The sequence below is a fragment of the Sinohyriopsis cumingii genome, chromosome 13, assembly GCF_028554795.1.
Source record: "Sinohyriopsis cumingii isolate HCF-2022 chromosome 13, ASM2855479v2, whole genome shotgun sequence".
NCBI lineage: Eukaryota > Metazoa > Mollusca > Bivalvia > Unionida > Unionidae > Sinohyriopsis > Sinohyriopsis cumingii.
In genome coordinates this window covers 74,134,027-74,206,115 of record NC_142973.1, presented here as the reverse complement: position 1 = coordinate 74,206,115, position 72,089 = coordinate 74,134,027, and the positions used below count along the sequence as shown (strand labels likewise).

At 37.2% G+C, this 72,089-nt stretch overlaps 1 protein-coding gene across 4 annotated transcripts; it reads left to right on the top strand.

Moving 5' to 3' along the window:
* The first annotated feature begins 25,507 nt into the window (after positions 1–25,507).
* On the top strand, positions 25,508–48,132 carry LOC149785837 (solute carrier family 52, riboflavin transporter, member 3-B-like). Of its 4 annotated transcripts, none has more exons than XR_016425464.1 (4): positions 25,508–25,685; positions 32,584–33,840; positions 41,498–41,890; positions 44,727–48,132. XR_016425464.1 is itself a non-coding variant. In XM_089979797.1 (4 exons), the coding sequence occupies exons 3-4, from the start codon at positions 32,608–32,610 to the stop codon at positions 41,693–41,695; spliced, it is 1,431 nt and encodes a 476-aa protein (XP_089835923.1). In that variant the 5' UTR covers positions 26,165–26,271; positions 26,853–26,969; positions 32,584–32,607; the 3' UTR covers positions 41,696–48,132. The 4 variants fall into 4 exon arrangements, 3 of the variants coding, with proteins under 3 accessions (XP_089835921.1, XP_089835922.1, XP_089835923.1); XM_089979797.1 differs by lacking the exon at positions 25,508–25,685 and adding exons at positions 26,165–26,271; positions 26,853–26,969 and having other exon boundaries at positions 41,498–48,132; XM_089979795.1 differs by having other exon boundaries at positions 41,498–48,132.
* The last annotated feature ends 23,957 nt before the right edge of the window (positions 48,133–72,089 follow it).

Sequence of the window (72,089 nt, the reverse complement as noted above, 5' to 3'; positions counted from 1 at the left end):
TCTTTGCCTCGTATTTGTGGAATTACTCCAATCTAATTTTTTCTACTTCCGCAGACAGAGGAATGAAGTCCTTGACCTGATCATCTTTTACTGCAGCTAGTGACCGGAACATCGCCGCCTGAATTCGTTTTATGAACTTGTATTCAGACGACAGTGTAAAACCACCATCATTTTTACGTTCTTTTAAGATTTCAAAATCAGAAATAATCTTTTCAGGATTCAGTTCATCAGATATATTAATACTGTCTTTTTCTAATTTTTTAATAGCAACAATTACATCATTGATATTTTCATAATTCATTATTTAGTATATATATATTTAAAAGAAAAAATATATCCCCTAACCCCTAGTCGAGTGTTCTAGCGAGTTCAGGAGGATGTTTCAGGGACAGCACAATATATGGTATTTACATATTTACAAGGACTGTACAACCCAGAACTCGTAGCTTGCCACCGCATTCTATCAAGTTCAACGGGCACACGAAACGCTACCCCTATGAGAGCCCCTAACCCGTCAAACAACGGTCTAGAGGCCCAAGAGTTCAAGACAGCACATCATATAGTATTTGCAAGGACAGTACAAACATATAGTATTTACAAGGACAAGACAAACATATAGTATTTACAAGGACAGCACAACATATACAGAATATTTACAGTGAATGACATGGAATATTTACAATGAATGAATATACAATGAATGACATGGAATATTTACAATGAATGAATGACGGCACAAACATACAATGAATGAATATACAATGAATGACATGAAATATTTATAAATGAATGACATGACGGCACAACATATACGGGGTGGGGGGCCTTCTCTACGTTCAACATATTTTGACACCCACCTCCCAATAATCAGCCCGTGGGTGAAACAAAACATGTATCTACCACCAGTGATGTGGTAGGTGGGTGTCTTTTTTTCTGTTGAGTTTTGAGGCTTCAGGCGGAGCCCCCCAATTAATTATAAAAATCGCAAATATGTGTAACCACCGACCAGTTGTCAGCCATGGGGATTCGAAATTATTATATAGTTACGATTTTTGAATAGATTGTAAAGTTATACATATTTCTACATTAAAACAGCGGTTTCTGAATAGATTGTAAATATTTATGCATTAAAACAACGGTTTCTGAATACATTGTAAATATTTATGCATTATAACAGCGGTTTCTGAATATATTGTAAATATATGCACTAGCAGCGTGTTCTGCCAAGATTTCTCGTAACAGATTGTAAATATATAAACAGCGTGTTCTGATTTGATAAAATATATGTACATACTACCACTGCATTATCAAACGTTTTTACCTACAGATCGGTTTGTATATTTATATATTATAACAGCGGTTCCTAAACAGATTGTAAATATATAAACTGCGTGTTTTGCCTCGATTTCTCGTAACAGATCCAAAAATAACTCCGCTGTATTGTACGATGTAAAATACGTTTATTTTTTTTTTATTTTGTAAGCTACAAACCCTAAATATCTTTCTACGAGTATAATTATTGATATTAATTACGACGTAGATGGTTAATTGACTAATTACGACCATAAAAATCACAAATCTACGGATATATATATATATATATATATATATATATATATATATATATATATATATATATATATATATATATATATATATATATATATATATATATATATATATATATATATATATATATATATATATATATATATATAGAGAGAGAGAGAGAGAGGGAGAGAGAGAGAGAGAATAATCTCCGTTTCGCACGAGTCAAAAAATAAGTAGTATAAAAGTGAGGCTTTCTGACAAAAAGGTATAAATATTTAAAAAATGGTTAATAAATATAATTCGAGGTAATTACTTGATAATGATGATAGTTTATCTCATTAACAATACTGGAAGATGATTCTTTGTTTATATTTACTGGAAAGAGTGGATCTGGTTATATTTTCTGCGACGTATTTTACCACACGCGAGTTAATATTAAAATATTTCGCAGCAGAATACATTGATTGAAACGTTTTCTTTTCACCGGTCTCTGCGTTGAGGGATTTAACTACCCTCCTTGCAACTGGTTTTTCATATTTACCAGTAGTTCCCCATGCAGAGTTTTCGCTCTGTGTAACAGCTCGAAGGTTGGATAAATTATTGTCGGTTTTCACACCGTTGATGTGATTGATCACAAGACCATCTTTGATCAACCCCTTGTGACACTCGTATATGAAACGATGACAGAGATAATTTTTCTTCCAGCAGTAAACAATAAGTAACCAGTATTAGTAACAAAACCAACTGGTACTTTCCTCTGACAATTTCTGATCACACCATCAATATTTGATTCATAGTTTGTTATTGTAGGATGCTTTATAAACTCGTGGTTCATATTTTGCTCCATTATACAATAATATTATTTGTTTAAATCATAATTTGTCTGAAAACTTAGTTAGATAATCCTCCACGGATTTTACAGCGTTGTCACTGACTCTGTCAGGGTCGTTATTTTTTATCATAATATATTTTAAGCCCTCTGTATCGTTTACCACCACAACACGCACATAACTGTGTTTTGCCTCGTACTCCAGCACCACATCACAGATATGGTATTGGTCCTAAGCTTAAATGCTGAACGTTTTGCATGTGTTGTCCGCAGAATTCCTTCCTGCAGGGTTTATTACAACGAGTTAATGATCCGATCATCAACCATTTGCATTGAGACATTGTATATATATATCTTTTATGTAAATACTTGTCTGAAATATAATATGGATGAGTTTGAGAGATTATCCCGAATCAAGCCTTGGAAAACAGGTAAATTGAACCTTGACAGGATATTTGACATGCCGATACGAGATTTGGTTGATCGGAAAAATAAAGGTTTGATCAATAAAATTCACGACGCCAAGAAAGAATTTCACGCAGATGGTGCATCTCATGTCTGGTCAACGTTCAAGATTATTCGCAATGACAAAGTCAAGGCCAAAGGTCTTATCGATGCTACGATGAATGACAAAAGAGCAGCAGCTATTATTAAACAGCTCGATGATAGAAGTTATCTTTTCAGAATAAAATTTGTCATACTTGCAGAAACAGATAACTGGATTATCCGTGACAAATATGATCCTGTCCACGGTAATAAAAAAACTGTCATACTAAGTAGAAATTCCAAACCAGGTCTATTGACCGGTATTGACAAACCGTATTATGAGCGAGCGTATCCTGTAACAGCAGTTATTTATGGAATCTATGATAAATGAAAAACCTAGCGTTGATAAACTGGCGCCGATGAAATTTTAAAAAATAAACTGTGTAGCTGAACGAGTAATAGAACATTTTACAAACGCGGCCCGTGGAAACGGTTTAACAGATAAAAGACGTAAAATAATAAATGAATGGGGCGAAACAGTTAAAGATACCGGGGCGTCTATCAAAGATGTCACTGAGTTAGGAAAAAGATTAAAATTCCCAATATCCGTAGCGACGATAACAGGAGAAATATTATATGAATCAAAATATAAATCAAAAGGAACTTCGATCGAAATTATTGATCATAACGCACACGCGTGGACTAACGCAGTAACAGTGTTTCCACGAAATCGAACTGTTAAATTTTATGATGATAACATGTTTGATTTTATTAACAAAATAAGTTAAAACGATCCTGTGTCAGTGTGGTTATTTAAGAGCTCAGATGATGAAAAATATGATCAATTTGTGCGACCCAACGGTCAAATATATCGTAAAGAATCCCTTCATGAAGAAATGAAAAATCTTGCTCAAAAATATTCAGAAAACATTGATGAGTTGCTCAACAACTGTTTTACCGTTCCAGCTGTTGCAGCTCATGTTGCTAGAGAAAAATAATTGTGGAAACCAACCCGAAATGAATTTCTTTCGGATATACAATCAAGTTGTGTCGAGTATGGCCACGGCGGATTGTGGAATACCAAATATAATTACAACGATATAATATCTGTTGATATGGTTGCGTGTTATCCAGGAAGTTTTCTCGGATACGGAGATTGTTCTAATTATTTTGCAAGGTTCGGTCATCCAACACATGAAATGACGCGAGTATCGATAAATGGACCATTGCCGGATGTTGACCTAACTGGATTTGCTTGTGTTGAATCATTCGAGTTTGCTATGGATCTTCATACGATATGTTATGTTTGGTTTGGTAGACATTTCTCAGAAAAACGCTGGGCTCCAATAGTTTTATTACGATATATGCTCGATTGTGCGATATTGATATCATTGGTGGTTAGTGAGGCAATTATATCATATAAGAAACAAACCGAGGTTTGGTTACCACCGAGGGAAAATATCAGTCTCGATGAGGTCATTAAGGAATTTAGAGAAAAATGTCCCGATGCTTTCAAGGATGATATCATCAAAGTAGCTCCTTGAATCCTCGAAATTAAACTCAATAATATCGATAAAACAACAAAAGATCTTGGAAGAAAAATAATAGGAAAGTTTACTCAAGGTGGAGCATATGATCATAAACAACGTCATGCACGATTAATACTGGATGGTACCGAATACGATTTTATAGTTGCTGATGCAGCAGCAAGAAATATATTTATAAACTACGAAGATGTTTATTTATCAAATGAAACACGATTAGGTACGATTGTAAGCTATATGGATGGAGAATCGCCTCAGCATATGCATTTAAGATCATCGATGTTGGCCTACGTGAGCATACCGCAGTTAGGGTTGCAACGGATTCGTTTTCCATCGATAAAAAAAGTATGCAACGTTGTTGGATGATTTTACGGACGATAATGCACCGTGGGGTTCATGGAGAATAAAGAAAGAAAATATACTTGATTATTCAGAATCAGCAGATGTTACGATCAAAGATGATTATTATAAAAATCAATGATCAGATATATCATCGATAACTTCGTTGTTACCATCGGTATATGATCTAATAGCTAGATATAAAACGACATACATAAATGGACCGGGATGTTCTGGTACAACCACTCGAGCGATCGAACTTTTTCAGAAATCAGATATGATCGTGCTGACACCAACACATAGACTCGCGCGAGAAATGAAACAACGAGGAGTAAAATCATGTACTTATCACAGCTTCTTCCGATGGAAGGGTGATACATGGACATCTTTAAGGATGGGTGAGAAATACATTCCAAGGATTATAATCTGGGATGAAATATGTACTGCGCCGTTAGAAACATTAAAAACATTTCTAGATTGGTTATTAACAAGAAATACTGCTGTAATAATGTGCACCGATCATGGTCAACCACCACCCATAGTTGGACCATCTCCACGTGGATGGCTAAGGAACTTTGTCGATTATTACGAAGAAATGAATGATGATCATAGAGCACTTGATGCAACGTTGAAACAGTTTAAAAAAATAATCAGATTACAACCAAATGAAATTCAGAGTGAAGTAATGCGTGGAATAATTTCAGAAACACCTATGAACGACTTTTTGCGCGCATGGCGACCAACCGATTTAATAGTTGCAAGTAGAAAGATAGTTCGTGATACACTTCAACGAGAGTTGTTTCAGCTGCATAAAGAAAAATATCCAACATTGCCAGTTCGGTTCTGTTATCGACCAGCAGATACACGACGACAAAATATTGACGTTGATATACCAGGACAGACCGAGTCAAGGAAACAGAATCTTGTGCTGAATGATATTGTCACAGTTGATGTCGATGTTGTTAAAGATGCTCTACGTGCTGATAAATCCCCGTGGACGCTTGGATAGGCAATGACGATTCATTCATCTCAGGGATTAACTATTACTGATACAGTTGTTTGGATCGTCGATGATCACATCGAATGATCGAACTTAGTTTATCTTACAGTGTCTCGAGTTAGAAAAATATCTCAAATGAGACGAATCGTCATGGACTCGTCAGTGATCAATGATGATATTGACAATGATATAATAAGAAAAAATTAGCTGGTTATAAACAATCTGATAAAAAAAATAAACGCAATTTTGATCTTGACGTTGAATTTATCAGCACGTTAAAACAACAAAAGAATAATCATTGTGCAAGTTGTAATTGTATAATGTTATGGCGGTATCTGAAAAATGATCCAAGACAATTTACCGTAGACAGAAAAAACAACAATCTTGGTCATACACGAGAAAATACCATGTTGACCTGTCTTGAGTGTAATCGACGTCGGGGTGCTAGTTAAGTGATCGCGGTGGTAATTGTGTATCCTCGGGAATTACTTGTAATTGTTCACATACAAATCCACGTTGAGGAGCAGTTGAATCTAATCGGTAGATTGCGGGTCTACCTGAGGATCTTGTCGCGGTGGATATATTGTGTGTGGTAACACTCCAAATAGGATCAGTCGCTCTTTTTTTACCACCTTCGAGTTCACCGGGCTCATATAAATACCTGACAGTGATATTACCTAATACTGGCTGTGCTGAAAGATCACGTTGTTGTGTAGGTATATTTTTTTTTGTAATTGCATTAATGGGTTTCATGTTGGTTGTTCAAGTTATTTCATTATTTAACGCTGCTATCACACTTGGTAATCTTGCAACCCATTCGCGAGATCTCGTATCTTGAATAAATTCCTTCGCGTATTGATATCCAAATAACCGCTCAGCGAGTGCTCGATTAAATCGTTCAACAATTGCCTGATCACGATGAATTGCAGTGTGTCCTCATCTGATAGTGACATTATGTTGCTTCATCAACGATGATATTGGACCAAGAAATTCCTTGCCAGGATCAACCTGTGGCCATCGCAGACCACCTCGTTGATAAATTCGTTTAAAAGCATCGGCTACTTCAGATGCTGTTTTCGTTGATAGCGGTTCTGCATTTTTATATCTACTTGCAACATCAACAGCAGTTAGCGCGTATTTGTACGTTTTTCTACGTACAGTATCATGTGGTAAAAACAGAATATCAGCTTGATGAACTTCATTAGGAACACTAACATCGAAATGTACAAAGTGAATTTGCTTAGGTGGCGGTAGGTAAATTTGCCATATTGCCTGTTTGGATAACCACGCTTTAGCAGTAGAATGTTTAACCGCTGCTGCATCAGCAAGTTTACTAATTGCTGGTTTACCTTTCCAGTATCCAATTGGTGAATAATAAATCGATTCCATTTTATATATTACCAGCCCCAAGCGCTAATTTACCTTTCATCGCAGATCTTACTAACCAATTAGCTAATTTTTCTTTGATATTTTTATTTTTTTATAGAATTTAGCTCATGAATTAATTTCACATCTGCAATATGCCTATGTTGTAGATCATTGCTTTTATACGCAACATCATGAGCATGACATGCTTTATCAATAGCGTTTATTGGTTCCTCGCCTGGTTTTGGTTGATCCTGATTATCAAGCCTGATATCGAGTCGAGTACCAGGACCGTAATAATTATATCCTGGTAGATGTTTTTCTCCTGGGTATTTGGCCCACGGAGTTCCCGGTAACTTTGTTAATTTTGCTGCAATATCACCTCCGCGTTGCTTTTTTTTTTACTTGACTTTGGCTTTGACCTTGGTTTTGGTTTTGACTTTGGTTTTAGTTTTGACTTTGGTTTTGGTTTCGGTTTTTCACCTGACTGCTCTGACTTGTCAGTAGAGATAAATTTGAATTTCTTTGTACCACACCGCGTACACTTACCCGTAACCGCTGATCTATTATTTTTTATGGTAATAGTTGTTAGTGTATCTGTCGGGGTACGCGTCCTGCACTTCACACAATATAAATCCATAATTATTTTATACAGCATGGATATAATTGATTTCTCAGCGACAAGAAAACGAGAACCTGTCAAACACCATCCTGCGTTACCGAATTCAATTAGAATGATAATAATAGGACCATCTGGAAGTGGAAAGACACAGCTGTTACTTAATCTTATAATGAGATGGTTAAAGTGGGATAAATTGTATTTGGTAGCCCCGTCAGTTGATGATCAACGATGTTATGATGTGCTCAAGGATTTTAATGAAAACGCGCGATTACTGGATGACGATGTTATAGAGTATAACCAATATTGATGAAGCACCATCAGTTGATTCCATAGACGGATTTATTAATAATTTGGTTGTATACGACGATGTGATGCTGGATAAACAAACAAACCCAGCTAGAATATTTTCTCGAGGTAGACATAAAAACACCGATGTCATTTATGTTACTCAACGATACACACAAATACCAAAAGTGATCAGAGATAACTGTAATATTTTAGTTGTGTTTAATGGAGTTGATACACACACGATGAGAAATATTCATGAAATTTGGTGCAGCGGTGACATGGATATAATTAAATTTAAAAACTTCTTTTCACGAGCGCAAGCTACGTTGCATGGATTTATAACAATAGCACTACATGATCCCAGAACAAGATATGGTGTAGGTCTTGATAAAATATTTGGATGAATAGCAGCAGAGAGGGTGGGACCTCAATTAAGACATAATTGCATAAAACGCGTGCATAATAAACTAGAAAAAATCACAACGACAATGGAGTAATATTAATTAGACAAACCCCGGAGAGATTTTCTCAATAAAGTGTCGACGCTTTTTTAAAATTTGTCGACGCTTTTCTTTTTTTCGATTATTTGTAGGAAGGCTTATTTTCGACATTTGGACTTTTTTCGACTATTGGTCTGTTCACCCTCTCTGCTGCTAAACTTAACAGCAAAATAACCAAAGCACAAAATCACACAATTAAAATGAGCTGATAGATCATGGAGAACGTATGCTACCATGACATCAGTAAAATTGTCAGGTACGTGATTATTAATCTGAAGTCAAAGTCTCAGCCATGCCAATTTAAAGATAAAATGAAATGAACCTGTGGCGAAAAAAATATGGCACAGATTCGACATCCCTTATATATCTAGTGGTTAGAGTGTCCACTTCAGATGCAGGAGGTCATGAGTTTGAACCCCGACGGAGTCATATCATAGACTTATAAAAATGGTACTAACAGTTGCCTCACTAGGCGCTCAGCATGAAGAGGTTAGTGTTAGGACTGATCCGCCTGCTGTCAGGTTAATTTGACTGAGTGGGACATCATGATATATGTCTGTGGCATGATACCACAGTGGTAGACATCAATATAAACTGTCACACTGCAGGCATCATAGTGATATGACTGAAACATTGTTGAAGCGACGTTAAAAATCCAAATCTCTCTCTCTCTCTCTCTCTCTCACACACACACACACACACACACACACACACACACACACACTTCCCTTATATTTTCTGCAAATGTTTGTAAAATTCAATTTAGTGCTTTTGAGAAGTCCTTTAAAATATATAATGCGTAAGTCTGCGATAGTGGAAAGGCAGAATGGCTTCTTTTACATCTGCTTTAAAGTCTTTTATGCCAGGATGTTTTTATCATTTATTCAGAGCTTTAATCATTTGGAACAGCTCCGGTGGCCTAGTGGTTAGAGCGTCCACCATGAATGCAGGAGGTCATGGGTTCTATCCCCGGTCGAGTCATACCAAAGACTTAAAAAATGGTACTAACAGCTGCCTCGCTTGGCGCTCAGCATTAAGAGGTTAGTGTTAGAACTGGTCAGCCTGGTGTCAGGATAATGTGACTGGGTGGGACATTATGCTACATGTCTGCGGCATGATGCCCCATTGCTAGACATCACTATAAACTGTCACACTGCAGACATCGTTTTGCAGGCCTGACCCTAGGGCAAGGCGAACAAGGCAACTGCCTTGACCTCCACGCATTCATAAAATCAACTACGCAATGCAATTTTATTGCTTGGGGCCCCGCACACAAGGGCCAGGCCTGTATGGCTAGGTCCTAATTTATCCTATGACTGTGTCCTGTTTTATCCATTGACTAGGTCCTGTTTTATCCTATGACTAGTTCCTGTTTTATCCTATGGATAGGTCCTGTTTTATCCTATGACTAGGTCCTGTTTTATCCTGTGACTAGGTCCTATTTTACACTATGACTAGATCCTGTTTAATCATATGGTTAGGTCCTGTTTTGTCCTGTGATTAGGTCCTGTTTTATCCTACAACTATGTCCTGTTTTATCCTATGGTTAGGTCCTGTTTTATCATATGACTAGGTCCTGTTTTATCTTAGGGTTAGGTCCTGTTTTATCATATGACTAGGTCCTGTTTTATCCTAAGGTTAGGTCTGTTTTATCCTATTATTAGGTCATGTTTTATCCTATGGTTAGGTCCTGTTTTATCCTATGACTAGGCCCTGTTTTATCCTATGACTAGGTCCTGTTTTATCCTATGACTAGGTCCTGTTTTATTCTATGGTTAGGTTCTGTTTTATCTTACGAATAGGTCCCATTTCATCCTATGACTAGCTCCTGTATTATCCTATGGTTAGGTCCTGTCTTATCCTATGAATAGGTCCCGTTTCATCCTATGACTAGCTCCTGTTTTATCCTATGGTTAGGTCCTGTTTTATCCTGTGACTAGGTCCTGTTTTATCCTATGATTAGGTCCTGTTTTATCCTATGACTAGGTCCTGTTTTATTCTATGACTAGGTCCTGTTTTATCCTATGAATAGGTCCTGTTTTATACTATAACTAGGTTCTCTTTTATCCTATGGATAGGTCCTGTCTTATCCTATGACTATGTCCTGTTTTATCATATGAGTAGGTCCTGTTTTTTTACTATGGATAGGTCCTATCTTATGCTGTGACTAGGTCCTATTTTATCCTATGACTAGGTCCTGTTTTATCATATGGCTTGGTCCTGTATTATCCCTTGACTAGGTCTTGTTTTATCCAATGTCTATATCCTGTTTTATCCTATGACTAGGTCCTGTTTTATCCTATGGATAGGTCCTGTTTTATCCTATGACTAATTCCTGTTTTATCATATGAGTAGGTCCTGTTTTTTTTACTATGGATAAGTCCTGTTTTATATTATGACCAGGTCCTGTTTTATACTATGCCTATGTCCAGTTTTAAACTATGGAGAGGTCCTGTTTTATAATATGGTTAGGTCATGTTTAATGCTATCACTAGGTCCTGTTTTATCATATGACTAGGTCCTGTTTTATCCTATGGTTAGGTCCTGTTTTATCCTATGTCTAGGTCCTGTTTTATCGTATGGTTAGGTCCTGTTTTATCCTATGACAAGGTCCTATTTTATCCTATGACTAGGTTCTGTTTTATCCTATGGTTAGGTCCTGTTTTATCCTATGTCTAGGTCCTGTTTTATCCTATGGTTAGGTCCTGCTTTGTCATATGACTAGGTCCTGTTTTATCCTATTGTTAGGTCATGTTTTATCCTATGAAAAGGTCATATTTTATTCTATGGTTATGTCCTGTTTTATCCTATGACTATGTCCTGAGTTATCCTATGACTAGGTACTGTTTTATCCTATGAATTGGTCCTATTTCATCCCATGACTAGGTCCTGTTTTATCCTATGGCTATGTCTTGTTTTATCCTATTACTAGGTCCTGTTTTATACTATGACTAGGTCCTGTTTTATCTTATGACTAGGTTGTGTTTTATCCTATGGTTTGATCCTGTTTTATCCTGTGACTAGGTCCTGTTTTACCCTATGACTAGTTCCTGTCTTATCCTATAGTTGGGTCATGTTTTTTACTATGGATAAGTCCTGTTTTATATTATGACCAGGTCCTGTTTTATACTAGGCCTATGTCCAGTTTTAACTATGGAGAGGTCCTGTTTTATAATATGGTTAGCCATGTTTAATGCTATCACTAGGTCCTGTTTTATCACATGGTTAGGTCCGGTTTTATCCTATGACTAGGTCCTGTTTTATCCTATGACTAGGTCCTGTTTTATCCTATGACTAGGTCCTGTTTTATCCTATGGTTAGGTCCGGTTTTATCCTATGACTAGGTCCTGTTTCATCCTATGACTAGGTCCTGTAGTATCCTGTGGTTAGATCCTGTTTTATCCTATGACTAGGTCCTGTTTTATCCTATGGTTAGGCCCTGTCTTATCCTATGACTAGGTCCTGTTTTATCCTATGACTATGTCCTGCTTTATCATATGACTAGGTCCTGTTTTATCCTATTGTTAGGTCATGTTTTATCCTATGAAAAGGTCCTATTTTATTATTTGACTAGGTCCTCTTTTATCCTATGACTAGGTCCTCTTTTATTCTATGGTTATGTCCTGTTTTATCCTATGACTATGTCCTGAGTTATCCTATGACTAGGTACTATTTTATCCTATGAACTGATCCTGTTTCATCCCATGACTAGGTCCTGTTTTATCCTATGGCTATGTCTTGTTTTATCCTATGTCTATGACTAGGTCCTGTTTTATACTGTGACTAGGTCCTGCTGTATACTATGGATAGTTCCTGTTGTATCATATGGTTAGGTCCTGTTTTATGCTATGACTATGTCCTGTTTAATACTATGGATAGGTCCTGTTTTATACTATGACTAGGTCCCGTTTTTTTATCCTATGACTAGGTCATGCTGTATACTATGGATAGGTACTGTTTTATGCTATGACTAGGTCCTGTTTTATACTATGAATAGTTCCTATTTAATACTATAGACAGTTCCTGTTCTATAATATGACTAGGTCCTGTTTTATACTATGACAAGGTCCTGTTTTATCCTATGACAAGGTCCTGTTTTATCCTATGACTAGGTCCTGTTTTTTATCCTATGACTAGGTCCTGTTGTATACTATGGATAGTTCCTGTTCTATAATATGACTAGGTCCTGTTTTATACTATGACTAGGTCCTGTTTTATCCTATGACAAGGTCCTGTTTATCCTATGACTAGGTCCTGTTTTTTATCCTATGACTAGGTCATGTTGTATACTATGGATATTTCCTGTTTTATACTATGGATACGTCCTGGTTTAAACTATGACTAGATCTTGTTTTATACTATGGATAGGTCCTGTTTTATACTATGGATAGGTCCTGTTTTATACTATGGATAGGTCCTGTTTTATGCTATGGACAGGTCCTGTTTAATACTATGGATAGGTCCTGTTTTATAATATGGCTAGGTCCTGTTTTGTTCTATGGATAGTTAATGCTTTGTCCCATGATTAGGTCCTGTTTTATCCTATGGATAGGTCCTCTTTTATCCTATGGAGAGGTCGTTATATAGATAAATGGTGCGCAAGCATTATTCAATTCATTCCCACGAATGGACGTAGCCCAACACCTCGACCCCGCTTCCCGTAGTCCCGTATTCCTGTCCAATACATTTTGTAACCATCATACAAAATGTGAAAGCTGAATCTGTTTTGAATGAACAAAACTTTAAACTATAAAGGAGATTTCGCCATGTAATGTTATAATTTTTGTATTGTTTATATTGTATATATGTGAATACTAAATCACGGAACAGTTGAACAATATCGAAACAAGGAAAGAAGGAACAGTCATGAACAGTCTTGAATCCATGATTTCATTTTCAATGCAATAATCGCTTGAATAGTTTTAATGTTAACTGGAAGTTAATTTTTGAGATATTATTTGTACACGGATTTTTACATACATTTCCTTTTAAATGGTGCATGTAAGTACAGAGGTTTCTGGATAATTTAGTTCTTTTCAGCTGAATATAATATAATTGTTCCTAAGCGGATGATTACGTGTAAATGCAGTGTCACATATTTCTCTTGGGTGGCTTTTACTGGCATCTAATTTTTATTACTCACACAAGACAATCAAGCGCCGGGCCTGTATGAGCTTAAATCCATTTGGAGCGAATAACCGACTCAACCGTCTAATTACTAATTAAACACACATCCAACCATTGTATGTTGGCTTCACAAAGCCTTTAGTGACTGTCATAACCCTTTCGTAACCCTTTAGCCAGGAAGAAGTTAAAATCTCGGCCGTAAAGATGGGAAAATTTCTGACTGTATTTCCTCATACTAACCTGCGGTGAAAGCAATTGTGCACTGTATACGATAAATGGTGAAGGGTATGCGGAGCTCAGCTATATTCTTCATAATTCTGGACGTCAGCGTACGATTTTTAGGCTTCGTTTCCCCCGCTATTCTGAATTCAAATTTTATAACTTCCGCTGTTTTTTTAAAAACCAATGACTTTCGTTTCGGCCTTTTGTGGTTGTGGGCTACATGCAATATTTTGGTGACGTCCAACAGTCTATTCTTCTGCGTGGATAGTATAATTTGGGGTTTGTAAACATTCGCGTACGTTTGTGTGGATAGTATATTTTTTTTTTTGTCCTCTTCCCTTCTGTGTGGACAGTATATTTTCGGGTTTGGAAACGTTCGCGTACGTTTGTGTGGATAGTAGATATTGTGGTAATTTTGTTCCCTTCCATTCTGTTTGGATAGTGTAATTTTGGGGTTTGTGGGGACAGTAGATGTGATGGATCTCCGGAGTAATCAGTGGAGGAGAGGATTAATTACGCAAGTCTTTATGCCACTGATGTAACAGGGCTTCTTCCGAGATGAGACTCCAAGCTTCGTCCAGATACTCGTCCAATTTTTCTTCTTGACATCCATATCAATCTTTCTTGATCAGTTCCGTAATTTTTCTGCAAAACAGGAGACTAAATGTTATTTTTGTTCTGGCCATCTGAACTTCATCACCACATCATCTTCGTCTTTGTCTTGGCGTTGTGTTTCTGTGGAATGCTCTCATTCCATTCTCATAGATTCTCCAACATTCAAAGAGGGATAAGCTTCTTCCATTACTTCTAATAGTCTAGAATGACTTCTCTCAAACTGTTGATTTCTATCGTATTATCGAATTTGGCACACAAGATGACGTTTACCGTGTAGGGTAGAGCGTCTGCAAACTGAAGTTCCACACGAATTGGGCCGGATTTTATAGGGTGGAAATGTCCCTCGTCGCTGACTTGGTCTGGTTTGAAATGAAAAGCCCACAAAGCACAGTCTCCTGCATAACAGTCGTGCGAAATACCGTGACTGGTGTTGGTCCCTAGCTGTCGGATGACTTTGTACAGGGACAAGTACGATCTCAAGTATTTTTTCTTCTCAAAGTTAGGTTCCAAAGATCTGGTATACAAGGTCTTGCCATCGCGACTGATTTCGATCTTGGACACTTTGTAACGCTTAAACTCGAAAGGATTGGCAGTAACGGCTGCGTTGAAGGCTACATTGCTTACCATACCAATGACCAAAGGTTTGGGTAACTGTCCTTGGAACAGATGATCTTCGATCATCGATTGATGTTCAGTGGGATTGGTAAAAGTTTTCACTTCCACGCGTTGTACCGGATACTTGGCGGTCGTTCTGCTCAAAGTGTGATTGATGTCGTTTCCCACTTTAGGTAACACTTCCACGCGTCATACGTAGTCGGGCTTCTTGGATGATGGTTTTGAAATCTTTGGCATGAGCCATCAAATGGAATGCGGTACTGTTACGATTCAGACTCAGGCGGATATCCACCCCGTTCAGCAAATACTTTTCTTGCAAATACGTGTCCAAATGTAAACGATCCAACAGTTCTAAACTACGTCCTTACAGGATTTTCTTTCTACGGTCGTTAAAGCCTACATTGTGAAGATTGCCAACGTCTGTCAGAGCTGTGTTGTCAAACTTGTATATGCCTGCTGTGTCAAGTTTCCATACCATGCAAGCATCCAGATGAGTGTTCTTGGTCTCTGTTCCGTACGTCAAGAGATTTTGCAGGTATACTCCGTAAGGGTAAGTATCCATGCTGCTGTAAACCAGTTAGTTATTCAAGTACAAATCCACTCCACTGAACAAGGACTGCATGAAATTTTTCACGGGAGCTACTTAGGCATCAACAGGTAGAACGGGATCTTTGGCCGTTTTGATCACTTTGACTTTCAAGTATAATTAACTGCTATTCACATCGATGTAATCTTCGGGTTGTTTTTTTAGTTCAATCTCAATGGAGCTGAATCCATCAAAGAGGAGACGGGATGAAATTCGACCCATTGTGATTCTTGCATCATCATTACGGTGGGTGGTATGGCAAACAGATTCAGTTTCGACTTGGAACAGGCGCAAGACTCTCGGTGCATCAGTTGTTTTTTTTGTCTCTGTGATTTAATAATAAAAAACGTCTAAGTCTCAGATGGTTCTTCTTTTCTTGGTCTTTCTAGCTCTAGGAGTGTTAAGACTTCTGAAGGAGTGTTTTGTCGTCTCTTTTTGTTTTGTCCTTGCTGTGGTGTCAGGGAAGCAGGAATGGCTGACTCAGCAGTGTCCAGAGCATTTATATGCTTTTCTCGTCCGCACAAAATGTCTTTGCCCGTTTGAAGCAAGACACTTTTGCCTGCTCTCAAGAAAGCTTCTTTGGGGTTTTGTTTGTCGATGATGACATTTTGGAGAAATTCGTTGCCTTGTGTTAACGCGCCATCTTTCATGGCGTGCACTCCTTGTGTCACGATCGGTTTCAAAACTGGAGCCACCGAACGAAAGGCTGATTTCAACATGTCTCCTAAACCATGTCCTCTTTGTCGAGCGACACCTCGGTACACTTGATACATGACTTAATCTTTTTCGAAAATGGACTTTCACCGTGACTTTCCCGATGGAGAATAGAATATTTTGTCCCAGATCGACTTTTATTGCAATGGTGACAGTGTCAAAATACGACTTATTGACGAGCAAACAGTGTACAAATTCGTGGTGAGCATGATAGGTGTTTCCACCTTCCTCGTCAGCGGTCGTGACATGATCCACTTTGAAAGAAATAACATGCAATAAAGGCACGGAGTTGCGTCCCAGCACGTTGTACTCCACCATATCGGAGTACACAAAGATCAAATTGAGTCCTTGGTTCAGTTCTACTGGAAAATGAAAATATTTTGCAAAAACCACATTACTGGTAAGGGTTAGTATGGCTCCATCCTTGATCATGTTGGTGTCTCCACCCAAAATGTCAAACAACTGAGGACTAAATCTAATATCTACGACTTTGTCCTCCGGAAATTTCATCAGTAGGCGACGAGATACTTTATGGTACTCGAGAGTGACATTTTTTGTCCAAGGCTTTGCTAAACAAGTCATTGAATTTGGTAGCAATCGCGTTCACCAAATGTTGACCACAAAAATAATAGCTTGCAGGAAACATGATGCTCGGTTGATCAATCATAGCGCCAGCTGCAGTTACAACAGATTCGTGAGTGTGCAAGTAATCTTGCATATTTTCGTCATGAACTTCGACCACAAAACTGTTTTGATTTTCAGTGATGTTTTGGATTTGTGTAGGATGAATGATTTCCACCTAAGCCACTTTCCAAGGGAATTCATGATCTAATTGGATGGCCTGCGTTAATTAGGCCGTGTAACAACACAAAGTATTTTTGGGAAACACCTCCATGGAACTGTCAATTTGTTACGTCAAGAAAAATTGGTTATTGTTGTTCATAATTCCAGAGTTCTGCTGCTGTCCGAGGGGTCGCTGGAAGTCATAGGAGTGTTTGCCCCAAAATGTTGTTGTTGTTGGGGTGGTAACTGACGTTAGACACAAGATTCCCGTTGTTCCCGTTCGAGGAGTATTTCAGGGAAGGATTGGGAAGAAGGTAACCGATGCAACTGCTCAGTAAAATAGTCCACAATTGTTTGTCCCCTTGTTATAAACTCAGATTGGCGATGGCCGCACCGATGACACAATCCACCACAAAGATTTGGCAGAAAAAGACGATCTGAGTTTTAGGCACACGTTCTCCAAACCACACCCACAAGGGTTGTTTTTGGAGATCTTGCAGAGAAGAACTCGGTGAAGGAGTGGTCACTGCGGTTGTAGAGGTAGCTGAGGCTGTGTAGAAGGGCATGATGATCACTTCTTTTATAATCGATGACTTGCGAAGCGTTGATCCAAGAAGTAAAACTGGGAGGATATCCTTTCCAATCTGGAAACCATCGAGCATGTTCCAGGTAATCCGAATCTTTCTACTCCCACTGGTGAAGTGACACATCGCAACTGAAGCACTTGACCTTATCCCTTTCGCACAAGTAGAAAAATTCGGCTCTGACTAATTCTTCAAGGGTGGGTCCTACTAGATATTTAGGCCATCTTCCTTGGAACGTTTCGAATCGACTTTCAAAGTTGCAGTATTCAGGCAAACGCACAAGGAAACGAATATTCGTCTTTTACATGTTCATTTCGATGAGGGTACGGTGAAATCCGCAGGTGCTTACTCAGTTTTGGATGACATCCGTAGGGTGGTAGCTGCCTGGTGTCGCGTGGAGAATGACATCCATCATGAAAACCAGTAGAGTCCACGATAACGAGTGGCATCGTTTTCGCATCCGTCAGATTTGACACGCACAGCATCACTTTCCATGGTAGGTATGGTAGTAGTGGTAGTAGTAGTCATATAGTCATAGCAAAGTTTCCATGATGCTTTACTGCATCACTGAGGTCACAGCGTACGGCATCGCTCTCATCGCAAGGAACAGCATCGCACTCCACATGAGAATCACCGAACTTGAATGATATATGTTTAAAGGATTCTTCTTTCTCGCTTCGTCTTGGTAGTTACAATGAACTTTCGGTCTTAGACGTTGTCCCTTTTTATATTCTGACCAATATCAACATGTCCGTACCGTAGAGTGAAGTGGTTGGGAAGCCGCGCTCTCTTCTGCTACACGGTTTGATACACTTTTTCCAAAGGCCGAGTGACGATTTGGTGAGCGGGTAAACGTACAATCTTGTGCGGTTCGTAGGTGGTTACTTTAAAGTTTCCATCCTGTCTAGACTGCAAAGCTTCTTTCAATACGCCAAAGTTCACCACTCGATGTCAGGGTGACGATGACCCAGGCGATCGTTTTGCTCCACGTGGTATAAACTGATGCCTTCCTGCTTATAGATCTCTCTTTGAGCTTCTTTTGGTCTTCGGGAGTGTGGCGCCAGGAAGGATAGCCGCCGAAACATGTTTCAGTTTCAAAAAGGCATCCAGGTAGACTGCGAAAATGATTTTCTGTCACCTTTGTGTTATTTTTGTGTCTTTGGAAAGTGGTAAATTTCGTACACTTCTAACAGTTGGTATCCCAGGTCCAGAGCTTTAAACAACTCCAACCTGACCCACGTTCCCGTCAAGGTGCGTTCTTCCTGGGTGTGCTGACATGGTCGGTCTTGGTTGCACGTTTCGGCACAAGTACGGCACAAGGGAAACATCAGTTTTCCTTGGCAATGCTGAGGTAAAACGGGATGGCACAAGTCCGTGAGAGGCAAGACTTTACATTTAATCAAACCTTCGTATTGTCGAAAAATTTTGTCCACGTCGATGTGTTTCGCCATCATTTTGCAGGTGCCCTGCGGAAAAAGCGACAATATTTGCACACGTATGGATACAGCGAACACACGTCCAAGTATCTGATTTCTTCTTCTTTCTCCTCGTCAGCGTGGTACAGCAAACAGGTGGCATTCATCCGTCCTCGGTACAAACTGCCCCGTGGGTTCAAAGGGTCCACCAACTTGTAAATTTCCAGGACGCATTTAAACTCAGGAAAGGTTTCAAACGGTGATCGTACTCGAGTTCCCACGTTTCCACCACTTGGTATCCTTGCTGTTATAACTTCAACCGCCACTGACAAGTGGATTAGTACAAATCTTCCAGGGTAGGTTGTAAAAACTGATTTTTGATGCCTCGTTAAGGGTAGCAAAGGGGACATCCGTTAAATAAGCATCCGTTAAACTCGTACACGATCTGATGATTTTCTAAATCTCGCCATCCAGCGAATACGTTCCGATAGTCTTCACGCCTCCTCCATTTCGGGAATGTTGAATCCAGTTGCATTCCTTGTCGCACAAGTAATGTATCCAGCTGCGTAGGGCTTTGACCGAGAATGGACGTTTGACAATGTTGGTCGTTTGAGGGCTTATGACAGCCAGGGTGCGTTCCAGCATGAATAGTTGGCGGTACACTAAGGAACACGCTTCGGCAATGGTGCGGGCTTCTTTCAAAGGATCGACCCCTCTGTGCTCCATGAATAATTCTCAAACTTTTCCACAGCAGCGCCTTAAAATATCCACTTCAGAACGACAATACTTTAGCATTTATTCCTGAAAGTCGAAGGGGTCTTAGGCGTGAGTCTGGTACCAAGCGTAGAAAGATTCTCGTTGTTCGGTACGCATGTTGTCGGGGTCGTAGTAGTGATCCTCAGGGGAATGGGGTAGAAAGGCGTGTTGATTGGCTTCGGTATTTAAAAAGTGCGGAAATAGCCTTAAGACATTTCTGTCGTTTCAAACGTTTTAGGCATTCAGCTCAATGGCATGGCCAAGTAACTCATGGAATCTTTAAACTGTACTTGTCCCACTTGCTTTCAAATGATTTTGGCTCCGTTCAAAGTCACTTTAGGACGTTCGGTACTTTGTTCCGTATAATGTCTTAAACGAAACTGTCCATCATATTCCGAGAAATTTTGATATTACCGTGGCATGGCGATGACAATCTCTGTAACGTTCGATATCCTCTTGGCTCCACGTCTCGTCGATGGGGTCTAAGATCCACTGGGCGAAATCGGCTAGCGTGTTCGGTCCCCGAAAGATTTTTTCATGTCCTTAAGGAATATTGCTACAGTTAGGGCAATGACTAAAGATAAGCTCTTGGATGAACTTCTCACACGCTCGATGAGCCACACAGAAATTAGGAATATGAATACCGGTCTCTTGCATGCATTCAAAATCGACAAAGATGAAATTCCATTTCTTCTGGTCATCGTCTTCATCTTGATGTTTGGAATGTTAGTTTTGAATGTAGCATTCGTGTTCCAAGTCCACGATTTGGTGACAAACGTGACATCGTTTTTTCCCTAAACATACATGTGCCTTGGCATTGTTGGTACGTATGACAAGTCCACAAGGATGGCACAATCTCAGGAGTTGACAAGCACTTTTCTGATGTGAACCTTGCGTCTTTAGATGTTGTTGGTAACAGGCAGGGCTGACGCATGTTCGCTGACAAGCAGGGCAATGCACTCGTTCTTGTCCTTTGTCCAGACATGGTTGAGAGGCCTCGCATTTCGATCCACAATGCTTGTGTTGCTCTCCATTGTTATAGCCATATTTCTCGCAATAATAGCTGTCTCTCAGGAATGCTGTGATAATGGTTATGGCATCGAAATGTGCATCGTGATGATAGACGTGAATGAATTTTCGGTCTTTGAAATGTTTGCCTCGAAACAACAGACTTCCGCTCACTTCTTGAGGGTGTACTTTCAAGGTGTAGCGTGGAGCCAGGACGTCTTGCAATTTTTGCATTTCAGGGATTCCACAGGGTGTATCTTGGATAGCCCTGCTTGCTGTAACAGGAGTTCTGCTTCTCTTCCTTGTTTGGCTCGGTTCGATTGTTGAATTGCTTGCCAAAGCTCTTTTCCATTCTTCCGTGTCGTTCGTGTCGGCATACGTTCGTCCCGCCAAGTCTTGAGGATTGTTAATTTTAACAAGGCTACGCTTCATGCTACGAAGGACGTCCACCAGTAACACCTTTCTGCGCTGTCCGGGCCAATGGGGAAGAGAAGCGTGGGTCATGAACAGTGTGGCTTTTCCATCGGTGATGTGAAACTTGTCGGAACAAATTCTTGCGAAGAAGAGAGAAAATCCACTAAATCCCAATTAAAACCAGTCTCTTCTGGAAGTAGGAGTGTGTTGACTTTGGTAGCTGCTGCTATACCACCGCTTCTTGTCTCCACGGCTGGTGCGCCCCAATTCAGCGTCTTCGTAGTTTCCGTCATGTTTGAAAACTGTCGCATGTATTGACTGCGCACAGACACTAGCGCACCTATATAGGGAATGTAACGTCATAGAACGCTCTCTTCGGATTGGAAGACAGACTCCACACTGTGGCTGAATTTTGTAACGCGTGTTAGGATAGGTGAATAAACTCCATCCGTTTGGATCCGCCCTTCCACTATAAATAACCGCAGTTCACTGCATTCCCTTCACCTGCTCTCGTCAAAAGACGTGTACAAAGATAGAATCATCTACTCTCGTATCGTCAATGCTGTTCCGTGCGGACTTACCCATGTATGTCAGATCATCATGGACAATTATTCGGATCACCTATACGAGCGTTTGGAAAAGAATAATTTATGTGGAGGGACCAGGCTGTTTGAGGAGAGTTCTCATCTACGGTCCAGAAGTCATAAGAAGTTTGAGGAAGAGAAGAAAACCTGAGCGTTGCCCTCTATGCTAAAGTAATGATGTTAACAAAAAACCAAAAGCCCTTTTCAAGGCCACTCATTTAACTGGAAAAGATTTGCTTTCTTTCCTAAAACAATTGTTTTTAGTCGGTTGTATAGTTGTTTGTGTTTGTATGTTGTATGTGTTATATATGTATTTGTCCCGCCGAAACGTTCTAGGTTTTTTTCCGCGCTCTCTGGTCCCGATTGAGGTCAGCCCCTTGCTACATTGTTACCAATCTCCAGTACCGTGACGTCACCTCACTTGTTCCATTCCTATTGTCCCTATAGCTGAGATCGGCGACGCGTCATGTAAATGTGTTATGCGTATCACGTGATACACAAAAGTGAAAATGTAGGACAAACAATGACAGCGGCTGATAATATAGCATGTGTAAGGAAATGCAAAACAATGGTATGGAATTGCATTTTTATTGCTTGTTTTTATGTTACAGCCTTTAACAATGGAAAATGTATATCCATAGTGTACATTCTCTGTTTTGATTTAGTCTACACTGAAGACAGTTTTAATTCATGCTTTTATAACATTTTGATGAGTTAATGTATATGTATCATTTCAAAATAATAAAGTTGTATATTCTTTTAGTGACAATACACTTGAACACACAAGAAGTTTTAAAACTGATAACAATGTAGAAATGTTTATCATTTAGTAAATAACATGCCATCCTGAAATATTCATGAATCATTTTACTTTTAGATAGAATATCAAAATAAAATCTGTTGGTGATGTAACCTTTGTCTTTTTTTAAAGGAAGTTTCCACCGCTTTGGAATCATTGTTTCCTTTATATTTTTATTGGCAACCACATCACTGCCATATTGGGTAGTTTGTGCCCCAGCATCACAAACAGGGGTTGCTCTATACATTATGGCCTCTTCTGGTATCTACAAAACGAATCAGTAAATATGTTACATATCACAGTTGAATTTTGAATGTGCGAGATTTTTAAGTTTGTTTCCTCGTGTTTTTGTTTTTACACTCAAAAAGAAATATCTGAATGAAGGTTCATGCATATTAAATAAGCTGCGATTTGAACAGTAACATTGTCTTACTATGTAATATATAAACTGCAAATTTTGGTAACACATAAATTATGTCCCCTGGGTACCACTACTAGTTTATTTTTTTGTATATGAACATCTTTGTACAGTTTTGTATATCAAGCCTGTAGTAATCTACCATTATACCATTAGTTAGACACCTGCAAGGATAACATTTGAAAATTTATTGTTGAAATATTTTTTTCTTCTGATAACTGAGTTGATGGCAGGACCCTAAGCACCCCACCCCCCTGCACTGAGCAGGCATGTATATAACTATGAAGCATACAAATGAGTGAGGAGGCAGGACTACACACACACACACACACACACACACACACACACACACACATATATATATATATATATATATATATATATATATATATATATATATATATATATATATATGTGTGCACATACACACACACACACACACACACACATATATATATATATATATATATATATATATATATATATATATATATATATATATATATATGTGTGTGTGTGTGTGTGTGTGTGTGTGTACTCTTTAAGGTTTGAGCTCTTGTGTACTTTTTTAAAAATTTATTTATTTATCTAGACCCCTTTGTTTCAGTCTTGGATCCGCTTCTGTTTCACGGAACTTAAAGGTTTGGCATTACTAGCACATCTATTGATTGAAAACATCCCCCACCCCCGATGTTAATCAAACATGTTCTAGTTTCTAAATAGATGTAAATGACAAACATGATTTGGTGTAAGTGTTGCTGGGATAGGGTCGGGATGATCCGTCGTCGGTATATTCCCACCTACGAAATGTTTACTGCAGATATATGTCCATCTTGTGATTTTGTCAGTAGTAAAACTTCCCCTTCCACAAGCACGCACCTAACGCCCGCACTTCTCCAGATATTTTCGGTTTTAGAAATGGAATCCAAAATACACACGTCATATGTTAACGATCTGAATATCTACTATCGCTGTTACAAAGTCCAAAGCAACAATGTTCGCTTTTCAGGGATAGATGCAATCTGTTCAGTGTGTACAGCCATTTATATTGTAGTACAAAAGCCGGTTTATTTGTCCTTTTTTCTGCAGCTGAGTCTGCGAGCTATAAATAGGGGTGCTATTTTTAGCAATTAACAGTGTCGGTAGATCTCTGCTTTACAACAACCCCACTTTCCCTTGTCCGTATACAGTCCCAACCTTTTGTCAGTATATTCCTTGTCCGTATATCGTCCCGGGTGGGTGGGTCTTGTAATGTTAATTCCCATTGTCCGTATAAATCTTGTCCGTAAATCGTCCCGGGGGTTCCGTAATGTATTTTCCCATTGTCCGTATATCGTCCCCCTTCACTACTAAAAAAAATTTAAAATAGCAAGTTTGAAGGATTTTCTTCGCTATCAAAGACAAAGGTCTAAAAGGATTAACACCAATTCCATCACCTACTCGAATGAGACAGAGAGCGTTATTTCGTTGGCTGAATGCTAGGGATGACGTCATGTCGAAATTATAAATGGACCACGTGCTAAAACTTGAAACATTCGAAACTCCTGCTTAATATGATCATTTTTTTGCATGTATGCAAAGGAATCTTCTGTGTTCTTCAGTTCTGTGAATAGCCAAAATCCAAAACCGAAGATTTAACGACAGTGCTCTAGCGCGCATGTTACGTTTTCAATCCATATATTTACATATTTTTTCACCTAGAATTTTACTTAGTTATATTAAATTGAGATATATTCAAGATTAACCTTTGCAAGTCATCACAGCAAACAAAATAAAGGGGCCAAGTGTTTGGAATTGTTTTGTTAGATTCTCATCACACATACGTGCTAAACTGGTTGGCGTAGGAATATTCAAAATTGTAGGGAGGCAAATTCTAACTACTGCGATCGTAAATCGAATCAGGCTTAAAGGAAGTTCAATCTGGCGCGTCCTTGTCTGTCCTTTGCTAGTCGAATAGCTTCGAAGATATTTGGACGCAAAGGTAGTGATACTTAGAAAATTAGTATTGGCTGTCGAATGATATATGTTGAAAATAACACTCGACAACATTTCAACCAATGAAATACCTACAGGTCTAATATATGATGTTATTCCTGCAACTTTACAGCGAAAATATTTTTAAAGAAATAGTTCTAGTTCAATAGCTTAGTGATTATACATTAGAATTCAAGTCATACGGGTTATGTAGTCGTTCAGTAGCGACTGTTTCAAAGTGAAAATTATTGATCGCTACGGACTTTTACAACGGTAGCCAGGCACTGATCTGGGTTTATCGTAACAAATTACAGTGTTGTACGAATTCATTTTCTACATGCGCTGCTTTCACTGTGGTATCACGGCGCGCGACATTAAGTAAGGTTTGTAATGGAACACACCTTTAGGTTAACCTCGTTCAAAAATGTCCTCATTACTTATCATTGATTTTGTAGTAAGTATTTATCTTGACGTGTAAATAATGACCTTCCAAAAGGAATATGGATGTATGCGGATCCAACATAAAGCGAATAACTGCGAATTAAAGGTATGTGCAATCAAATTCGAACAAATTACACCCATTACTGAGATAGTCGGTTCTGAATACCTATATGACCTGTATGACTTTTACAAAAACTACAATAGTATTAAATTTTAATGTCTAATTCAATCTGAGTAAATGCGCATATACGAAGAACCACGTAGACATACGCTTGAATCATTGAGACGTCAGTGAAGTTATTATGACGCAACGAAAATCACGGGCTCGATGGCAGTTCTCAATGGCCAGTCATATGTTTTTACTAATAAGCGACAGAAAAGGAAGAGGATGTTCCAATTGTAACGACAAGATAGCTATGCACATTTTATTTATTCTGGGAACTATTATTTGCTCACGATTGTTTATATATTCACCGTTTAAAGACTGGCTCTAGTATATTATTATTATGCAGGATTAGCATACTGGAGACAATATCGGAGCAGTCGAAATTATTCTTTTTATGTAACCACGTGCACTGACATGAACCTGTGCACGAATACTGCCATTTAAGTAGAACGATAATTCGAAAACATCACGTGCCTTGTTGAAATGTGACTGACAAATACTGGAAAAGGATTGCTTTCGTTAAATGGTACATATCTAACATAAGTTCTCATTAGTCCTAATTCTCCTTTAGGTAGTCAAATTTGTATGTTAAATTACATAATGGACCAGGAAAAGGATGGTGTACTCGGGACTTGTTCAGATGTATTTATTTATTGCGTATGTATAAGTTCTGGTTTACTGCTGTGTCGCAGATTCATTCACTGGATTTGTAAGGTCAAATCTCTCTCTCTCTCTCTCTCTCTCTCTCGTACCGGTGGCCTAGTGGTTAGAGCGTCTGCCTCGGATGCGGGAGGTTGCGGGTTCGAATGCCGGCCGAGTCATACCAAAGACTTACAAAAATGGTACTAACAGCTGCCTCGCTTGGCGCTCAGCATTAAGAGGTCAGTGTTAGGACTAGTCGGCCTGGTGTCAGGATAATGTGACTGGGTGGGACATCATGCTACATGTCTGCGGTATGATGCCCTAGTGCTAGAAGACATCACTATAAACTGTCACACTGCAGATATGGTAGCGATATGACTGAAATATTGTTAAAGCTACGTTAAAAATCTAAATCACACACTCTCTCTCTCTCTCTCTCTCTCTCTCTCTCTCTCTCTCTTACAGGGTAGAACCCCCATTCCTTGATTCAAGGACGGATACGCCAAATTTTCTTTGTAACGAGCCACAGCGTCTAAAACTGGGTGGAAAGTTCAGAGGAATCTTCGACTTGACCGCAATAGTGTACTTTTGTCTTTTTCGATTTTACGGAGTATGGTTTGGAAATTCAATTTGTGCTTTGCGTAGAAATAATCAAGAGTACTGTGTTGCATTGGTGTGGCTTGTAGACTTATATAATTATCCTAGGGACCAACAAACTAAATTTTCAGGCGGAGGGGGGTCATTTTTGTTTGTGTTTGAACCAGGACTTTTTCTCAAGACAATCTTTTTTATTTCATTTTTTATTTTACAATCTATTTGGCGGCAAGAAATGTTGGGGCCGAAAATTCAAAGTCCCCAACCCACATAAAATGATATGGTCGGTCCCTAAGTGCATTTATTATACTTGTTAGTATCTTAGTAAAAACGCTTTCATGTATTCGATAGTGTCTTGGGCAATGTGTCTTGCAGCGGGCGATGGTTTGGGGTTCTCATGCAGCTGAGTTTGTCACTAACAAGCCTGTATATATTTGCCCAATTTACTTTATACATGTCAGCTGTGATGTCAATGCATCGTTTTCAAACAACATTTGTTTTGCCATTAGGTGTCTGCATACTGGAGGCCCCGCATTGCCCGAGTCGTGCTAAAATGCTGGTCTGTGCTGCACTTTACTTGACCACTCAGAACCCGCAGACCGGATAATAAAACGGTGACCTGTTGACCGTTTAATATTATCCTTCATACGCATCGGGGTAGGATAGGAAAATTCCATCCGAAGGTCAGAATTTTGCGCTGGACACGATACTTTACAAGATGTCTGACGGAAAATTCTGATCCCGATCGTGAATTTTCCTATCCATCACTGATACAAAATGAAAGACTATTTTTCTCACATTTCCGACTACAAAAAGTAAGTTATATAAAAAAGACCCCCCAGTGGATACAACAAAAAACATGAAAAGGGAACAACATACATTAAAAATATTCACAGAGAGAGAGAGAGAGAGAGAGAGAGAGAGAGAGTAATGTTTTGTTTACACAGAAAGATTAAAGTTTTGGAATCATATCAGATAATCGTGACGTGTCTGTGATGATGTAATTCATAAGGCCAACGTGTTATCGACAGTGTACTTACATAGCTTAGATATTTCATTTATCAGATAGGATACGCGTGCAATACTCACTCCTATTATTGATCGACTTTGGAATATGCATCTTGACTCGTCAACCCAAGTTTGGTTTGGTTTGATTAGTTTATTTATGGGACATTCGACACATCACTGACAGTATCATGCCGAGGAAACAAGAGTTATACAAAACCAGGAACTATCTACTCTCAATTACCGCTTTTCGTTTTGTCAGGTGATTTCGAAATAGATTTGCTAATTTGATTGATGCACAATATATAAATAAACTCTGTAATGAATTTACAAGACGTGTGTGTGTGATTTGGATTTTTAACGTAGCTTTAACATTTTTTTCAGTCATATCACTACGATATCTGCAGTGCTAACACTAACCTCTTAATGCTGAGCGCCAAGCGAGGCAGCTGTTAGTACCATTTTTGTAAGCCTTTGGTATGACTCGGCCGGGGATCGAACCCACTACTTCCTGCATCCGAGGCGGACGCTCTATCCACTTGGTCACCGGATTTATAAGACGTAAAATCTTGGTCTTATTTAATGTGAGCACTGTACTAAAGAAATAGCCCTCTCCCAGGGTTCGAAATCAATAGTAGTCCGCTAGCCCAACACTATAACTCTTCCTTTCGGACTAGTATTTTTCATAATTTCTGATGTCCGATGGCTAGAAAACTTTGGTGTCACCAGTGTTTATAGACAGGAGTAGTGACAATTAGGCAGAAGTAATAAATTTCTCATTCTAATAGTCCTCCTGGTATCCAAGAAAGTTGTGTTAAATTGAAGGCCTGCTCTCTGTCATCTTTCATGCATGTACGGTGTAACAAATATATATATTGCTGCCTTTCACGCGTGACGTTAGTTAAGGAGCAGCATGTAACAACGTAGAGGCCGTGAACTCTGGAGGAGGGTGACGTACACTTTAGCTCTTCCAGTTAACCTCTTTTGTAAAGTGAGTATGTAACTAACACATTCTTTTTCCAGACAGTCTCATTTTAGTTGCAAAAGGTTGTGTTATTAACCCTACCTCCCATGGCCATTTCGGGACAAAGGTAGATGATTTGTTGATTATACATAAACAGTCGCGGAATGGTAGGTGGAAGCAAAGCAGCATCATTTACTATCTTCAGAGTTCTTTACCTCCACTTTACAGTTAGTTCGAACCTGGTCGCCTCTTGCACCCCAGAAATGTTGTTGTTGTTATAGGGTTTAACGCCATTTTTCAGCACAAGATAGGTTATACATGGCGGCCAGTATTAATGGTGGAGGAAGAACCCGGGAAAACCCCGGAAAGAACCACCGACCCACGAGAAGCTACCGGCAAGCTTTCTCACATATCCACATTGCCCCAGAAATGTAAGCAATCGTATCACAATGGATTGACGCTTCCCTCGTCAACCGGCACCCGTTGCAAAGTTTATCATAATACAGGGTCTTAGAATCAAAGATTCATCGCATATTATCATAATATAACCGTTGTCCACTTTATCTTGACTGACTGCTAGAATGGTCTTCCTTTGAATAAAGCCTTAATGCTAGTAAAAGTAACTGTGTTCCAATTTAGGCCTCCTGTGTAATTCTTACAAGAATCGAATAATATACTCATCTTCGTCAGAATCAGTTGATGAACTGTACATAACGTGTACTTAGGAGGACCTTCCTAATTGGGTTACATTTCGATAATCCGAGCGTTCACCGGTCTGCATCTTCGCTAGCCAAGGTTCCGATAACCCTATCTACATCGGAACCTTGGCTAGCGAAGATGACCGTTCTGAAAGTTTTGTGGTATGAAAGAAAATATTCACTCTTTTGGCGGTTCATTGGTAATTAGTCCAAAAGAGGGAAAGTAGTACGATAATAAGGGTTTTGTACACTTGGACTGTTCTAGATTAAAGCTTTCTACTCCACATGACTTTGTCCAATATTATGCCCACGGGTGAAAGTTACGAGCAGGTGCTCCAGCAAAAAAAGACTTCAACCTAGATCAATAATCAACAAAACCGCTGTTATGATACTATTCAGTACACATTTCTGAGATTGCCCGTGGATGTGGCGAGTGAAAGTGCGAGTCCATGAATGATATGCATCAATGCGTGCGTGATCACAACCTTTGATATATTACTGATCCGGATATTGCTAGATTGACTCACGGTCGCGGAAAATAATATTATTTTTAGTAATTGAGGAAACGTCAAACCTCGAGTTGGTTTTGTATGAAAAATGAAAGTAAATCTGATGATGTGCTATTGATGTCAATTCCAGATACGGGAGACTTACTTTAGTTTGAACATCTTGATCTTCTTGTCTTTTTGGCACACTAGGGGTGCATCTGGGTTTGCATTTAAACCACTGTAATTGATATTCAATACACATGTCGGCAAGAACTTCTTATGTAACAGCTTACAATCGCAGATTGACTATAAATCAGATATACCAATTCACAAGCACAGTCAGAGTGGAGATGTTTCCTTTTATATTAAACAAATACCATGGTATGTATAATGGTGACGAATGAACAGGCTGATGTGGATATTATTTTGAAAGCGTTTATGAACACATCTAATCCTGGTGTCATACTACGAAACTAATGGAGTGTTCTAACTTTACAGAAAAGAATAAATAGCTATTTCGTTTAAATGTGTTGTACAGATTTTTTAAAGATGAGAGAGAGAGAGATTTCAAAGGCTTTAAGATGCAATGACTGCAATGGTTTAATCCTTGGTAAATGGGAACTATGCAGTAAACCACTCCATTGTGAATACTGTAAATCACATTTGCTGGTATTATTTGTTGGTCTTGGTGCTTGACTATTGCTGTTTTGTATATTTAATTTGCGTTGTTTGTTGGTTTTATTTTATTTTATTTCATTACATGCTAGGGTTCAGTGTTCTGAAGATGTGTTAGTCTGAAGCTTCATTGGCTCAAAATGAATGTTTGAACCAATGAGCCCATTTTCAGAATACGTTTGGACCCAAGAACCTTTGGACTTGTGAACCCTTTTTTCACGTATTTCAAGGTTCAAGACATGAAAATTTGCACCAACTGAACTGCTTTTGTCAAAAACCTTCAGATTAAAAGAAAAACTACCATATACATATATTCTTATGTCACATGTTTAGGCTTGAATAAACAGTAACACAAGAAGAAGTGAAAACAACAAGCTTTGAAAAAAGTAAAATCATTTATTTCCCTGGAAAAATTCTGTAAAAATGAAGAAGAAAAAAATATGAACTTAGGTTTTATAGAGTAAAATCCAAGAATAATCCAAGCCATGGAAGACAATGACGTATGCTGTAGCCTGTAGTTTTGAAGTCTAGTTCCTTGTAGAAACAAGAATTATCACTCCGATTTTGGAAAAATGTATAAATTTTTATAAAAGAACAGTCTTTGATTAAGAATCACACGTGAGCACATGTATTTTCCAGGAAAAAAGAATCAAACCTTTTGAATCCAAGTAATTTTAAATAACTCCAAACAGCACAACATACAACTTCCAGTGTTACACCCCAGCTTCTACTGAGAATAACTCTCCAAAACAGAGGTTATATCATCTCCAAAACCGTAAACAAGGGGTCATGTTCCAGAAGCTTATAGAAATTAGGTACTTTCTTAAAGGTAATGTACATCCGTGTGACCCTGATGAAAACCAATCATTTTACTCTAAGAAATAAAAAAAAATTATAAAAAAATTGTTTACATCTTAAACACTTAGTGCCATCATGACCTCTACAATAACCAATCATTTTTAAATAAAACTAGAATTTGTTTATGTGGTTGCTACAAATTTTGAACCAAGGTCAGGATCTAGATCAACACCTGGTGTTTATAAACTAACAGTCATTGTCAAACTATTTTTTGAAAAAAGTATCATCTTTAGTGAATAAATTTATATTACAATATCATGTAATGAAAAATAAAAAAATTTAAAACTGACAAACTATTAAATTGAAATAAATATTTATTAAATGAGATATAATGAAATCAAATATATATAACAATATGAACCTTCTGAACATCCAGCAGTACCCTCCCCTCAAGTATTTTGCTAAAAATCCCATGGGGAAAAATCTTGAAATCATTGTATAAGTAGGTTATATGATTGATGCTCAACAGTGTATCAAAAATGTGTATTACACATCGGTAATATGACAGACATATCTGATACATTGTCTTGTATCATGTTACAGTTACTTAATTTCTGGGGAAGTGCTTGGAGCCTAAGTGACTGTTGGTGAAATGAAATGCCAGACACTGGTTATAAGGCTTACATCACTATCATTTGGACTTGGTTGCCCATGACGTTTTCTCAGTAATAATTAAGTGTATCAACATTTTCATATTGTTCCGATTGTTATACCTTTTAATGTTTTTAAATTAAATTTCATGATCATCCGGTCTTCTGAAAACATTGGTGGAGGACACTGAGGAAACGCAAAGAAAATTAACAAAGAGAAAGGCTTTAGACAATCCAAGAGTTGACGAAGCCTTTCTTTATATAGCTTGGTGGCTATTAAAATATTTTCTTTTATTTAAGACATAATTTATATTTATATTGTAGGTAAGAACTCGACCAAGCAAAGTCATGGCCTGTCAGTGTTGTAGAGATGTCAGCATTTTGGTTTACTTCATCGTTTGTATTTTTGGCATTGGGTCGTGGATTGCTGTGAACGGACTATGGGTGGAGCTTCCCATCCTGGTAGATCAACTGCCTGAGGGTTGGAACCTGCCATCCTATATGACAATCATCATTCAGATAGCCAACATTGGTCCCCTTCTCTTTACCATTGCCAGTGTGCTTGCTCCGCAGAAAGTGCAAGAAAAGACAGTGGTGTACATCATCATTGTTGTTGGAGCAGCTGCTTGTATGCTGCTGGCGTTCTTTTGGAAGGAGACAAGCCACATATTTGGGTCGGTACATAGCACTGCCTTATTGATTCTCCAGTTTTTCCTTGCACTAGTGGATTGTACTTCATCAGTTGTTTTCTTGCCTTTCATGGCCATGTTTAAGCCTCAGTATATGACGGCATATTTCATTGGGGAAGGTTTCAGTGGACTGCTTCCAAGTCTTGTTGCTTTTGGGCAAAGTGTTGGACAGTTGGAATGCATTAATGTAAGTGTTCCAAACGCAACATCAAACCAGTCAGAATATCTTCTTCAAGCTCAGTACCTGCATCCAAACTTTACAGTTCAAGATTTCTTCTTTTTCTTATTTGCTATGATGGTATCGAGTGGAACAGCATTTGTTTTGTTGAATTATCTCCCTTGCTGCAAAAGAGAACATGTTCAGATTCAAGAAGTTTCAGAAAAGGAGGTTTCAAGTGATATTTTCACAAACAGTAGCTATGAGCTTGAGGGTCGAGAAGGTAACAGCACTCAACGGTTTATAGACCCATCCAGTGTGCCAGATGAACGAACATATATACGAAAAGGATTTAAGATACGAAAACTAGAAATAAACCAAGATAGTTATAGAGCAATTAATGATTATGGGATGACACAGATGTCAAGGAAAGAGTATGCATATTTTCTTGTTCTGGTAGGATGGATCAATGCACTTACCAATGGCATCCTGCCATCAATACAGTCATATGCCGAGATTCCATATGGCACCGATTCATATCACTTGGCTGTCACATTGGGGAACATTGCAAATCCAGTTGCATGTTTTGTGGCCTTTTTGGTACCAGTAAAGTCTGCGACACTGCTTGGAATGCTGAGTGTTCTTGGTACAGTGATATCTGTGTACATTATCAGTCTTGCTGCCTACAGTCCTGATCCTCCCCTTGTTGGGACAGTTGAAGGATCAATTCTTGCAGTAAGTTTTGCATGTGAAAAGAATATACCATAGTGCTCTTTATAGTTTTTTTTTCAATTACTTTGCAGAAATTTTTGGTGTCATGCATGATTTATGCTTCCATCTATTGGTTGGTCCTGCTTTCTTTGCTGCCCTGAAACTTGAATGCAATTTGAGATTGCAGGATAAAACTTCATACCCTTGGAAGAAGTTGTATGTAGAGATTTGGGACATAAGGGGAATTAACTTTATGCCATAGGTTTCATTGATGCAGTACTTGAAGGCACAGCAGGAAATCCCATGTTAAAGTGGTCCATATGATTAACACTGTAGTAGTTGCAACTTTGTTAGAATTGGCAGAACTTAAATGGGTTACATGGTAACATTTTTAGAGTTGACCTCAATACGAGTCACTATGAGTCTATATGGTAAATTCTGTGTTAAAATTGTCCATACATTAACAGACAGGAGGCACTATGGGGCACAAGAGGAATTAACATTGCTCAGTTGGTTAATATTGGTACTTTGGGGCATAATGGGAAATTCATGTTAAAAATATCCATTGGTTTACAATGGTGTGGTATGTAGAGAAATGGAAAATCATATGCTAAAAATGTCCATAGGTTTATATTGGTGTGGCACATGGGGGCACAACAGGAAATCCATTGTTAAGTTTTAGTGATATTCCTTTTTCCATATTTAAATTGTATGGGGTACAAAGGGAATTTAACATGGAAAAATGTAACTTGGGGCACAACAGGAATGTTAGTGTTAAATTTTTTATCTACAATCCAACACACACCTGTACTATTCAACACTCATCATTATGCTGTGTGCTGTGACCAATACCCCTGTCATGTGCTATCCAACAAGTCGTATGTATTGACCAAAATTTCCACATTGTATCATTGACATGATGTGTAGTGACTAAGACCACATCATCAACTATCCAACACCCCACACTGTAAAAGCACACAGTGTGAAGAGACAAATACTCTGTTTTCTACTATTGAACACACCACACTATACCATGAACATGCCATATCAAAAGATATATTGATATGTAACTGAGATTTATATATAAAGCATTACTTACACGCCAGATCATGTTGGAGGTCCGAGTTAGTTTGCATATATTTATACAATGATATATGCATCTTTAATCAAGGGAACCAACTCATAATAATACTAAATTGGACAAGACTAAAAGTACTATTAAACTTCCTAACCTGTAAAGGATCTAAGGAGAGGTCAGAAGAGGAAATAAAACCCAAAGATTTGATTATAATGGCTGATAGTAAAAGTAGTACATGTACTAAACTTCAGAATCCATCATGACTTTTAGTGAAGGCTAGAAATATTCCAGAACATTGGATCATAATGTCTGTGACTCTAAAAAGCACCGTACTTTCAAACTATAATAGCCTTTACTGGAAACTTGAAAAATCCAAAACGTTAGATTGACTTAGACAAAAAGTAGTACTAAACTTCCAAACTCTCACTGACGTAGCAGCGATTGAAAAAGAACCCTGTGAAGATGGTGATCCAAACTAAAAGTAGTACCAAAATTCTTTAATTCATTGGATTTTAGCAGAGATTGAAAAATTCCACACAAAAAGAACTTTAAAATGTTGCCTAGACTAATGTAGTTCCTAAGTTCTGTAATTCATTGTGTTTTAGCAGAGATTGAAAAATTCCACACAAAAAGAACTTTAAAATGTTGCCCTACACTAAAAGTAGTACCAAAATTCTGTAATTCATTGGGTTTTAGCAGAAATTGAAAAATTCCACACAAAAAGAACTTTAAAATGTTGCCTAGACTAAATGTAGTACCAAAGTTCTGTAATTCATTGGGTTTTAGGAGAAATTAAAAAATTCCACACAAAAAAAACTTTAAAATGTTGCCCTAGACTAAAATTAGTACCATTGGGTTTTAGCAGAGATTGAAAAATTCCACACAAAAAAAACCCTTTAAAATGTTGCCCATGACTGAAAGTAGTACCAAAGTTCTGAAACTCATGGACTTGGAGAAGACTGACAAAAAGGAAAAAATTGAAAAAATGTTGACCTAGACAGAAGGTAGTACCATAGATTCCTAAATTAGTATGTACACAAAATTGATACATGGAGACTTGAGACCGAATAGGTCCAGAAAAATTAATGATGGTCCAGACTTAAAGAAACACTGAAATTTCTAAATTATAGAATTTCTTAGAGATTAAAAATGAATTTCCCTCAAAATGTAAAAGTGTTATAATTTCCTTTCCACTCATTAATTTTTGAGCCATTTGAGGTGAGGTTGTGAAATTTGGATAGCTGTGTATCATCACTAAAAGGTATGTCACCTAACATGTTGGGAGTCCAGTCTTCAGTGTCAGAACTATAGGTCCTTATTATAGGTTCAAATCACATTTGACTTTCTGCTGTATGACTTAACAACAATTTAAGATAAATTGCTGAAGCGAGATACGAGATACACTTATATATTATCATTCAAAGATGTGTTACAGTGCACAATTCAGGTTTTGTCCATAAGTTCAAGGTCACAGGTCAATATTTTAAGGTTTCTTTTGCCTGTTTTAATCATAAAAGCTGTTTGATGCACACTTTTGAGCCTCAGTACCCCTATATTTATCACTGCATTAGTTACTTTGCATGATTGCCCATTAACTTATTACCTTTTTTAATAACTGCTAAAGTTAGTGTAATTTGATCTGAACTAATCTAGGCTCATTTTAGTGGCAGCCATTTTGTCTTCATTAGGTGGTACATAGTTTCTATAATTGGCACCTGTAAAGAAATGTCAGTCATATTACATGAAAAAAGGGAAAAAAGATGTGCCAGCATTTTCTCCATTGACTATTATATTTTCTGGTCACTGGGGTTGGTGGAATTTGCTTTCAAGCTAGTATTTTGTTTTCCTTCTTCCTGAAGATCATTTGTTTTTAGCAATTTAATTGATATAATAGGTGTAATTTAATTGACATAATATGTGTAATTTAATTGATATAATACGTGTAATTTAATTGATATAATATGTGTAATTTAATAGATATAATAGGTGTAATTTAATTGATAATATATGTGTAATTTAACTGGTATAATATGTGTAATTTAATTTATATAATACATGTAATTTAATTGATATAATAGGTGTAATTTAATAGATTTAATAGGTGTAATTTAATAGATATAATAGGTATAATTTAATTGATAATATAGGTGTAATTTAATTGGTATAATACGTGTAATTGGTATAAAATGTGCAATTTAATTGATATAATATGTGTAATTTAATTGATATAATAGGTGTAATTTAATAGAATTAATAGGTGTAATTTAATAGATATAATAGGTATAATTTAATTGATAATATAGGTGTAATTTAATTGGTATAATACGTGTAATTGGTATAAAACGTGCAATTTAATTGATATATTGTGTGTAATTTAATTGATATAATAGGTGTAATTTAATTGATATAATAGGTGTAATTTAGTTGGTATAATAGGTGTAATTTAATTGATATAATAGGTGTAATTTAATTGATATACATGTAATAGGTGTAATTTAATTGATATAAGAGGTGTAATTTGATTGATATAAGAGGTGTTATTTAATTGATATAATAGGTGTAATTTAATTGATATAATAGGTGTAATTTAATTGATAATATAGGTGTAATTTAATTGGTATAATAGGTGTAATTTAATTGATATACATGTAATAGGTGTAATTTAATTGATATAAGAGGTGTAATTTAATTGATATAAGAGGTGTTATTTAATTGATATAATAGGTGTAATTTAATTGGTATAATAGGTGTAATTTAATTGGTATAATAGTTGTAATTTAATTGATATAATATGTGTGATTTAATTGATATAATAGGTATGATTTAATAGATATATGTGATTTAATTGATATAATAGGTATGATTTAATAGATATATGTAATTTAATTGATAATATAGGTGTAATTTAATTGGTATAATAGGTGTAATTTAATTGATATACATGTAATAGGTGTAATTTAATTGATATAAGAGGTGTAATTTGATTGATATAAGAGGTGTTATTTAATTGATATAATAGGTGTAATTTAATTGATATAATAGGTGTAATTTAATTGATAATATAGGTGTAATTTAATTGGTATAATAGTTGTAATTTAATTGATATAATATGTGTGATTTAATTGATATAATAGGTATGATTTAATAGATATATGTGATTTAATTGATATAATAGGTATGATTTAATAGATATATGTAATTTAATTGATAATATAGGTGTAATTTAAGTGATAATATAGGTGTAATTTAATTGATAATATAGGTGTAATTTAATTGATATAATATATGTTATTGCTAAAAATCAGAGCAAGAATATTTTATAAGCTATTTTCGAGGCAGAAATATTTTCTGACTCCCCCTTCCCAATTGAAATGGCCAATCCCGAAGACCAAGTACATCCAACACAAGTTATTCAGTACATTAGTTGTTAGCTGACTTATTACTCAAAAAATGCACCAACATTTGTACAGATCAGAACTCCGGTTATTGGTCAACACTCAGTATGCTTACCTTCTGTCATATTTATCTCAGCCTCATGTGCTGGTAAAGATGAAGAGGTCTCTTGACACTGCAGGGAGGCTCCCGTAGCTCATCTGTTGGTCTCGTACCTTAAATAACTGAGTCAAAGTATTATACTGATTCTGACAAGGATAGACCCTAAACTCATGACAGCTTAAGTTAATTGATAATAATAATAATAATAATAATAATGAGGACTTTGTATAGCGCCTAATCTTTAGAAGCTCTAAGCGCTTTACAACATTAGACAACACCTATAAGATAAAAAACATATAATAATATTATTACAAAAACAAACACCATGAAATTAGAAAAACATTAAAAAATAAAAAACATGCTTAGAATATTTCAGGTAGGAAACATTATTAGGTCTTTAAGTTTGTTCTTGCAGTCGAAATAAGTGAGTTTTGAGAGCCCTCTTGAATGTGATCACTCTGTCTTCGTGTCTAAGTTCAGTGGGCAATTCATTCCACGTTGCTGGGCCTGGTATGCAAAAGAACGCTGTCCATATGACTTTGATCAGGAAACAGGAAGAATATCACATGATTGCTTTAAACTCCTTGATTGGGAAACAAGAAGAATGTCATATGACAAAAAGTTATAGATAAAAAGACATACTATTACCTTGGAAAATAAGTGCAAGGAAATGTATCACATCACAAAAAAAGTCACATTCAAGTTTGGATGAAGTGAAATAAAATTGTACATAACAAAATACCATAATTTTTTAGTCATTGTTGGCATGTCAGATGTAAAATAAAATACATTAAAACATAATTTATCAATCAAATCATAGGAAGATTGTAGGGTACCAGCCATTTAGACCTTGAATACTGTGCAAAGGTCTAAATAATTGTCACATCAAATGTCAATGTCAGTTTTTGCTGTCACAGCAATTGCTGATGAAAGACAGATTCCATCCAATACCTTGCAAACTAACACATTAGAGTAAGCCCATTTACCAGTAACTTCCACAATAGCATGGATTTTACACATGGAGAGAAAGAGAATGGAGTGAAGAATTTACACATGTATTGGATAGAAAGAGTAATGTAGTGAAGACTTTGCAAGCTGTTGAAATCTGCAGTAAAGCACACAAATAATGTGTGAAGCATATCACAAGTTACATAATGGGTTTTAATGGGATTTGTTAACATACACAGACAGGCAGTTGTTGGTTTTAATGGGATTTGTTTACATACACAGACAGGCAGTTGTTGGTTTTAATGGGATTTGTTTACATACACAGGCAGGCAGTAGTTGGTTTTAATGGTATTAGTTAACATACACACACACACTGGCAGTTATTGGTTTCAATGGGATTTATTTACATACACATGCATGCAGTTGTTGGTTTTAATGGAATTTGTTAACATACACTGGCAGGTAGTTGGTTATAATGGTATTTATTTTAATAACAGTGTTGGTGAGAATTGGAAATTAATTTTGTGGGATACTAAATGTGTATCAGTTTTTAAGGACATTTTTTTTTGTTACTGGTGCACATATGTACGGAATCATTATTAGTAATTTGTTTTTGAGCAGAACAGAATTTTTTTTAAAACTTGCAATATGTATTAAAATTCTTTTTGTTCACCCCTTCAAACTCGCAGATTGTGATCTATTTTTTCAGATTTTGTAAAAGATCAGAGTGCTGTATTTTATTATATTTTGCCTTTTGAATACTTAATGCATCTCTATTCTCTCTCTCTCTCTCTCACATACACAAACACAAACACGCACACAGTGATACATAAATGTATTCATTTTGGTCAATTAATTTTAGGATGGTGCTGAAGTTATAATTTATTCAGTAATAAAATGTGTTTAAAATTTATTTTCTGGGTGAACTACTACTTTAGTGTTGCTGATCTTGTCACGGTGAAAGTACACTTGCACCGTATTGGATAACAGTGCAGGAAGTAGAGCTCAGCTGGACATTAATTTTCAAAATCTAGAACTTAGAGTATGGTTTTAGGCTCTGCCTCCCAAATTATTCAGAATTGATTGATTTAAAATGATCTCATTATCTAATGAAAATTTCAGCAGCCTTTGATATGCATGATTCATTTTAGTCTCACTATAAGGCACTGTTCTCTGTGATGCCAATGGACAGTGTTATAATGAGGGAGTACTGTATCATGTAATTCACTATAAGGCAGTGTACTCTATGGCACCCATGGGGAGTGTTATAATGAGGGATACTTACGTATTTCACTTTATGGCAGTATACTCTATGCTGCCTATGGACAGTGTTATAATGAGGGAGTACTCTATCATGTACTTCACTATAAGGCAGTGTACTCTATGTCACCTATGGACTGTTTTAATGAGGGAGTACTGCATACTGTTCTTAATTTGTAATTTTTCTTAAACCATTTGCCTCCTCACTAGCTGCGGATAAAGGGGATAGAATGTCTACATTAAAAATTTTGATCTGTACAATTGAAATATCTGAATATTAAAAGAAATGTACTTTAAACAAAAAGCAATAATAACTGTTGGTATTTTCTATGATGCAGATTTACACAGACAATAATACAATCTGCAGGACAGGTGGTTTAAAAAGAAAACAATTGGTTAAACAAATAATTGCTTAGCCCTGTTACATTATGGATTTTTAAAAATTTAATTATCATGAAATTACATGCTAATTACAGTCAATACCTCTTCCAGTACATAAATATGAATTGCATAATATATTCTTAAAATGAACTAGCCAGCCATTAAATAAAACCATTCTGGCTATTCAAGAGAAGTCTTTACATTAAAAGAGGCAGTCCAAGTTTCATCTAAACATTTCCACCCTGATCTAAATATTTGGATTGTTATAGCAGCAATTTCTAATACGGGTTGAAGAAGGTCAGAGGAAATTCATATTGCAAAGGAAGTAAATTTTCTGAAATGAAAATTACAAAAGCTTTACCAGAAATCAGCACCATTTCCCCACTTATTCCCAAGTAATAGATCCATGAAATTCATGACTATTTTATAAATGTGAATCAGATATCTTTTAGTCTTACATGTTGTGCTCACATGTGAATATTTTAAATTTATGGATGCATATGTTTGTTTTTTCTTCAGGTTGCAGCTTGGGTAGTTATTTATCTTCTTTTGACATTTGTCAAGGTCGCCATTGCCACACTCTTTAGATTCGAAGGAAGAAAAGCTCTCCTTTGGTGCGGAGCAGTGACACAGGTTGGGTCAGCCATAGGTGCAGCAGTAATGTTCGTCATTGTCAATGTTTATGCACTTTTCCAGCAGAAGTACCCATGTACATAAGTGTAAAAATCTGTGATTATTTTCACATTTCCAACATGGAGGCAAAATTGAAGGACACAGTCTCTGAGATAATAGAGATTATAGAATCAGACACATTTAAACTGAAACACCCATTAAAGTTCATTTCAGCATGGTACAGTATAATAAATATACTCTTCCAGTTTGACAACACAACAGCTCAGTTATTTTGAGCAGGTAAGTGAATGTTAGTTTCATTTCGAGTTTAACCTACATTTTCACTTGTAAGCTACAGTTTGATTTAAGTTTTAGGAATGTGTACTGTAAACTCAAAATCATTAAGACATGTCCAAACCATTAAATGTGCTTCATCGTTAATGTAGAGAAGTTCAGCATCTGCAGTTTCATCATTGGAACAAGCTGACATCATCATTAAATGACATGTGTTGTTGACAGTACACATTCTGCAGACATAAAAGAAGGTCAAGGTTAAAGTCTCAAATTTAAAATGTAACAGGCAGTATACATTTGTAATATGAGAGAGAGAGATTGTGTGTACCTGCCTATATTACAGCTGTGTTAAAAAGAATGAATAAGCCTTTAAATCAAGTGAATGTTTTTATTTAGTAAACCTTTTATGTATTCAGACATCCATAACAATTTTTTCTGTTTTTTTTTTTTACAATGATCCATATTTTATGTTATGTGTTTTATTATCAAAATCTTTCTCTTCAAAACTGAATAGTAATTTTGTCCCGAAATCATTGGTGGTTTTAAGTCATTATTAATATTCCTTCATAGAGAAAATGTTTTTCATTGGTACTTGCACACACCTTTACCATGTGGTTCTACTTGTAACAGCTTTATCCAAGAATTTTTCATTATGCAAAGTTGTACACTCACTGTTGCTAGCTGATTCATGATTTTTCCTCCATTCATGTCCATACTGGCCTCTTCAAAAAAAAGAAAGACCAATTTGTCAAAATCTTCATTTCAGCCTGTGGCACGGTTCTACAACTAATCCTGGAAATTCCATTTTTGTCAGTTCATGCTAGGGATTTTCTATGCAGGAACCCTATTTGGGACATGAAAGTAAGATATTTTTATTTTTCATACCAATCAAAAACACAAAACTTTTGTCTGACTGTTCATAATGAAAAATAGGTACCATTTACTGTCTACTGCTTTTAAGCCCACCTTGGGTAGTTTTTTAGTGTACGGGGGAAATAGATATCACAAATCATTGTCCATTTTTCATGGTCTCTACCATATTCAAATTATGCTACTTTAAAAGCCTTTGTGACCGTGGAAAACCTAAATCCAAATAGTTTTCCATCATAGAAAAATGTTGCATTGCTCAGTCCAGATGTACTCTCTATTTCTGTTTGGGACCTTCAGCAGAATCATGCCATTGGCACCAACATGTCTCTAAAAGCGAGTCATGCACAAGACTCCATTAGCAATGCACTTAACAACACCGGGACTGTGGTGAATGAGATGTAGAGAAATCTTTGAATGTTAAATTTTCCAAGTCATTTAAGAATTATTACAGTAAGAGAAATTGAATTGTTCAGATTTCTCTTAATAAGTTTAGTAGACTCAATTTCCTGTATAAAAATTGTTTTGGGTGACAACTAGTAAATGTATCACATTGTGCCAACTGGTAAATGTATCACATTGTACCAACTGGTAAATGTATCACATTGTACCAACTGGTAAATGTATCACATTGTACCAACTGGTAAATGTATCACATTGTACCAACTAGTAAATATAACTCCCTCAGCAGGATATAATCTCCAAAGTATTCTTGAGCTGCACCAACACAACCCATTCTCTTGTGCAAGTCCCTGCTTCCAGGACCTGTTTCAGGTTGTGGACTGTCAGTTTTCTTATTCTGGTTAAAGGTTTTTATTACACTGGACTGACTTTTTGGAAATTGCGGCTTGGGACTTTCATTTTCAAAAGGGGCCCTGAGTGGACAAGTGGTCTATAAAGCACTCAGCATTCCGGATCACTGCCATCTCACCTCTGTCTGTGTGGGTTCAAGTCTCAGGCTCAGCTAACATGGGTACATGAAAAAGCCTGCCAGTAGCTTCTCATGGGTTGGTGGTTCAACCCGGGGTTTTCCAGGGTTTTCCTCCACCAGTTATACTGGCCACCACGTATAGCCTATTTAGTGCTGAAAATTGGCATTAAACCCTAAAACAACAACAACAATCATTTTCAAAAATCCTAATGAGAGTTATCATCCATGAGTATTAGGGCCAAATAAGGTTATGATGAAGGCTGTATATGTGTATTCATAATTTGGCTTAATGATGGAATAGTCCTACAAGAGTTATCATTCTCTGTCAGTTTCATTTCAATAATTTCATAAGGAAGTTATTCAGTTTTTGATATACATGATACGTTTGAGAAGTGTTGGTGAGCATCAAGTTGAATTCATTAAATTCACTTAGAATATCAGTATGATATGGACTTCTCTCGGTCATCTGTCATGCATCCACCAGCATTTGCTATTTTTAACTTCTCAGGAACCACATGACCAGTTTCAAACAAACTTCGCAGAGGTCATTCTGACATGAAGGGCTTTCAAGTATATACACATGGTGCTGATTCACAATCAAATATGGCTGCCATTACCAAAAATAGAAGAAAAAAATATAAGCAAATTCTTCTGAACAACCAGTAAACAGAATTTGATAAAAGTTATCCTCACAAGGAGTGTTTCCAGTTTATACAGATTCCTCCAATCTGGCATCAAATAATGATTACCCTTATAGCAAGCATCAAATAAACCTTTTGGGGACTTCTGCTAAAAAAAAAAACATTGATGGACTTTGACCAAATTTGAAGATTTTCCAATTTCACACAAATGATATGGTTACTTTGCTAACATTAGAAAAACTGTTCAGTAGGGTTTGATCATATTTAAGAGTCCTTGTTTGAAGGTACTTCAGATTGATACAAATGATGCCATTTATACAAATGATGCCAACTTACTCTCAGATCTGGCCACTTTTACTAGAAACTGATTAAAAGCATTTCATCTACTTTATCTACTGAACAGATTGTGAGCAACTTCAGACAGAAAGAGTCCTGGCACAAATGCTTGACAAATAATGTTGATGTGAAGTCAAGTATTGATGAAGATTAAAATAAAAGATAAATCTTGCAAGAATTGTGTTCAAACATGCAATCGACAGCATTGGACAGAATTTCAAGAGACAGCATCCTACCAAGCCAGATTTCTTGTCTCTAGTTTGGCTGTTTGGGAAATACCAACTAGGTAAGCAATCTGAGACCCAGTTGGGACTCATGTTTTGCTTTTTGGCTTTTCAGTTCTTATATTTTTCTCTTTCTTTTTTTTATAATTTGTGACTTTAACTGTGACATTCCAAAAGATGCTTACTTCATATTTTTTGGACCTCATGTTGGTGGAAGCTTGACATAGCTTTGGCATGCCTGTTCATCCAAACATCCATCCACATCCTAGATTTGGAAGCTCCCAGTTGGGACTCATGTTTTGCTTTTTGGCTTTTCAGTTCTTATATTTTTCTCTTTCTTTTTTATAATTTGTGTCTTTAACTGTGACATTCCAAAAGATGCTTACTTCATATTTTTTGGACCTCATGTTGGTGGAAGCTTGACATAGCTTTGGCATGCCTGTTCATCCAAACATCCATCCACATCCTAGATTTGGAAGCTCCCAGTTGGGACTCATGTTTTGCTTTTTGGCTTTTCAGTTCTTATATTTTTCTCTTTCTTTTTTATAATTTGTGTCTTTAACTGTGACATTCCAAAAGATGCTTACTTCATATTTTTTGGACCTCATGTTGGTGGAAGCTTGACATAGCTTTGGCATGCATTTTCATCCAAACATCCATCCACATCCTAGATTTGGAAGCTCCCAGTTGGGACTCATGTTTTGCTTTTTGGCTTTTCAGTTCTTATATTTTTCTCTTTCTTTTTTATAATTTGTGTCTTTAACTGTGACATTCCAAAAGATGCTTACTTCATATTTTTTGGACCTCATGTTGGTGGAAGCTTGACATAGCTTTGGCATGCATTTTCATCCAAACATCCATCCACATCCTAGATTTGGAAGCTCCCAGTTGGGACTCATGTTTTGCTTTTTGGCCTTTTAGTTCTTATATTTTTCTTTCATTTTTACAATTTGTGTCTTTAACTGTGACATTCCAAAAGATGCTTGCTTCATTTTTGTTGACCTTACGTTGGTGGAAGCTTGACATAGCTTTGGCATCCATGTTCATCCAAACATCTGTCCATACCCTAGATTTTGGAAGCTTGACATTGATTTGGCACATGTGTCTGCCCAAGCATCTGTTCGCAACCTCTGTGTTTTTTCTTTCTTTTTATTTCACTACCATTTTTATCCACATTCTTTAGAGCTGGAATATAGGTTCAGTATGTGGCTATCTTTTTTCATCAATATAGTTCACCGGTCATCCCATTTGGTGAAGATTTTCCTTTTATATACAGTGATAACACATTGAGTGCAAAGTTAATCTTGATGTTAATGTTTTACACCATGATAACATATTATGTGTGAGGTTATCTTTGATGTTAACATCTTACATGGTGAAAACACATTGCATATGAAGTTAACCTCAGTGTTAAAGTTTTACACAGTGGAAACACATTATGTGTGAAGTTGATCTCAGTGTTAAAGTTTTACACAGTGGAAACTCATTATGTGTGAAGTTGATCTCAATGTTAAAGTTTTACACAGTGAAAACACATTATGTGTGAAGTTAATCTCAATGTTAAAGTTTTACAAAGTGAAAATACATTATGTGTGAAGCTATCTTCCGTGTTAAAGTTTTACACAGTGGAAACACATTATGTGTGAAGTTAATCTCAGTGTTAATGTTTTATGCAGTGAAAATACATTATGTGGGAAGCTACCTCAATGTTAAAGTTTTACTCAGTGAAAACACATTATGTGTGAGGTTAACCTCAATGTTAAAGTTTTACACAGTGAAAACACCTTATGTGTGAAGTTAACCTCAATGTTAATGTTTTACACAGTGAAAACACCTTATGTGTGAAGTTAACCTCAATGTTAATGTTTTACACAATGAAAACACATTATGTGTGAGGTTAACCTCAATGTTAAAGTTTTTCTGTTTTGTTTTTTAACTTTGCTTATACTTCAGTAATGTGGACAGTTTCTCAGGTAATGTTGGCCATGTAGTTACATTGTTTGGTATGTGGATACATATTGATGTTTACAGCACCAAGTTACTAAAAGCAGGTCAGTGTGACCTATATTTCATGCATTCCAGAATTTTTCATTTACCACAGTTTATTGTGTACTGATGGTAATGTTTAAGTCATGCAACTTAATTCATGGATACAACTTGTTGGGCACAAAATCAGATCATCTAAAGATGTCAGGGTCATTTGATTTAATATTTTTCACTTGTTCAGTTTTATTTGTCTTGTCTGTGATGAATGGCAAAAATGTTCTTACAGAGCAGTCACAATGTCCATCTGTTCATGGTCCATCCTTCTATTCATCCAACATAAAACTTTTTACAAAAGACCTTTTTAAGGGAAGTTTGTTGTATCATTCGATCACCATCAGACTTTAACCAATCATACATCAGTGGTCAAGGAACATCCCTACAGATTGAAGGCCAAAGAGGTCAGTGGTCATTGTCAGGGAGCATTTGTTTATCTTGGTCATGGAAGGTCAGTGGTCATAGTCAGGGAGCACTTGTTTATCTTGTTGGTGCAAGGTCAGTGTGTTAAGTCTTTGGAGCAGGCAGTACTATCTTTTATTGCCATTGATGAATTTTTGTCAGACATGGTGCAGAAATTTCCAATGTATATATGATACTGCTTCTCATGTAAAGGTCAAGGTCATTGTGGCCATTTTGTCAGAGTTTGTTTTGGAAATAAAGTTGTGTCAAATGTCTCTGAATAGGAATTAGGGTTTAAACTATATTCAGTAGAATACCTGGAGGATCTTTGGAAATGAAGCCAAGGATCAAAGATCAATGTCAATGTTTGGTATTTTGGGGAAACAATTTTAGAGCTGTACAAAGGGATGATATCATATGTTTTCAATCATGGATTGCTTTTAGATTTTGTACATGTTAATTTTAACTGAGGAATGGGGTATTTACATGGTTAGAGGTCAAAGTCTGGCTATTTGTTAATAAGACCACAGTGACATTATCACATGTGAGATGATAAATTGACATGTAAGCTATGTATTCAGGCATTATATTCATTTTTGGATGCCCTTTTGTGCCTTTGTCAATATTGCAGTTTTGTTGGTAGCTTGTATTTGTAGCTTTTGAAGTAGATCCGACACAAAGGTTTAATATGATTTAACATTTTTGCTTGGCTTGTATTACACAATTATTATTGCATATTGATTATTTTTGTCTATACAAAACCATAAAACATTCCAAAATAAACAATATGGAAAGAAAAATGAATAACTTGTTTTGTTTTGTTGTCTTTTTACATATTTCAAGTAAAAAAGCATTCCTTGTTAAAGAATACAAGAACAAGTATGAATAAAGCTTGAATGCAACGAAAACTGCTGTCCTTTGATGTTTGCTGATATAATATAAAATCACTGTTTTGTCCCAGGGTTTAAAGTAAAAGAAAGGGGTGTGAAAAAATTGTTTTGGCTAGACAGGGACTTGCTTTCAACTCTACTGGGACTGTCATAATCTTGGATTAAACTAGGGAAATATCACACTCAACATGGAGTCAGATTTATTGTTTCATAACAGGTAATGTTTTAAATTGTTCGAAGTTAAGTGTTGACAAAACTTGTCTTTCATTATAGTCTTGACTCTGAATATCCATCTATCTGTTAACATGTTTGTGTGTCTTAGCCACAACTATGAATATTGATCTGTCAGTACATTTGTGTGTCTTAGCCACAACTATGAATATTGATCTGTCAGTGTGTTTGTGTCTTAGCCACAACTATGAATATTGATCTGTCAGTGTGTTTGTGTGTCTTAGCCACAACTATGAATAGTGATCTGTCAGTGTGTTTGTGTGTCTTAGCCACAACTATGAATATTGATCTGTCAGTATGTTTGTGTCTTAGCCACAACTATGAATATTGATCTGTCAGTGTGTTTGTGTGTCTTAGCCACGACTGTGAATATTGATCTGTCAGTGTGTTTGTGTGTCTTAGCCACAACTATGAATAGTGATCTGTCAGTGTGTTTGTGTGTCTTAGCCATGACTGTGAATATTGATCTGTCAGTATGTTTGTTTCTTTGCCACGACTGTGAATATTGATCTGTCAGTGTGTTTGTGTGTCTTAGCCTCGTCTATGAATATTGGTCTATCAGTATGTTTGTGTGTCTTAGCCACGACTGTGGATATTGATCTGTCAGTGTGTTTGTGTGTCTTAGCCACAACTATAAATATTGATCTATCAGTTTGTGTGTCTTAGCCATAGCTATGAATATTGATCTGTGTGTTTGTGTGTCTTAGCCACAACTGTGAATATTGATCTATCAGTATGTTTGTGTATTAGCCACGACTGTATATATTGATCTCTCAGTATGTATGTGTGTCTTAGCCACAACTGTGAATATTGATCTGTCAGTGTGTTTGTGTGTCTTAGCCTCGTCAATGAATATTGGTCTATCAGTATGTTTGTGTGTCTTAGCCACGACTGTGGATATTGATCTGTCAGTGTGTTTGTGTGTCTTAGCCACAACTATAAATATTGATCTCTCAGTATGTTTGTGTCTTAGCCACGACTGTGAATATTGATCTGTCAGTAAGTTTGTGTATTAGCGACGACTATGTATATTGATCTCTCATTATGCTTGTGTGTCTTAGCCACGACTGTGAATTGATCTGTCAGTATGTTTGTGTATTAGCGACGACTATGTATATTGATCTCTCAGTATGTTTGTGTCTTAGCCACAACTGTGTATATTGATCTCTCAGTATGTTTGTGTATTAGCCACGACTGTGAATATTGATCTATCAGTATGTTTGTGTATTAGCGACGACTATGTATATTGATCTCTCACTATGTTTGTGTGTCTTAGCCACGACTATGTATATTGATCTCTCAGTATGTTTGTCTTAGCCATGACTGTGAATATTGATCTATCAGTATGTTTGTGTATTAGCCACGATTATAAATATTGATCTATTAGTTTGTGTATTAGCAATGACTATGTATATTGATCTCTCAGTATGTTTGTATCTTAGCCACAACTATGAATATTGATCTGTCAGTGTGTTTGTGTCCTAGCCACATCTATGAATATTGATCTATAAGTATGTTTGTGTATCTTAGCCATGACTGTGAATATTGATCTGTCAGTATGTTTGTGTCTTAGCCATGACTATAAATATTGATCTTGTCAGTTTGTTTGTGTGTCTTAGCCATGACTGTGAATATTGATCAGCCAGTATGTTTGTGTATTAGCCACAACTCTGTATATTGATCTCTCAGTATGTTTGTGTGTCTTAGCCTTGACTGTGAATATTGATCTATCAGTATGTTTGTGTCTTAGCCACGACTGTGAATATTGATCTATTAGTTTGTGTATTAGCCATGACTATAAATATTGATCTATTAATTTGTTTGTGTGTCTTAGCCACAACTATGAATATTGATCTGTCAGTGTGTTTGTTTATTAGCCACAACTATGTATATTGATCTATCAGTTTGTTTGTGTATTAGTAACGATTATGTATATTGATCTCTCAGTATGTTTGTGTGTGAATATTGATCTGTCAGTATGTTTGTGTCTTAGCCACAACTATAAATATTGATCTGTCAGTGTGTTTGTTTATTAGCCACAACTATGTATATTGATCTCTCAGTATGTTTGTGTGTCTTAGCCACGACTGTGAATATTGATCTATCAGTATGTTTGTGTATTAGCCACGACTATGTATATTGATCTCTCAGTATGTTTGTGTGTCTTAGCCACAACTATGAATATTGATCTGTCAGTGTGTTTGTGTGTCTTAGCCACGTCTATGAATATTGATCTGTCAGTATGTTTGTGTGTCTTAGCCACGACTGTGAATATTGATCTGTCAGTATGTTTGTGTCTTAGCCACAACTATAAATATTGATCTGTCAGTTTGTTTGTGTGTCTTAGCTATGACTGTGAATATTGATCTGTCATTATGTTTGTGTATTAGCCACAACTATGTATATTGATCTCTCAGTATGTTTGTGTCTCAGCCACGACTGTGAATATTGATATGTCATTATGTTTGTGTCTTAGCCACGACTATGTATATTGATCTCTCAGTGTGTTTGTGTGTCTTAGCCACGACTGTGAATATTGAACTGTCAGTATGTTTGTATGATTTAACCTTAACTATGAATATGTCTTCCAGTATGTTTGTATGTGTTAACCATGATCATAAAATGTGTGTGTGTGTGTGTGTGTGTTCAAACAACCAATCTACCTACAAGTAACTTGGACTTTTTTCCTCTTATCTATTTTTCTATATCTTTCATTCAGTCGGTATCTGTATATTTATTGATCTCATATTTGTATCATTCTTTCTATGTATATTTATTGATTTCACATTTATCTTTCATTCAGTCTGTATGTGTTAATTTTTTTTATTGTATATCTTTTAGACCACTCTGATGGCCAAAGTGGTTAGAGCATCTGCCATGGTTGTGGTAGGTAACAGGTTCAAACCCTGGCTGAGTCTAAACAAAGACTACAAAATAAAGTTAGGACTGGTCAGTCTGGTGTCAGGATAATGTGGCTGGGTGCAGCATGATGCCCTAGTGCTGGACATCACTATAAACTGCCACACTGCAGACATTGTAGCAAAACGACTCAAATTGTTAAAGCTATGTTAAAAGTACATGCAGAGTAGATTATCTATCATGCTGTCTGTCAGATTACATTTCCTTTTCTTCATGATTATTTTAATTCATCAGCACACACATTTGCCAAACTTTTGGATACCTTGCACTTGGGGTAAAGAATAAACCTGTCGATTTATGGATCACAAGGTAAAATGTCGAGGTCATTATGACTGGAGGAGGAAAATGGTTTCCTTATGATGACATTGATTTTTATATCACATGTCTGGGACAAATTTATAACTGAAAGAAACAAATGGTCTATGTACAAAACATTAGTTCATTATCATATACCTGGACCAAACTTTGTGGGTTGCTTGCATCTGTCCTAATTTATATCATAGACCTGGACCAAATTTTGTGGATTGCTTGCAACTGTCCTAATCTATATCATAGACCTGGACCAAACTTTGTGGATTGCTTGCAACTATCCTAATCTATATCATAGATCTGGACCAAATTTTGTGGATTGCTTGCAACTGTCCTAATCTATATCATAGACCTGGACCAAATTTTGTGGATTGCTTGCAACTGTCCTATTCTATATCACAGACCTGGACCAAATTTTGTGGATTGCTTGCAACTGTCCTAATTTATATCATAGACCTGGACCAGACTTTGTGGATTGCTTGCAACTGTCCTAATCTATATTGTATATCTGGAATAAACTTTGTGGATTGCTTGCAACTGTCCTAATCTATATCATAGACCTGAACCAAACTTTGTGGATTGCTTGCAACTGTCCTAATCTATATCATAGACCTGGACCAAACTTTGTGGATTGCTTGCAACTGTCCTAATCTATATCATAGACCTGGACCAAATTTTGTGGATTGCTTGCAACTGTCCTATTCTATATCAAAGACCTTTACTAAACTTTGTGGATTGCTTGCAACTGTCCTATTCTATATCATAGACCTGGACCAAATTTTGTGGATTGCTTGCAATTGTCCTAATCTATATCATAGACCTGGACCAAATTTTGTGGATTGCTTGCAACTGTCCTAATCTATATCATAGATCTGGACCAAACTTTGTGGATTGCTTGCAACTGTCCTAATCTATATCATAGACCTGGACCAAATTTTGTGGATTGCTTGCAACTGTCCTAATTTATATCATAGACCTGGACCAAACTTTGTGGATTGCTTGCAACTGTCCTAATCTATATCGTATACCTGGAATAAACTTTGTGGATTGCTTGCAACTGTCCTAATCTATATCATAGACCTGGACCAAACTTTGTGGATTGCTTGCAACTGTCCTAATCTATATCATAGACCTGGACCAAACTTTGTGGATTGCTTGCAACTGTCCTAATCTATATCATAGACCTGGACCAAATTTTGTGGATTGCTTGCAACTGTCCTATTCTATATCATAGACCTGGACCAAATTTTGTGGATTGCTTGCAACTGTCCTATTCTATATCATAGACCTGGACCAAACTTTGCGGATTGCTTGCAACTGTCCTAATCTATATCATAGACCTGGACCAAACTTTGTGGATTGCTTGCAACTGTCCTATTCTATGTCATAGACCTGGACCAAATTTTGTGGATTTCTTGCAACTGTCCTAATCTATATAATAGACCTTGACCAAATTGTGTGGATTGCTTGCAACTGTCCTAATCTATATCATAGACCTTGACCAAATTTTGTGGATTGCTTGCAACTGTCCTATTCTATGTCATAGATCTGGACCAAACTTTGTGCATTGCTTGCAACTGTCCTAATCTATATCATAGACCTGGACCAAATTTTGTGGATTGCTTGCAACTTCCTAATTTATATCATAGACCTGGACCAAATTTTGTGGATTGCTTGCAACTGTCCTAATCTATATCATAGATCTGGACCAAACTTTGTGGATTGCTTGCAACTATCCTAATCTATATCATAGACCTGGACCAAATTTTGTGGATTGCTTGCAACTGTCCTATTCTATATCATAGACCTGGACCAAATTTTGTGGATTGCTTGCAACTGTCCTAATCTATATCATAGACCTGGACCAAATTTTGTGGATTGCTTGCAACTGTCCTAATGTATATCATAGACCTGGACCAGACTTTGTGGATTGCTTGCAACTGTCCTAATCTATATCATATACCTGGAATAAACTTTGTGGATTTCTTGCAACTGTCCTAATCTATATCATAGACCTGAACCAAACTTTGTGGATTGCTTGCAACTGTCCTAATCTATATCATAGACCTGGACCAAACTTTGTGGATTGCTTGCAACTGTCCTAATCTATATCATAGACCTGGACCAAATTTTGTGGATTGCTTGCAACTGTCCTAATTTATATCATAGACCTGGACCAGACTTTGTGGATTGCTTGCAACTGTCCTAATCTATATCATATACCTGGAATAAGCTTTGTGGATTGCTTGCAACTGTCCTAATCTATATCATAGACCTGGACCAAACTTTGTGGATTGCTTGCAACTGTCCTAATCTATATCATAGACCTGGACCACACTTTGTGGATTGCTTGCAACTGTCCTAATCTGTATCATAGACCTTGACCAAATTTTGTGGATTGCTTGCAACTGTCCTATTCTATATCATAGACCTGGACCAAACTTTGTGGATTGCTTGCAACTGTCCTAATCTATATCATAGATCTGGACCAAACTTTGTGGATTGCTTGCAACTGTCCTATTCAATGTCATAGACCTGGACCAAATTTTGTGGATTGCTTGCAACTGTCCTAATCTATGTCATAGACCTTGACCAATCTTTGTAGATTGCTTGCAACTGTCCTAATCTATGTCATAGACCTTGACCAATCTTTGTGGATTGCTTGCAACTGTCCTAATCTATATCATAGACCTTGACCAAACTTTGTGGATTGCTTGCAACTGTCCTATTCTATGTCATAGATCTGGACCAAACTTTGTGGATTGCTTGCAACTGTCCTAATCTATATCATAGACCTGGACCAAATTTTGTGGATTGCTTGCAACTGTCCTAATCTATATCATAGATCTGGACCAAACTTTGTGGATTGCTTTGCAACTGTCCTAATCTATATCATAGACCTGGACCAAATTTTGTGGATTGCTTGCAACTTCCTAATTTATATCATAGACCTGGACCAAATTTTGTGGATTGCTTGCAACTGTCCTAATCTATATCATAGATCTGGACCAAACTTTGTGGATTGCTTGCAACTGTCCTAATCTATATCATAGACCTGGACCAAACTTTGTGGATTGCTTGCAACTGTCCTAATCTATATCATAGACCTGGACCACACTTTGTGGATTGCTTGCAACTGTCCTAATCTGTATCATAGACCTTGACCAAATTTTGTGGATTGCTTGCAACTGTCCTATTCTATATCATAGACCTGGACCAAACTTTGTGGATTGCTTGCAACTGTCCTAATCTATATCATAGATCTGGACCAAACTTTGTGGATTGCTTGCAACTGTCCTATTCAATGTCATAGACCTGGACCAAATTTTGTGGATTGCTTGCAACTGTCCTAATCTATGTCATAGACCTTGACCAATCTTTGTGGATTGCTTGCAACTGTCCTAATCTATGTCATAGACCTTGACCAATCTTTGTGGATTGCTTGCAACTGTCCTAATCTATATCATAGACCTTGACCAAACTTTGTGGATTGCTTGCAACTGTCCTATTCTATGTCATAGATCTGGACCAAACTTTGTGGATTGCTTGCAACTGTCCTAATCTATATCATAGACCTGGACCAAATTTTGTGGATTGCTTGCAACTGTCCTAATCTATATCATAGATCTGGACCAAACTTTGTGGATTGCTTTGCAACTGTCCTAATCTATATCATAGACCTGGACCAAATTTTGTGGATTGCTTGCAACTGTCCTATTCTATATCATAGACCTGGACCAAATTTTGTGGATTGCTTGCAACTGTCCTATTCTATATGATAGACCTGGACCAAACTTTGCGGATTGCTTGCAACTGTCCTAATCTATATCATAGACCTGGACCAAACTTTGTGGATTGCTTGCAACTGTCCTATTCTATGTCATAGACCTGGACCAAATTTTGTGGATTTCTTGCAACTGTCCAAATCTATATAATAGACCTTGACCAAATTGTGTGGATTGCTTGCAACTGTCCTAATCTATATCATAGACCTGAACCAAACTTTGTGCATTGCTTGCAACTGTCCTAATCTATATCATAGACCTGGACCAAACTTTGTGGATTGCTTGCAACTGTCCTAATCTATATCATAGACCTGGACCAAATTTTGTGGATTGCTTGCAACTGTCCTAATTTATATCATAGACCTGGACCAGACTTTGTGGATTGCTTGCAACTGTCCTAATCTATATCATATACCTGGAATAAGCTTTGTGGATTGCTTGCAACTGTCCTAATCTATATCATGGACCTGGACCAAACTTTGTGGATGCTTGCAACTGTCCTAATCTATATCATAGACCTGGACCAAACTTTGTGGATTGCTTGCAACTGTCCTAATCTATATCATAGACCTGGACCACACTTTGTGGATTGCTTGCAACTGTCCTAATCTGTATCATAGACCTTGACCAAATTTTGTGGATTGCTTGCAACTGTCCTATTCTATATCATAGACCTGGACCAGACTTTGTGGATTGCTTGCAACTGTCCTAATCTATATCATAGATCTGGACCAAACTTTGTGGATTGCTTGCAACTGTCCTATTCAATGTCATGGACCTGGACCAAATTTTGTGGATTGCTTGCAACTGTCCTAATCTATGTCATAGACCTTGACCAATCTTTGTGGATTGCTTGCAACTGTCCTAATCTATGTCATAGACCTTGACCAATCTTTGTGGATTGCTTGCAACTGTCCTAATCTATATCATAGACCTTGACCAAACTTTGTGGATTGCTTGCAACTGTCCTATTCTATGTCATAGATCTGGACCAAACTTTGTGGATTGCTTGCAACTGTCCTAATCTATATCATAGACCTGGACCAAATTTTGTGGATTGCTTGCAACTGTCCTAATCTATATCATAGATCTGGACCAAACTTTGTGGATTGCTTTGCAACTGTCCTAATCTATATCATAGACCTGGACCAAATTTTGTGGATTGCTTGCAACTTCCTAATTTATATCATAGACCTGGACCAAATTTTGTGGATTGCTTGCAACTGTCCTAATCTATATCATAGATCTGGACCAAACTTTGTGGATTGCTTGCAACTGTCCTAATCTATATCATAGACCTGGACCAAACTTTGTGGATTGCTTGCAACTGTCCTAATCTATATCATAGACCTGGACCACACTTTGTGGATTGCTTGCAACTGTCCTAATCTGTATCATAGACCTTGACCAAATTTTGTGGATTGCTTGCAACTGTCCTATTCTATATCATAGACCTGGACCAAACTTTGTGGATTGCTTGCAACTGTCCTAATCTATATCATAGATCTGGACCAAACTTTGTGGATTGCTTGCAACTGTCCTATTCAATGTCATAGACCTGGACCAAATTTTGTGGATTGCTTGCAACTGTCCTAATCTATGTCATAGACCTTGACCAATCTTTGTGGATTGCTTGCAACTGTCCTAATCTATGTCATAGACCTTGACCAATCTTTGTGGATTGCTTGCAACTGTCCTAATCTATATCATAGACCTTGACCAAACTTTGTGGATTGCTTGCAACTGTCCTATTCTATGTCATAGATCTGGACCAAACTTTGTGGATTGCTTGCAACTGTCCTAATCTATATCATAGACCTGGACCAAATTTTGTGGATTGCTTGCAACTGTCCTAATCTATATCATAGATCTGGACCAAACTTTGTGGATTGCTTTGCAACTGTCCTAATCTATATCATAGACCTGGACCAAATTTTGTGGATTGCTTGCATCTGTCCTATTCTATATCATAGACCTGGACCAAATTTTGTGGATTGCTTGCAACTGTCCTATTCTATATGATAGACCTGGACCAAACTTTGCGGATTGCTTGCAACTGTCCTAATCTATATCATAGACCTGGACCAAACTTTGTGGATTGCTTGCAACTGTCCTATTCTATGTCATAGACCTGGACCAAATTTTGTGGATTTCTTGCAACTGTCCAAATCTATATAATAGACCTTGACCAAATTGTGTGGATTGCTTGCAACTGTCCTAATCTATATCATAGACCTGAACCAAACTTTGTGCATTGCTTGCAACTGTCCTAATCTATATCATAGACCTGGACCAAACTTTGTGAATTGCTTGCAACTGTCCTAATCTATATCATAGACCTGGACCAAATTTTGTGGATTGCTTGCAACTGTCCTAATTTATATCATAGACCTGGACCAGACTTTGTGGATTGCTTGCAACTGTCCTAATCTATATCATATACCTGGAATAAGCTTTGTGGATTGCTTGCAACTGTCCTAATCTATATCATGGACCTGGACCAAACTTTGTGGATGCTTGCAACTGTCCTAATCTATATCATAGACCTGGACCAAACTTTGTGGATTGCTTGCAACTGTCCTAATCTATATCATAGACCTGGACCACACTTTGTGGATTGCTTGCAACTGTCCTAATCTGTATCATAGACCTTGACCAAATTTTGTGGATTGCTTGCAACTGTCCTATTCTATATCATAGACCTGGACCAAACTTTGTGGATTGCTTGCAACTGTCCTAATCTATATCATAGATCTGGACCAAACTTTGTGGATTGCTTGCAACTGTCCTATTCAATGTCATGGACCTGGACCAAATTTTGTGGATTGCTTGCAACTGTCCTAATCTATGTCATAGACCTTGACCAATCTTTGTGGATTGCTTGCAACTGTCCTAATCTATGTCATAGACCTTGACCAATCTTTGTGGATTGCTTGCAACTGTCCTAATCTATATCATAGACCTTGACCAAACTTTGTGGATTGCTTGCAACTGTCCTATTCTATGTCATAGATCTGGACCAAACTTTGTGGATTGCTTGCAACTGTCCTAATCTATATCATAGACCTGGACCAAATTTTGTGGATTGCTTGCAACTGTCCTAATCTATATCATAGATCTGGACCAAACTTTGTGGATTGCTTTGCAACTGTCCTAATCTATATCATAGACCTGGACCAAATTTTGTGGATTGCTTGCAACTTCCTAATTTATATCATAGACCTGGACCAAATTTTGTGGATTGCTTGCAACTGTCCTAATCTATATCATAGATCTGGACCAAACTTTGTGGATTGCTTGCAACTGTCCTAATCTATATTATAGACCTGGACCAAACTTTGTGGATTGCTTGCAACTGTCCTAATCTATATCATAGACCTGGACCACACTTTGTGGATTGCTTGCAACTGTCCTAATCTGTATCATAGACCTTGACCAAATTTTGTGGATTGCTTGCAACTGTCCTATTCTATATCATAGACCTGGACCAAACTTTGGGGATTGCTTGCAACTGTCCTAATCTATATCATAGATCTGGACCAAACTTTGTGGATTGCTTGCAACTGTCCTATTCAATGTCATAGACCTGGACCAAATTTTGTGGATTGCTTGCAACTGTCCTAATCTATGTCATAGACCTTGACCAATCTTTGTGGATTGCTTGCAACTGTCCTAATCTATGTCATAGACCTTGACCAATCTTTGTGGATTGCTTGCAACTGTCCTAATCTATATCATAGACCTTGACCAAACTTTGTGGATTGCTTGCAACTGTCCTATTCTATGTCATAGATCTGGACCAAACTTTGTGGATTGCTTGCAACTGTCCTAATCTATATCATAGACCTGGACCAAATTTTGTGGATTGCTTGCAACTGTCCTAATCTATATCATAGATCTGGACCAAACTTTGTGGATTGCTTTGCAACTGTCCTAATCTATATCATAGACCTGGACCAAATTTTGTGGATTCCTTGCAACTGTCCTATTCTATATCATAGACCTGGACCAAATTTTGTGGATTGCTTGCAACTGTCCTATTCTATATCATAGACCTGGACCAAACTTTGCGGATTGCTTGCAACTGTCCTAATCTATATCATAGACCTGGACCAAACTTTGTGGATTGCTTGCAACTGTCCTATTCTATGTCATAGACCTGGACCAAATTTTGTGGATTTCTTGCAACTGTCCTAATCTATATAATAGACCTTGACCAAATTGTGTGGATTGCTTGCAACTGTCCTAATCTATATCATAGACCTTGACCAAATTTTGTGGATTGCTTGCAACTGTCCTATTCTATGTCATAGATCTGGACCAAACTTTGTGCATTGCTTGCAACTGTCCTAATCTATATCATAGACCTGGACCAAATTTTGTGGATTGCTTGCAACTTCCTAATTTATATCATAGACCTGGACCAAATTTTGTGGATTGCTTGCAACTGTCCTAATCTATATCATAGATCTGGACCAAACTTTGTGGATTGCTTGCAACTATCCTAATCTATATCATAGACCTGGACCAAATTTTGTGGATTGCTTGCAACTGTCCTATTCTATATCATAGACCTGGACCAAATTTTGTGGATTGTTTGCAACTGTCCTAATCTATATCATAGACCTGGACCAAATTTTGTGGATTGCTTGCAACTGTCCTAATGTATATCATAGACCTGGACCAGACTTTGTGGATTGCTTGCAACTGTCCTAATCTATATCATATACCTGGAATAAACTTTGTGGATTGCTTGCAACTGTCCTAATCTATATCATAGACCTGAACCAAACTTTGTGGATTGCTTGCAACTGTCCTAATCTATATCATAGACCTGGACCAAATTTTGTGGATTGCTTGCAACTGTCCTATTCTATATCAAAGACCTTTACTAAACTTTGTGGATTGCTTGCAACTGTCCTATTCTATATCATATACCTGGACCAAATTTTGTGGATTGCTTGCAATTGTCCTAATCTATATCATAGACCTGGACCAAATTTTGTGGATTGCTTGCAACTGTCCTAATCTATATCATAGATCTGGACCAAACTTTGTGGATTGCTTGCAACTGTCCTAATCTATATCATAGACCTGGATCAAATTTTGTGGATTGCTTGCAACTGTCCTAATCTATATCATAGACCTGGACCAAACTTTGTGGATTGCTTGCAACTGTCCTAATCTATATCATAGACCTGGACCAAATTTTGTGGATTGCTTGCAACTGTCCTAATTTATATCATAGACCTGGACCAGACTTTGTGGATTGCTTGCAACTGTCCTAATCTATATCATATATCTGGAATAAGCTTTGTGGATTGCTTGCAACTGTCCTAATCTATATCATGGACCTGGACCAAACTTTGTGGATTGCTTGCAACTGTCCTAATCTATATCATAGACCTGGACCAAACTTTGTGGATTGCTTGCAACTGTCCTAATCTATATCATAGACCTGGACCACACTTTGTGGATTGCTTGCAACTGTCCTAATCTGTATCATAGACCTTGACCAAATTTTGTGGATTGCTTGCAACTGTCCTATTCTATATCATAGACCTGGACCAAACTTTGTGGATTGCTTGCAACTGTCCTAATCTATATCATAGATCTGGACCAAACTTTGTGGATTGCTTGCAACTGTCCTATTCAATGTCATAGACCTGGACCAAATTTTGTGGATTGCTTGCAACTGTCCTAATCTATGTCATAGACCTTGACCAATCTTTGTGGATTGCTTGCAACTGTCCTAATCTATGTCATAGACCTTGACCAATCTTTGTGGATTGCTTGCAACTGTCCTAATCTATATCATAGACCTTGACCAAACTTTGTGGATTGCTTGCAACTGTCCTATTCTATGTCGTAGATCTGGACCAAACTTTGTGGATTGCTTGCAACTGTCCTAATCTATATCATAGACCTGGACCAAATTTTGTGGATTGCTTGCAACTGTCCTAATCTATATCATAGATCTGGACCAAACTTTGTGGATTGCTTTGCAACTGTCCTAATCTATATCATAGACCTGGACCAAATTGTGTGGATTGCTTGCAACTTCCTAATTTATATCATAGACCTGGACCAAATTTTGTGGATTGCTTGCAACTGTCCTAATCTATATCATAGATCTGGACCAAACTTTGTGGATTGCTTGCAACTGTCCTAATCTATATCATAGACCTGGACCAAATTTTGTGGAGTGCTTGCAACTGTCCTAATCTATATCATAGACCTGGACCAAACTTTGTGGATTGCTTGCAACTGTCCTAATCTATATCATAGACCTGGACCAAATTTTGTGGATTGCTTGCAACTGTCCGAATCTATATCATAGATCTGGACCAAACTTTGTGGATTGCTTTGCAACTGTCCTAATCTATATCATAGACCTGGACCAAATTGTGTGGATTGCTTGCAACTTCCTAATTTATATCATAGACCTGGACCAAATTTTGTGGATTGCTTGCAACTGTCCTAATCTATATCATAGATCTGGACCAAACTTTGTGGATTGCTTGCAACTGTCCTAATCTATATCATAGACCTGGACCAAATTTTGTGGATTGCTTGCAACTGTCCTAATCTATATCATAGACCTGGACCAAACTTTGTGGATTGCTTGCAACTGTCCTAATCTATATCATAGACCTGGACCAAAATTTGTGAATTGCTTGCAACTTCCTTATTTATATCATAGACCTAGACCAGACTTTGTGGATTGCTTGCAACTGTCCTAATCTATATCATTGACCTTGACCAAATTTTGTGGATTGCTTGCAACTTCCTAATTTATATCATAGACCTGGACCAGACTTTGTGGATTGCTTGCAACTGTCCTAATCTATATCATAGACCTTGACCAAATTTTGTGGATTGCTTGCAACTGTCCTATTCTATATCATAGACCTGGACCAAACTTTGTGGATTGCTTGCAACTGTCCTATTCAATGTCATAGACCTGGACCAAATTTTGTGGATTGCTTGCAACTGTCCTAATCTATATGATAGACCTTGACCAATCTTTGTGAATTGCTTGCAACTGTCCTAATCTATATCATAGACCTGGACCAAACTTTGTGGATTGCTTGCAACTGTCCTATTCTATGTCATAGATCTGGACCAAACTTTGTGGATTGCTTGCAACTGTCCTAATCTATATCATAGACCTTGACCAAATTTTGTGGATTGCTTGCAACTGTCCTAATCTATATCATAGATCTGGACCAAACTTTGTGGATTGCTTGCAACTGTCCTATTCAATGTCATAGACCTGGACCAAATTTTGTGGATTGCTTGCAACTGTCCTAATCTATATGATAGACCTTGACCAATCTTTGTGAATTGCTTGCAACTGTCCTAATCTATATCATAGACCTGGACCAAACTTTGTGGATTGCTTGCAACTGTCCTATTCAATGTCATAGACCTGGACCAAATTTTGTGGATTGCTTGCAACTGTCCTAATCTATATGATAGACCTTGACCAATCTTTGTGAATTGCTTGCAACTGTCCTAATCTATATCATAGACCTGGACCAAACTTTGTGGATTGCTTGCAACTGTCCTATTCTATGTCATAGATCTGGACCAAACTTTGTGGATTGCTTGCAACTGTCCTAATCTATATCATAGACCTTGACCAAATTTTGTGGATTGCTTGCAACTGTCCTAATCTATATCATAGATCTGGACCAAACTTTGTGGATTGCTTGCAACTGTCCTAATCTATATCATAGACCTGGACCAAATTTTGTGGATTGCTTGCAACTGTCCTAATGTATATCATAGACCTGGACCAAATTTTGTGGATTGCTTGCAACTGTCCTATTCTATATCATAGACCTGGACCAAACTTTGTGGATTGCTTGCAACTGTCCTAATCTATATCATAGACCTGGACCAAATTTTGTATATTGCTTGCAACTGTCCGAATCTATATCATAGATCTGGACCAAACTTTGTGGATTGCTTGCAACTGTCCTAATCTATATCATAGACCTGGACCAAATTTTGTGGATTGCTTGCAACTTCCTAATTTATATCATAGACCTGGACCAGACTTTGTGGATTGCTTGCAACTGTCCTAATCTATATCGTATACCTGGAATAAACTTTGTGGATTGCTTGCAACTATCCTAATCTATATCATAGACCTGAACCAAACTTTGTGGATTGCTTGCAACTGTCCTAATCTATATCATAGATCTGGACCAAACTTTGTGGATTGCTTGCAACTGTCCTAATTTATATCATAGATCTGGACCAAATTTTGTGGATTGCTTGCAACTTCCTAATTTGTATCATAGACCTGGACCAGACTTTGTGGATTGCTTGCAACTGTCCTAATCTATATCATAGACCTTGACCAATCTTTGTGAATTGCTTGCAACTGTCCTAATCTATATCATAGACCTGGACCAAACTTTGTGGATTGCTTGCAACTGTCCTATTCTATGTCATAGATCTGGACCAAACCTTGTGGATTGCTTGCAACTGTGCTAATCTGTATCATAGACCTTGACCAAATTTTGTGGATTGCTTGCAACTGTCCTAATCTATATCATAGATCTGGACCAAACTTTGTGGATTGCTTGCAACTGTCCTAATCTATATCATAGACCTGGACCAAATTTTGTGGATTTCTTGCAACTGTCCTAATCTATATCATAGATCTGGACCAAACTTTGTGGATTGCTTGCAACTGTCCTAATCTATATCATAGACCTGGACCAAATTTTGTGGATTGCTTGCAACTGTCCTATTCTATATCATAGACCTGGACCAAACTTTGTGGATTGCTTGCAACTGTCCTAATCTATATCATAGACCTGGACCAAATTTTGTGGATTGCTTGCAACTGTCCGAATCTATATCATAGATCTGGACCAAACTTTGTGGATTGCTTGCAACTGTCCTAATCTATATCATAGACCTGGACCAAATTTTGTGGATTGCTTGCAACTTCCTAATTTATATCATAGACCTGGACCAGACTTTGTGGATTGCTTGCAACTGTCCTAATCTATATCGTATACCTGGAATAAACTTTGTGGATTGCTTGCAACTATCCTTATCTATATCATAGACCTGAACCAAACTTTGTGGATTGCTTGCAACTGTCCTAATCTATATCATAGATCTGGACCAAACTTTGTGGATTGCTTGCAACTTCCTAATTTATATCATAGACCTGGACCAGACTTTGTGGATTGCTTGCAACTGTCCTAATCTATATCGTATACCTGGAATAAACTTTGTGGATTGCTTGCAACTATCCTAATCTATATCATAGATCTGGACCAAACTTTGTGGATTGCTTGTAACTGTCATATTCTATATCATAGACCTTTACTAAACTTTGTGGATTGCTTGCAACTGTTCTTATCTATATCATAGACCTGGACCAAACATTGTAGGTTACTTGTAACTGTCCTAATCTATATCATAGACCTGGACCAGACTTTGTGGGTTGCTTGCAACTATCGTAAGGAAGAAGCACATTGACGGATTTGAGGGTTAAAGGTCAACGTCACTGAATTAGACAACTGGTTTTGCAAATAAAATTAAGTTCTCCACCATGTACCTTTCTCGAAGTTTGAATAGGACCTGCACACTGGGTAAGAAAGAATCTTATTGATTTTGGGGTCAGAAGGTGTAAGGCCAGTGTCACTGTTTTTTTGCCGAATAACTTTAATTCCAGATCAGTGATATTGACCTTAAACCTTTTGACTCCTAACCACTGCTCTCTTTTCACCCTTGACTGCCTGCGATAACATGTTTTCGTTCACATGAATGTGCATAGACCCATTTAACCAATCGTGATCTTGAGTACATTTTCTTGGAAGGTTGACCCGACATCACCTTTCGTGCTGATTGATTAAGCCAATCAGAATTTCTTTTTCAAAACACAATCACTTAGTGCTTGATAAGAAGTCACTGCCAGTGATATATGAGCTTATTCTTATTTGCTCATTGAAGACATGGTTTGCTCTGTTTATGCAAATTTATGAAAAACGAGGACATCTTGTGAGATGTGAAAAGAGGGAAGTGGATTTTTGCCTGTGGATTGTAACTATGCTTGACCACATAATCTGACCAAAGTTTGCGGAGATCTTGCATTTTGAGGTCTCAAGGCCAGAGGTCACTATCGTGGCAAGTCGAGTAATAAAACAACGGATTTTGTACAGCATCTTTAATTCAGGACCAGATGTTCAAGTCACTAAGGGACTGACCATTTAGTTTTCGGGGGTGGGGGTATGAGGGTGGTGGTAGCCTGAGATATATTTTCAAATTATGGAAACCAAAAATCCTAACAAATGGTTTTCTTGATCTGATTTGTATAACATACTACCATACTCTATCCATTATTTTAGCAGAAGGAAAGTTTTTCTTCTAAAGAAAAACGAGTATCCTGTTCGGAAAGAAAATTTGCCCACCAACGGAAGAAAAAAAAAAAACCATTGGTAAGTAGTATCTAGAGTAGACCATGTCTTGCTAGTTCTTCAAACATAGGACTACTAAGCACGGGGAAGATTATAATGTGCTGTTCACAATGCTCTTGTTTTAACTTGAAGTGTCACAACCCGCGCATATGTGTACGAAAGGTCATACTATTATTTGTATAACTCAACAAACTGTATATTAAATTATTACATGCTTAACAACACACTAGTCGGAGGAGAGGGATTAAATTCTACATTGTTTGTTTATTGTTTTGTGTTTGTTTAATGGGGGGGGGGGGGGTATGCCATACCAAGACATTGGTACAGTCATGTAGTGTTACCTTATTTCTGTACGTCCGTACGTCACACCTGGTAAGTTTTGGTTTTAGTTCATGTTTATAAATTGAACTGATAGACCCCTTAGACGACAAAAATATGCACATAATTTCGGTATCCAGGCAAATGCTTACACATTCCTTTTGAAACTACTATGTATCAAGGATTGAAACCGTAACTTTCAAATGTAGACAAGACTGATATAACGGAAGAAAAATCAAGACCCGGCCATTTTATGCTGGAAGCTTAAGGGGAGGAGGGGGAAAGCTCCAGCTTCCCTCCATCTGTTCTTTATTGGGAAAACGTATATCCTCTATAATGACTAATATATTTATTTGGCCGGTGTTGTCAACACCACCACCACCCCCATGCGGGCTAGGGGATATAAAATAGGACAAATCATTTAATTTTCGGGAGGAGAGTTAACAAATTGTGAAAATTTGTTGAAAGAAATAATTGTGCATCGTGCTGAACTCGCGAGTACAAGGGTGCTGGTTTGAATACAACCACTGGATGAACCTGGATCGGCTACCATGCTATCTTTGCCCAAGACACCCATTTTACTCCAGTTGCCTCGGCACTAAATAACTAATCGACAATCATTTAATTTTCGGGAGGGGGAGTTAAAAAATTGTGCAAATTTTTAGAAAGAAATATTAGGACAAAATTTTTGAGTAAAAATTTTAAGATTTAAATTTTCTCTAAATTATATTAAAAGTAATTTTTCATGAAATTATATTGAAAGTAATTTTCAACTAAAATATATTGAGATTAATTTTATCTATTTCTGTACTACAACTGTACACTATTTTAATAAAGATCGCGCTTTACGAGCAAGTGCAAAAACCCATAAATTCATTTCTCTTGTATCCAAAGGGCAGCAATTTAGATTTGGTGGGAAGCTGCTAAACAGGGAAATTACAAAATCCCTAATGGATAAGTAAGCTAGAGGATTCAAGCATTTCCCGTGGGAAAGGACAAGAGCCTTGTTCTGATTCGAAATAAGCGAACACGAGCACTGCGTATAAATTGAGAGCAGGCTTACGCATAATTAGTTCGTTCATCGGGAATCGGAACAGCTCTTTCTTTCCTTACAGGTAAGAATCGTCTTTGTTCGTAAACTTCTTTAAAGAACATGCACTTTTTAATTTTAACGGTAAAGTTCATATTTTTGCAACATTTATTTGAGTTCTTTCTATTTTATATCGTACTGTAATGTTTAATTGTTTCAAAGCATTTATATTCATTTGTATTTATCGTATGTATTATTGGAAAAGACGAATTCGCTACCAACTTCCTGTTTAGGTTTAATTTGGAAATAAAAGATTTTTTAAGTAATAAAGAATAATATTTTAGTAACCTATTCCAAATTAGTATTCTATTTTTAATTTTAGTAAAATACATTTCAAAACGATTACTGTATTATATCGCAACTATTGAATCATGAATTTATTTGATCTAATTATCCGTATTATATTCTAAAATGCAGAAATTTCACAAATGTATGAAGTTGGTAAGCTCGAAGGAAAAGTGTAATCTTATATGTATTTCGTGTATTTTAAATGTAAGGCTTTATATATCTCTAGAATGTAGTATTATATACATATATCAATTATTTAAATAAAATTCGTTCATCGAGAGTCAGAACAGCTGTCCTTTTTTTATACAGAGATTCTTTACCTTATTTCCCAAGATGTGGCCGTACCTACACCGTTATGAGTGATGCCCCTTTGTTAAGAGAGCTAACTCTCTCTCTCTCTCTCTCTCAAAATGGGCAAATCCCTTCTCATAGCAAGAAATGAGAAGAAGGTTATGATACACAAAATCTCATTCATAACAGAAATAACTGTGCATCGTATTCGTTAAAAAAAAATGTATTTTGAGATAAAAGAGAAAAATTTCATGGTTAAGAACAAAATATTTGACACACCCCTCCCCCGAAGATTAAACAGTCCGTCATAAGTGTGCTGCTGTGCAGAAAAATTCCAAACCAAACCAGGCCAAATTCTCGCCTAAAATAAAATGTTTTTGTGCCTATTGAGGAAGTATGAAATTTCTCGCGCAAAATGCACAGATAGTTGGCGCCCTCGGTCTCCTACATTGAAAGGATATCATTTGCCGTAGATGATGGGGTCCAGGTCGGCCGAGTGGTCTAATGTGCTCATTTTCGCTGATCACACATCTCACCCCTGTTGGCGTGGGTTCTAGTCTCGATTTGACCAATGCTGATATGTGAGAAAGTTGGCCAGTAGCTTACTGTGGGTCGGTGGCTTTTTCTGGGTTCTTCCTCCACTTAATTAGACCAACAAGTAGGTCTCCGCTTTTTTTCCATACTTTTTGGTCTATCACTTCATATACTGGCCGTCATGAAAATGGCGTTAAACTCACAAATCTGCATACAATAGCTGACCATTCTAGGCAGTGGATGGCGCAAAGAAAAAACAAAAAAACGCGATCATATTTAACTAATATTCTCTTGTCATTGGGCAACATTTTCAGTATTACGACTGACCGCTCCGGTGGCCTAGTGGTTAGAGCGGAAGCGGGAGGTCGTGGGTTCGAACCCCGGCCGCGTCATACCAAAGACTTAAAAAAAAATGGTACTAACAGCTGCCTCGCTTCACGCTCAGCATTAAGAGGTTAGTGTTAGGATTGGTCGGCCTAGTGTCAGGATAATGTGATTGGGTGGGACATAAAGCTGCGTGTCTGCGGCATGATGCCCCAGTGCTAGACATCACTGTAAACTGCCACACTGCAGACATCGTAGCGATATGACTGAAAAATTGTTAGAGCTACGTTAAAAATCCTAATCACACACACACACACACACACACACACACAGAGTATTACGATTGTTTTTGTGTTAGTCCGTATAATATGATCAGGTACAATGATAGGTACCTAAATCTATTGGACTGGGACTTCTTTTTTCTTCCCCCTATAATAACATCTGGCATACAACCAAAAGTCGGTGAACTGAATCGTATTAAAACTGTCTGGCAAACATTATTGTCATTCCTCAAAAGATTTCAAGAAAAAACACACAGCTGTCGGTAAGTACCTCTGTTTACTAATGTAAAAGTTAATTTTATTCTCATAAACGTGCTATTTTAATTTATTAAATCCTTTTTTGACTTTTAGGAGTGAAATATATTTGCAGAAATTTAAATGTATCAAATCATTATCACTTTGTTTTATAATGCTTGTAGACAATACATTAAAATGTAAAAAAGAGGGGTTTTAACGTACATAATATGCAACACATGCGATCATAATGAAGCAAAGAATTCATTCCCAGTATAGTGTGAACATCGATAGTCTAGTGGCCTAACCCTTCTATATAAAAGTGCTTGGAATCGGGCACGAGTACACATAGAGGTAAAGTTTTTATCCAACCCACACTTATTTGGTTGGTTTTGTGGGGTTTAACGCCAGCTTTCAATGTGTGTGTGTGTGTGCGCGCGCGCGCGCGTGTGTGTGATTTGGATTTTTAACGTAGCTTTAACATGTTTTCAGTCATATCGCTACGATGCCTGCAGTGTGGCAGTTTATAGTGATGTCTAGCACTGGGGCATCATGCCGCAGACATGTAGCATGATGTCCCACCTTGTCACATTATCCTGACACCAGACCGACCAGTCAGAACACTAACCTCTTAATGTTGAGCGCTAAGCGAGACAGCTGTTAGTACCATTTTTGTAAGTCTGGTTTCAGTGTAAGAGAGGATATATATTGGCGGCCACTATATTTAGTGGAGGAAGATCCCCGGAACAACCACCGTCCCATGGGATGCTACTGGCAAGAATTCTTCCAAACCCACATTGGTCGAGTCCGAGATTCGAACGCACACGGACAGAGGAGAGATGTTTGAGCGATCTGTAAAGGCGAGCGCTTTAGACCTCTCAGCCCAAGCCTTTCTGAAGAAAAAAAAGTTTCTATACGAACAACAACAGCAGTAATAACCCTTGAGATGTCATAGACCTGTAAAGCCAGAGTATATTTTACCAATAGTGAACTTAAATCTGAGTTGTGTTACTTTCTCTCTCTTCCCCACCCCCACCCCCACCCCCGTCTTTTGCTGCGTTTATGAAGATTATCGTACAGTTGAGGTACTAATCGTTCGCCCGTTTCCTAATAAGACATTACATTAGCGAAAACTTTAACTCCAATTTAGTTTTCTGGCTGGTTAATTTATTTTCCCATTGTTATGTTGTGAGTTTAGCAATATCAGTCTTTGCAAATTATTGAAACGGCTTGTCTAGCTGTAGTACTCAACTGTTAAGAAATTATATCACTGTAAAGATATTATTATTATTATTATTATTGTTATTATTATTATTATTACTATTATTATTATTATTATTATTATTGATTTCATGCAAGAAAAAACTGCATATCCATTCAGAGAGATATGTAACCTCGGAGCCATTTATGATCTCTTTTAAGTCCAAACATTTATTACAGTATATTTCATTACCTGCCGTCAACATTATTGATTGCTGGTAAAATGTGATGTGTACTTCTTTGAGAAAATCATTGGCTAAAGTTGCGTAAACTCTAAATTAATACCGAATAATGAAAAGAAACCGCCAATGTGTATACGATCATCGCAGAGACATTTCTTATCCCTGTCAGCCTTAAAATGAAGTTTGATATTGATATTTCATACACAATTACGGGTCGGAGGTATGTATACATAAGTTCAGGTATGCCTATAAAACAATTCAGAACAGAGATAAAGACAAATATAAGAAAGAAAAAGTTAAAATCCAAAGCCACGTATTTTGTATATCCATCACTCTTATTAAGACCTCGGCTGGAACATCATCAAGGGATGCATGCCGGGACAAAAGGTTTCCTCCATCTCTTAAAGAATGCAGGACGGCGTATTGGACCAATTGTACATCCCTGAGCGCAGCATCTTCGCTACTTAAAGGGTCGTCGATTCACTTCGTTGCGGGTCGGCTGCCTCAATGTGTCCTGGGGAAGGGCACTTAACTCCCATTTAGCCTGCATGATATTTCCAATAATGTATTTACAAAGCCGTTAAAACTTCCAAAACAAGAAAACAAAGTTGTTCCACATGTGCGTGGAACATTGGATGCAAGACTATTGGCTAGCGTAGATGGGGACGCAGGGAATAGCAACAAAGTGTATACAAAATGTTTACTACTTTTAATACTTTGTTCTCACAGGCACTTGATTCTGTGGAAACTAATGCGTATACTCTGAGTATACGCATTAGTTTCCACAGAATCAAGTGCCTGTGTTTGTTCTATGTGATTTTGTGGTCTGGATCGTGATTTTTTTAATCATAGCGCTAACAGTTAACCTGTGTTGCATACATACAGACAGACATATACAGGCAGACAGATCGAATGACTTGAAGACTAAGACAAACAGGTAGACAGAGAAAGACAGAATGACACGAAAAAATAGCAACTTCAGTCTAAGTGAACATTTCTACAGATTAGAACTGGTCAATTACGAAGATTTAGAATCGAATTGATGTTCTGCTTTGTATCGAAAAATAATAACACCTATCCTAAATGGACATTTATTAAATATGTGTTAAGACCATGGTTTAAATAGTACAAGTTTTCATTCTTTAACCGCGCGTGTCTCCAGTTTACATTCTAACTGGTGTTTTAAAAAAGTAAACAGATTGTTTACATTTTAAAGTAAGACTTCAAAATAACGACCAAACTCATTTCCACTGAGGCGTCGTAAATATAAATAGGACGCACCCCATCCTCATGTAATTTTTAAAAAAACTATTGACTTGACTGAGTTTGTTTTTTTTAAACTGGGGGAAAAGCTTGTTTTTCATGATCAGATCAATGCTA

Coding starts and splice junctions, on each gene's coding strand:
- LOC149785837 (XM_089979795.1), top strand. CDS start 25,620: ATGACCTTCCAAAAGGAATATGGATGTATGCGGATCCAACATAAAGCG. Junction 25,686..32,583: donor CGAATAACTGCGAATTAAAG/GTATGTGCAATC, acceptor TTTATATTGTAG/GTAAGAACTCGACCAAGCAA. Junction 33,841..41,497: donor TTGAAGGATCAATTCTTGCA/GTAAGTTTTGCA, acceptor TTTTTTCTTCAG/GTTGCAGCTTGGGTAGTTAT.